General features: G+C 41.6%; 2 protein-coding genes and 1 long non-coding RNA gene across 5 annotated transcripts in view; all 3 read left to right on the plus strand.

Moving 5' to 3' along the window:
* The first annotated feature begins 3,280 nt into the window (after positions 1-3,280).
* dolpp1 (dolichyldiphosphatase 1) lies at positions 3,281-18,296 on the plus strand. 3 transcript variants are annotated; one of them, XM_029710064.1, is made up of 9 exons: positions 3,281-3,379; positions 12,674-12,774; positions 14,664-14,748; positions 16,873-16,972; positions 17,083-17,181; positions 17,389-17,517; positions 17,718-17,807; positions 17,927-17,989; positions 18,129-18,296. In XM_029710064.1, exons 1-8 carry the CDS (start codon positions 3,304-3,306, stop codon positions 17,961-17,963), a joined length of 717 nt encoding a protein of 238 aa, XP_029565924.1. In that variant the 5' UTR covers positions 3,281-3,303; the 3' UTR covers positions 17,964-17,989; positions 18,129-18,296. The 3 variants fall into 3 exon arrangements, with proteins under 3 accessions (XP_029565924.1, XP_029565923.1, XP_029565925.1); XM_029710063.1 differs by having other exon boundaries at positions 17,927-18,295; XM_029710065.1 differs by lacking the exons at positions 17,927-17,989; positions 18,129-18,296 and having other exon boundaries at positions 17,662-17,753.
* Positions 18,297-31,415: 13,119 nt separating this feature from the next.
* Positions 31,416-33,035, plus strand: LOC115159925 (uncharacterized). The gene is made up of 2 exons (XR_003868966.1): positions 31,416-31,641; positions 32,654-33,035. It is a non-coding gene; the product is annotated as an uncharacterized LOC115159925 (long non-coding RNA).
* A 14,901-nt stretch (positions 33,036-47,936) lies between these two features.
* setx (senataxin) overlaps positions 47,937-72,089 on the plus strand; it is a 65,844-nt gene continuing 41,691 nt past the window's right edge. The window contains exons 1-5 of the mRNA XM_029710067.1: positions 47,937-48,130; positions 49,692-49,889; positions 67,481-67,691; positions 67,830-67,936; positions 68,144-68,363. Of these exons, the coding sequence (XP_029565927.1) occupies positions 48,128-48,130; positions 49,692-49,889; positions 67,481-67,691; positions 67,830-67,936; positions 68,144-68,363 (739 nt within the window). The 5' untranslated portion in view covers positions 47,937-48,127. The remainder of the gene's footprint in view (positions 48,131-49,691; positions 49,890-67,480; positions 67,692-67,829; positions 67,937-68,143; positions 68,364-72,089) is intronic.

Genomic DNA, 72,089 nt, shown 5'->3' on the forward strand with positions numbered 1-72,089 from the left:
AAGAGCTCCGTGACTTTCAATGTGGCACTGTCCTAGGATGCCACCTTTTCAACAAGTCAGTTCGTCAGATTTCTGCCCTGCTCGAGCTGCCCTGGTCTACTGCAAGTGCTGTTATTGTGGAGTGGAAATGTCTAGGCGCAACAACTGCTCAGCCGAGAAGTAGTAGGCCACACAAGCTCACAGAATGGGTCCGGCGAGTGCTAAAGTGTGTAAAAAAAAAATAAAAAAATTGTCTGTCCTCGGTTGGAATGAGATGTTCGAGCATGTAGTGTATATTGGTGAAGTGAAACGGAGCATATCACTTTGGATTCTAGGCTTCCAATTGGCTCATTCATCCCCCCTCTTCTTCCCCAGATCATTGCTCTAAATGAGGATGTGGTCTCAGTCAACTTACCTGGTAAAAGAAGGGTTAAATAAAAATCCTTTCTGTTATATCAAACTTGAAGCCTAACTTAAAAATACCTATTACTGTTTATGGAGCTTTTCTAGTAACCAGTAGGGTTTAAGCTTTCTTTTTTTTGGCACATGAAAGATCCTTCCTTTGCACTTTATTGGAAAAAATACATTTAACACGCTCTTAACACTTTTTATTTTTATAATCAATAGTTGGATAGCGCGGTTGAGGCGCAGGTCATTGGTAGGCCTAGTTTTAAAATGTTATTGCGCAATGAAAAGTACTTGTGTTATTGGATATATTTAACATGCATAAATGATAACAAGGTTGAGGCTTTTTCCCGAGAAATGGCATTATTGAATACCCATTGTAAGATTGGCAGACATTGTGCCAGACAATGTATTAGATTGAATTCTTGGTTTTTGTACATGTGATTTGTTGGTTTAATTTGTGCAAATTGTCTCTCAGACCTACATTTGAATCAGATATTTCTATTGCGTTACTCGAATCAATTGAATGACAAATGAAAACTGTCCTGCCTATTTTGGGATCTCCTAGGCTCCAATTACTATGAAATGTATATGAATCGATCAATACGTATCACATCCCAATGCGAGATTAATGTAATAGTTATGCGTTACTGGTCAGATACCCAAATGGTGGCCTTTGGGTTGTGAGATTAGTTTATTTTTCCTTCTAGGTTGAACCAACAATAGATCTATATGTACTATCAGAGAATCACACTATCCTCAGCAGCCTTTGCATGTGGACTCTTGTTATAACTGTACTGCTGTTTGCGTCTTGTTAATGTGTCCCATCAGTCAGCATAGTGTTGGATTGCATTAGATGCCCTGTGACTTCCTTTTAATTATCAATTCATAATATTAATTACCAGTACTTGTGGTATCAAAATTAGGAAAATGTCAACGCAGATTTAGAGAACGATGAACTGCTTAATACTGTTTACTCTGTACTGTATGGATTATACTTAAACTTCAATTCAGCTGTAGGAACTCTTATGTAGGCTGATGAGACAGGCCAGTTAACTCTTTGCTTATTCAATCTCTTAAAAGTCTGCATTATGAGACATTAGTAGGTTTATGATTTCAAAATGGCCAAAGAGGAGAAAACTGAGTAAGACGTTTAAGTATGAAATTACTTGTTGTACACTACAAGTGTCCTATTCATGCCTTTTGTGTCTTTTTATTGTTGTGAAATTACAATGCCAGCACAAACTGAACGTTTTAGAATCTGCATATTTTTTTTTGTTTTTTCTTATTAAAATATCTATCAATTAGGCTTTTCCCTATCAAATGAAAATTGTGACTGTCTTTGGTTTTTGGCATTGCATCACCTAAGAGATCCCTCAAGACATTAGTCAAGCTTTCAAGTCAATGGTCAAGTGTGAATGGCAATTCTACTTCCACATTTCTTTGCGATAGCCTTTTGTACTGTACATTAAAGTATGGGGTCAGACATTAAGTATATTTAAGGATATCAAATCAAAGTTTGTCACGTGCGCCGAATGCAACAGGTGTAGACCTTAGTGAAATGCTTACTTACAGACTCTAACCAACAGTGCAAAAAAGGTACTAGATGAACAATAGGTAAGTAAAGAAATAAAAACAGAAAAATAACAGTAGCGAGGCTATATAGAGGCACTGGTTAGTCGGGCTGATTGAGGTAGTATGTAGATATGGGTAAAGTGACTATATCATAAACGGAGAGTAGCAGCAGCGTAAAAGAGGTATAGGGGGGGGGGGCACACAATGCAAATAGTCCGGGTAGCCATTTGATTACCTGTTCAGGAGTCTTATGGCTTGGGGGTAAAAACTGTTGAGAAGCCTTTTTGTCCTAGACTTGGCACTCCAGTACCACTTGCCATGCGGTAGTAGAGAGAGCAGTCTATGGCAGGGGTCTTTGACAATTTTTAGGGCCTTCCTCTGACACGGCCTGGTGTAGAGGTCCTAGATGGCAGGCAGTTTAGCCCTAGTGATGTACTGGGCCGTACACACTACCCACTGTAGTGCCTTGCGGTCGGAGGCCGAGCAATTGCCGTACCAGGCAGTGATGCAACCAGTCAGGATGCTCTCGATGTTGCAGCTGTAGAACCTTTTGAGGATCTGAGGACCCATGCCAAATCTTTTTAGTTTCCTGAGGAGGAATAGGCTTCGTCATGCCCTCTTCACGACTGTCTTGGTGTGTTTGGACCATTCTAGCTTGTTGGTGATGTGGACAGTAGATAAATATACTGAACAAAAATATAAATGCAACGTGTAAAGTACTGGTTCCATGTTTCATGAGCTGAAATAAAATCACAGACATTTTACATGTGCACAACAGGTGTCTCTCTCAAATGTTGTGCACAAATTTGTTTACATGCTTGTTGGCAAGTATTTGTCCTTTGCCAAGATAATCCATCCACCTGACAAGCCACCTGACAAACAGCATGATCATAACACAGGTGCACATTGGGTTGGGGACAATAAAAGGCCACTCTAAAATGTGCAGATGTCAAGTTGAGGGAGCCTGCAATTGGCATGCTGATTGCATGTTAATTTCTCTACCATAAACTGCCTCCAATGTCGTTTTAGATAATTTGGCAGTATGTCCAACCGGCCTCAACCGCAGACCAAGTCTAAAGCACGCCAGCCCAGGACCTCCACATCTGGCTTCTTCACCTGCTGGATCATCTGAGACCAGCCACCTGGACAGCTGATGAAACCTAGGAGTATTTATGTCTGTAATAAAATTATTTTCTGGGGAAAAACTCATTCTGATTAGCCATACATTTTTTTCATGGGGATCTACTCTTGTGAATGGATGATTTTCATGGAAGGGACCGTGTTTCCTATTGGTTGGACGGATTTACGTATTACATTCTGATTCGTCACCGGTGTCCGGGAAAAATGGCGTCGGAAGAACAGTGTTCGGTACCACTTCGTTGGCGGTCGATATCGCTAACCCACATAGAGTTCCCTGCTGGTAAGTGTATTTAAGCGTTATTATTCGCTTACATTCGTCTGATAGATGCTTGACGCTTTGGTAATCTACAAGAGATCTTGGGATGATTTGCAACTGACTGGGCACGACCAACGGGAACTGCCAAATAGTGAGACCTGGAAAACGCGTATACACAGCTCCGAACATGAACTGCCAAATTGTGGCAGTTCCGCATGCGCAGTTGACCACAATGCCAAGCTAACTAGCTCGAGCTTTCATTGCTACATTGAAGTGTTGCTTTTAAAAATGGTCATATACAACCCATGCCCATAAAGAAATGTATTCGTTAGAATATATCTTTGTTTGCTACTTGACTACTGGCCCAGTATAGCCAACTCGTTTTGATTGTGAGACCGTGAGGTAGCTAGCTAGTTACCTGAAATACACTGAGTGTAGTTGGCCAGCTGACGTTATGCCTTCCAAGCCTCAAACATTGACAAAACATTTGTGGATCGTGTTACATTTATCACGCAAATTGATAATGTGTAATACAATGTACGAACATCTTAACGTTAGCTGGTTTAGATAACTTGCCAACTACCCAGTTAATGGAACGTGGGTATCTCATCATACAATTTAGCTAACTACCTTTATGGTGTTTGAATATTAACTAATCAGTTATCACATTGATACTAACTTCTGCTTGATGCTAACTACAGATTGTAACACCTGAGACTGAGTTTACCATGTATTTTTGGTATCCATTACTGGGGAGTTACAGGTTTGGTACTGTTTAGTGTAGCACAGAATTTTCCACCAACCGTAAAAATGTGCTACGCAGAAATCGCTTCACCATTTCCTGGTTGCAAAAATGTTAGTTTGCCTAATTTCCGTTTGACAAAACCAGCAAATACATTGAATCATTGTTCCATCTAAACCGCTGAGAAATATATTTACCATTTCCGAAAATATTTTATTTTCAGCTCTTTGAAGTTGGTGTATAAAACAGGAAGCATAGAAATGGCTCACATAGAACATATCTACAGCATCTTAGACTTGCTTTCAACGAGAATGACATAAAACATTTCTATGTGAATTTGGTCAGGTTGCCCAAAAATCTACATATTGCAGCTTTAAAGGCATCCCACATGATTCCCAGTCGAAACAGTTTGTGCATATAATGATGTTTTGGTCTTCGGCAAGGGTTTTTTCAGTTGTTAATGCACACAAACATTTCTCGATGCAAGCCGAAGTCTACACCCCTTCGTTGGTGATTGGTCAACAGTACAGATTTTTCAATTAAGTGTATGTTGTCATTCAACGAGAGACCAATTGTTTTCATGTACAGTTGTTTTACTTGAGAAATACTGCACCAAACATCTTAGTTAAATGTAGATTTGCGCGACTAAGATCTCCTTGGCTAAAATGTAAAAATTAATGATAACTCAAGTCTATCTCAGATTAATTCAGACTTTTGAGAAAGTGTATACCTGCTTTGGCGTTTGAAAATGGACTAACAGTACTATTGCCACTTCTCGTTTTTCAAGCAAATGTTTTGAAGTATGCGAGCAAGGGCTGACCCCATTTAGTCGACTCGCCGATTGTTTGGTCGAAAGGCTATTGGTTAGTTGAGTAGTCGCATTTCATTTTTTTCCATGATGCACAAAACACCTACCTGTCTGATTCGCGCGTGTCTCAGTAGACTAATCCATTGCGAATTGCACAGTCAATCACTCGAAGACACGTGATACTGATTGTATATGGTTATATTATGTAAAGATAATGGTGCAACACTAATAAATCAAATATTATTTTATAACAAATGCGTTTTCTCCCGCGTTGGATATGGTCGCTGTCCACTGTACTGAAACAATCTAGGGTGCGCAGTAGAATTGGCGACTTTCACTATTTTGCTATGTGCATAATAGCAAAATTAACCTGCATATTGAGAACAGCAGAGACAATGAAACAGCCATTGCCTTAAACCCTATTCGGAAGGGATTAATTTTACTGGGGGTGGTCGGGTGATGAATGTAATTATGTGCACAGGCACAAAACACATCTGTAATTTGAGTCCCGTCCGAATCTGCCATGTCAGTAATTTGTGCAGAGTAACAATTCCAGCCAGAATAACCTACTGCTTTTTGGCGAACTCCAAGGTCCTCTGATAACTCTAGTCCCGTGCGAATCGACATCCATGTGTTTTGAGAGAAATGTCTGAGTTTGACAGGTGTTAATCAGGGTTTGAGCAAGAAAACAATAACTGATTCGATACATTTAATGAAGTGCTGCGCATAGCCAATATGAAGGGCCTACATGTATCAACTTTCACAGTGAATTATTTTGTTAAAATGTTTTGTTCGTATGAATTGAATATTGAGAAATGCATAAGTAAAAAATATTGTGCCTGTTTAATATAAGCCTTGCTGTTAATAGATTGCCAAGCAGCGTACAAATGGCCTAAACGTTTAGAAATTATACATTCACTTTCGCATATAGCCTTAAAACACATCAAGTGCACTGTTTAGCTCACATCTGAAGGCTGGGGGGCGTTTAGGATGTCTACTACGGATCGCTAAAAGATCCTAATGATTATGATCATACTTGCTCAATTCAAATATTATGGTGACACTATACCAAAGATGGTTTAGAAATGTGGGAACCAAGCTCCAGTTATCAGTGTAGCCCTGTTATCGCCTGGACTTATTCACGCCTATGGGAAAAAAAACTCCAGGCATCGGTCATAATGGTCAATTTATTTGAAATAATAATAATAATAACAACTACAGGGGGCAGTTTGGAAATAACTAATCCAGTCCGAATCATCCTCTGGAATAAGACATTCTGGGGTAATAATTACATAACCAACGTTCTCTAGTAATACTAGTCCCGTGCAAATAGGGCTTACCCTAATTGTCTAAGAAAATTGAGAAAGCAAACCCCAACTTAATTAGGTCTATAATCAATAGCCTAACTGTTAAATGTACGTGGCTTCATAATTCATCCATATACACTACCTTCAAAAGTTTGGGGCCACTTAGAAATGTAATTGTTTTTGAAAGAAAAGCTAATTGTTTTTGTCTATTTTAAAATAACATTGAATTGATCAGAAATACAGTGTAGACATTGTTAATGTTGTAAATAACTATTGTAGCTGGAAACGGCTTTATTTTGTATTTTTTCCTGTGTTCCAATAGCACGTTGTGTTAGCTAATCCAAGTTGATCATTTTAAAAGGCTAATTGATCATTAGAAAACCCTTTTGCAATTATGTTAGCACAGCTGAAAACTTGTCCTGATTTAAAGAACAATAAAACTGTCTTTCTTTAGACTAATTGAGTATCTGGAGCATCAGCATTTGTGGGTTCAATTACAGGCTCAAAATGGCCAGAAACAATTAACTTTCTTCTGAAACTCATCAGTCTATTCTTGTTCTGAGAAATGAAGGCTATTCCATGCGAGAAATTGCCAAGAAACTGAAGATCTCGTACAACGCTGTGTACTACTCCCTTCACAGAACAGCGCAAACTGGCTCTAACAAAGAATAGAAAGAGACAAATACATTGTCTTGTTTGAGAAACAGACGCCTCACAAGACCTCAACTGGCAGCTTCATTAAATAGTACCCGCTACGCTTGCTCCTATGTGCCAAGTTTGTAGCATCATATCCAAGAAGAGTCAAGGCTGTAATTGCTGCTAATGGTGCTTCAACAAAGTACTGAGTAAAGGGTCTGAATACTTCTGTAAATGTGATATTTAAGTGTTATTTTTTAAAATTAGCAAAAATGTCTGGGGTATTGTGTGTAGATTAAGGCTGTAACGTAACAAAATTCAGAAAAAGTAAAAAAATCTGAATACTTTCCAGAAGGCACTGCCCTGATGTAAGGATGTATGTAAGGGAAGACCCCCATGAAATGGACAAAAATGAATGGGAACATATTGGCACCGTACGAATCATACACACGATGTACAATACCACCCAATTTGGTCCACATTCATCCAAATCATATTGCAAATGCCATATGGCAAGTGCCAAGTGTCACACCCCAAAAATCCTATAGATGGCGAGTGCGCTCCACCGTAACCTTTTCATATTGCAAATGTAACACAAGTCAAGTCCCAAGTGTCAAATTCTGAAGAAGTGAATTTTTTTCAGAAAACTTATCACCCCCTTAAAAAAGAGCTTTCTGGACCGTTTTTTGAAATTCTTAAAAAAAAAATGGTCAATTACACATGTATAAGAACTGTATGAACATACTTTTGACGTATTTTATTGACATCATTTTTTTGTTTGTTTTTACTTGTACATAAGGCACATGTTTTGTCCATTTGCAATATGATTTCATAGGAAGTCGAAGTCAGAAGTGACTTTTTTTCTTTTTTTGCCAAATGCCATTAGAAATGTCTAAATTTGTCAATTATACATGTATGAACGTATTGAATGTGCCAAATCACAGCAAATATCCAATAGATGGCGAGCGCGCTCCACCGTGAATGTTCTTATTGCAAGTGTAACACAAGTCAAGACCCAAGAGTCAAATTTTGAAAATGTTTTTTTTTTTTAAACTTATCACCCCCTTAAAGTGCTTTCTGGACCATTTTTCGAAATTCTTTCGATTTTTTTTTTTGTTGTTGTTGTCAATTACACATGTATAAGAACTGTATGAACATACTTTTGACATATTTTATTTACATAAATTTTTTTCTTTTTTTGCTTGTACATAAGGCATATGTTTTGTCCATTTGAAATATGATTTCATAGGAAGTCAAAAGTGACATCATTTTTTCTTTTTTGCCAAATGCCATAAGAAATGTCCAAATGAAATGTCCAATTCTTTTTTGGTCAATTATACATGTATGAAAGTATTGAATGTGCCAAATCAGGATGTTTGTCCATCTGCCATGTACGATCATAGGAAGTCGGTTTCCAAACCCAATAGTTAGTGAACCATGTCCAAATGGCATTTATACTGCCCAAATGATATATAGTCCTATGTTAAGCCATGAATCAACCTAGATGGTCTATTTGTCATGTATGATGAGAGAGAAGTGGGACTCTTGTTTTTTAACGATTTTATGAAAAACGTCCAAAATGACCATTACTATCACGAATTTGACATGCTCAAAAATACTGCAGAAATGCTAAATTGACTGGCCCGATGAACTCGGGATGGCCGGGCAGTGACTGTGGTTCCTCTCCATTGCTCGTTGTGGTGTTTTCATCATGTCCATTTGGTGATGTTTTTTCACTATTGAAGCATATTGCAAATGTACAATATGTTGCAATTTGTTGCAATATTTTTCAATGGGCATTTACCATCACAAATTTGACATGCTCAAAAATACTGCAGAAATGCAAAATTGACTGGCCCGATGAACTCGAGATGACCGGGCAGTGCTAGTGGTTCCTCTCCATTGCTTGATGGTGACATGAGAGAAGTGGGACTCCATCAGTCAATTAGAAGCCAACAAGAAGCCAACTATCACATATATCAGAGCAGGCCCATAATTCACAGCACCTTCAGATTAAACCATAATAAAAATGTTAAACATGTAGTTACGTTCTAGCTGCGGGTCCAGCTCTGACTTTGTGTAGGCCTAGCTGAGGCGACCCCGAATCCCAAGTTTCGGCTCGATTGGTCATTTGGAGCCCGAGCAGCGACCTTAATTGGTGCTGAAAATCCACTTTTTCAGGGCGTTGCTACGGGGTCCTTGAATGAGCTATCGGACAGAAACGTTGGGGTCTGTCTCTACGGGCCGAGGCGGTTTCAATTCACCTAGCCTTGTGACTCTGGGACATTTCTAAATGTCGTCATTTTCGTGATGGTCAAAATGAATTAAACATATTGCAAATATACGAGGATGTTTCTCGGTCTGAGAACCTTCTAGAGCCACATAACTCACCGTGCACTATCGACTTGAGCTCTAGAACATGTTTCTAAAGTTTCAGAGCTCTAGGTCTGACGGTTCTTTGATAGTTCGAACAAAGGTAACTATTGCGGGCTCTGTGTGTCTCTAAGCCCCACACTGTGTCACTCCGTCCTAGCTGTGTGTGTGTGTGAGTTTTTCTTGGAAATCTGATGGGATAAATGACTGATTTACAGTTCCTGAGGGTTGCCTAGTCACACATATGAAGTTGTAGAAAGATCTGATCTTTTTAACTCTTCAAAACAGCCCCTATGACACCATTTTAAGGCACTTCCGGTTGCCACAGGAAGCTTAGAATCGACACATGTTGTCATTGGGGTAGGTTTTTACAGAATCCTGAGTTTTCAGTCTTTACGTTAAGAATTGACTGATTTATACAGGGTTGAATTGAGTGATTTTCACAATCTGTAGGTTGGTTATATCAAAACACCTTTAGGGTGATTTTAACAACTTCCTGTTGCTCCAGGAAGCTTAGAATCGACACAGGTAGACCTCACAGTAGCCTGATGGATTGTCATCGAAGACAAGTTCATAAGGCATTCATAACCCACATAGGCTTCACGTTGAATTAAGGGGAATAGGCAATGTATTCTTATGGGGAGAGAAGTCATTGCAAACTGTTTGATGTAAACACCTTCTTTTCACTGTTAAGGATTAATGCCACATGGTCAAGGTTAGGCTTGCAGAGATCGGGAGGACCTCAGGAACGTTCCTGAGGTCAAATTGTGCTTCTAACCCTAACGGTTCTCTCGCTGTCACCCAAAAGCACTTGAAATTTAGGGCCAGGCTTCATTTTGGGCCTACTTTTATTCAAGGTTGCTGCGCTCAGACCGAGCGAGCTACGGTCAAGCGGGGCATCTCGTTGAACTCGGCACAGCCTAGAGATAATGGTAATGCCATTGCAGGCTCTGTGTGTCTTTAAGCACCGCACTGTGTCACTCCATCCTTGCTGTGTGTGTGTGAGAGAGAGCTTTTCTTTGACATCTGATGGGATAAATGACTGATTTACAGTTCATGAGGGTTGCCTAGTCACACATATGAAGTTGTAAAAAGATCTGATCTTTTTAACCCTTCGAAACAGCCCCTATAACACCATTTTAAGGCACTTCTGGTTGACACAGGAAGCTAAAAGTGAACACATCCTCCTTGGGTTAGGCTCTTTTAGAATATTGAGTTTTAAGTCTTTACGTTAACCTCTCTGGGCTAGGTGGGACACCTACTCAACAGCCAGTGGAATCCCGTGGCGCGTTATTCAAATACCTTAGAAATGCTATTACTTCAATTTCTCAAACATATGACTATTTTACACCATTTTAAAGACAAGACTCTCGTTAATCTAACCACACTGTCTGATTTCAAAAAGGCTTTACAACGAAAGCAAAACATTAGATTATGTCAGCAGAGTACCCAGCCAGAAATAATCAGACACCCATTTTTCAAGCTAGCATATAATGTCACATAAACCCAAACCACAGCTAAATGCAGCACTAACCTTTGATGATCTTCATCAGATGACAATCTTAGGACATTATGTTATACAACACATGCATGTTTTGTTCAATCAAGTTCATATTTATATCAAAAACCAGCTTTTTACATTAGCAAGTGACTAGCATGTGACTAGCATTCCCACCGAACACTTCCGGTGAATTTACTAAATTACTCACGATAAACGTTCACAAAAAGATAACAATTATTTTAAGAATTATAGATACAGAACTCCTATATGCACTCGCTATGTCCGATTTTAAAATAGCTTTTCGGTGAAAGCACATTTTGCAATATTCTAAGTAGATAGCCCGGCATCACAGGGCTAGCTATTTAGACACCCAGCAAGTTTAGCACTCACCAAAGTCAGATTTACTATAAGAAAAATGTTATTACCTTTGCTGTTCTTCGTCAGAATGCACTCCCAGGACTTCTACTTCAATAACAAATGTTGGTTTGGTCCCAAATAATCCATAGTTATATCCAAATAGCGGCGTTTTGTTCGTGCGTTCAAGACACTATCCGAAAGGGTAAATAAGGGTTACGCGCCCGACGCGTTTCGTGACAAAAAAAATCTAAATATTCCATTACCGTACTTCGAAGCATGTCAACCGCTGTTTAAAATCAATTTTTATGCAATTTTTCTCGTAAAAAAGCGATAATATTCCGACCGGGAAAGCGTGTTTACGTTCAAAGAGAGAGAAAGTAAAAACATGGGATCCCCTCGTGCACGAGCCTCTGATCGACCACCATCCAAACGCGCTAAAGTTTTTCAGCCAGCGGCTGGAATTACATCATTCAGCTTTTTCCCGGGTTCTGAGAGCCTATGGGAGCCGTAGGAAGTGTCACGTTACAGCAAACATCCTAAATGTTCAATAAACAGAGCCAAGAAGCCCAAGGAATGGTCAGAGGGTACTTCCTGTTTGGAATCTTCTCAGGTTTTTGCCTGCCATATGAGTTCTGTTGTACTCACAGACACCATTCAAACAGTTTTAGAGACTTTAGGGTGTTTTCTATCCAAAGCCAATAATTATATGCATATTCTAGTTTCTGGGCAGTAGTAATAACCAGATTAAATCGGGTACGTTTTTTTTATCTGGCCGTGTAAATACTGCCCCCTAACTCTAACAGGTTAAGAACTGACTTATTTACAGAGGGTTGAATGAGTTTGTTATTTCAGAAAATCACAGAAATCTCGCAGAGCTCGGAAGCCTGCCTTAACAGATTCATCTGAACACGCTGCAACTGGATCTGTAACTTTTTGGGGGGGAAAAACTCATTTTTTTGAACATTACCAATTGTACATTGTACGATTTCTCTTAAATGACGATAGATAAATGTCTGGTTCTTTTTTTTCCTGACACCGTGGGCTCGTACTTTGACGTGAAGCGGTCAAATTAGCGCTCTATTTTCATTTTTGACCTTTAATCCCATAAAAGTGGCCTTAACTCAAAAAGCGTTGAGGCCTCGACTCCATCTTGTTCGGGGCCAACTGCCCATTATGCCAAACCTATGCTCGCCAAGTTTCGTCTTCAAAGTCTTTTCCGTTTAGGAGAAAAGGCCACGTCGTGAATCGTGATGTTTTGTACATTTGCAATATAATCCATTCGCCTTCTGCTGGTATTTTCCGGGACGTGAAAAATTGCCAAAATGTGAACATTTTATTAAACGGAAACCGAACATCCGAGAGACTTCGTTCGATGACTTCCCGGAAGATCCGGTGCACGGCCTGGTTCCGTCCGCGAATTTTACAATCGTTCGCGGACGTCTAGTAAGGGACCGTACATTTGCAATATGGACTTTCTCATCAACCATACAGCAAATGCCGAAATGTGCGCTTCATGTATGTAAGTTCCCCTGAATGTTCACATTTTCCTGCAAGGGGATTGTGTTTAAGAATTTCTTGTTGGTTGTTCTCAAAGGTGATCTAACTGGACAAGTGTTGGCCTACACCAGCCTGCTGCCCATAGCGATCCTTGTAGGCTTTGTCACCCTCATAGTGTTCAAGCGTGAACTGCACACGGTAAGTAATGTAACCCAGATCCTTGCCCCATACGGGGTTACCCAACTCCCTGCTGGATCACTAAATGAGGACAGGAAATGTGTCACAATGACACATGACACACGCTAAGCCATACAGTGGCTTGCAAAAGTATTCATCCCCCTTGGCATTTTTCCTATTTTGTTGCCTTACAACCTGGAATTAAAATAGATTTTTGGGGGGTTTGTATCATTTGATTTACACAACATGCCTACCGCTTTGAAGATGCAAAATATGTTTTATTGTGAAACAAACAAGAAAGACAACAAAAAAAACTGAACTTGAGCGTGCATAACTAATCAACCCCCTCAAAGTCAATACTTTGTAGAGCCACCTTTTGCAGCAATTACAGCTGCAAGTCTCTTGGGGTATGTTTCTCTAAGCTTGGATTTTTGTCCATTCTTCAAGGTAATACTGCTCCAGCCCCTTCAAATTGGATGGGTTCTGCTGGTGTACAGCAATCTTGTAAGTCAAACCACAGATTCTCAATTGGATTGAGGTCTGGGCTTTGACTAGGCCATTCCAAGACATTTAAATGTTTCCCCTTAAACCACTCGAGTGTTGCTTTAGCAGTATGCTTAGGGTCATTGTCCTGCTGGAAGGTGAACCTCCGTCCCAGTCTCAAATCTCTGGAAGACTGAAACAGGTTTCCTTCAATAATTTCCCTGTATTTAGCGCCATCCATCATTTGTTCAATTCTGACCAGTTTCCCAGTCCCTGCCGATGGAAAAACATCCCCACAGCATGATGCTGCCACCATGGTGTTCTCGGGGTGATGAGAGGTGTTGGGTTTGCGCCAGACATAGCGTTTTCCTTGATGGCCAAAAAGCTACATTTTAGTCATCTGACCAGAGTACATTCTTCCATATGTTTGGGGAGTCCCCCACATGCCTTTTGGCCAACACCAAATGTGTTTTCTTATTTTTTTTTCTGGCCACTCTTCCGTAAAGCCCAGCCCTGTGGGTTGTACGGCTTAAAGTGGTCCTATGGAGAAGATCCTCCGATCTCCGCTGTGGCGCTTTGCAGATCCTTCTGGGTTACCTTTGGTCTCTTTGTTGCCTCTCTGATTAATGCCCTCCTTGCCTGGTCTTTGAGTTTTGGTGAGCGGCCCTATCTTGGCAGGTTTGTTGTGGTGCCATATTCTTTCCATTTTTTAATAATGGATTTCATGGTGCTCTGTGGGATGTTCAAAGTTTCTGATATTTTTTATAACCCAACCTTGATTTGTACTTTCTCCACAACTTTGTCCCTGACCTGTTTGGAGAGTTCCTTGGTCTTCGAAGTGCCGCTTGCTAGGTGGTGTCCCTTGCTTAGTGGTGTTGCAGACTCTGGGGCCTTTCAGAACAGTTGTGTGTGTGTATATATACTGAGATCATCTGACAGATCATGTGACACTTAGATTGCACACAGGTGGACTTTAACTAATTTTGTGACTTCTGAAGGTAATTGGTTGCACCAGATCTTATTTAGAGGCTTAATAACAAAGGGGTGAATACATATGCATGTACCATTTATTTTTTTATTTTTTACAATTTCTTTTTCTCATTTCACTTCACCAATTTGGGCTATTTTGTGTATGTCAATTACATGAAATCCAAGTAAAAATCCATTTAAATTACAGGTTGTAATGCAACAAAATAGGAAAAACGGCAAGGGGCCTGAATACTTTTGCAAGGCGCTGTACATAAAGAAATGCTTGTGCAACGTCATAAAAATTAGATTATTATTGGTGTATTGCCCATCATTAGTAAAGATTAGGCTAATGTTGCAAGTTACATTTATGTAAAAAAATATCTAAAAGCTGCATTCGTACACATGGTGGACTAAGGCACATGATCACACACAATCCTTTTCCCATTCCTCATCCCTAGATCTCCTCCTTCGGTGGGCTCGTACTGAACGAAGGTGTGAATTGGCTGCTGAAGCATATTCTACGGGAGCCCCGCCCATGTGAAGGTGGGGAAAGCGACAATTCACTTACTGTAGTGACCCAGCACATTCGGAAAGTATTCAGACCCCTTGACTTTTTCCACATTTGTTACTTTACAGCCTTATTCAAACATTTTAGAATAAGGCTGTAACGTTACAAAATGTGGGAAAAGTCGAGGGGTCTGAACTTTCCGAATGCACTGTACACATACAAATAATGCCAATACAGTGTCTGTCTGTACATCAAATATACAGTAGGTGTATGGTGTTAATTCTCAGAGTAAAACACTCAACGGACACTATGAAAGCTTAAACAAGTTTATTCTTCCTAGAGGGTCAGTGCAGCTGCATTAGACAAACATTTTCACACACACACTGATATTTAACCGTTCCTCATAAGCTGAGTCTCCTCCTACCCATCTGTACAAACATCGTTCTTTACTGCTAGGCAGGACACTAGTGATACGGGCCATAAACTTTTTTCTCCCTTAAGGTGACCTGACCTGACCTCAACCCCCCCCCCCCCCCTCATCACTAATCCATGACTCTCCCCTTATCAATGCCTGCCACATGTAATCGCTTCCCTGCACTCAACACATTTCAAGCTTAGTTGCACACACTATATAGCTTCCTCCTATAACCATTAACTTCTGGTGTAGACCCTCTAAACCTCAGCACTCTCTCAGTAATATGAATACCGTAATTTCCGGACTATAAGCCGCAACTTTTTTCCCAGGCTTTGAACGTCGCGGCTTAAACAATGACGTGGCTAATATATGGATTTTTCCCGCTTTCAAATTTTTTTCTCCAAAAAAACACATTCTGTGACGTGCTCAGTTTTTTGGCGGCATGAAGCTTTCATTTGACCAATGAAATTGCCGAACGGGTTAAGGTCAAACAACTTTTTTGTTTACTGTTTAGATTAAATCGAGCGCTCTCAAACTTCCCATCATTCTGATTACGGTAGTCATTTTGTCACCCTGATTCCTGGGGGTACAACAAAGTATTTGCAGCCACTCGACATCAGTGTAAATCGTGCATTTAAGGTGGCGCTCCGTGTTCAGCGGGAGGCTTGGATGACAAGTGGGGAGAAATCCTTCACTAAAACGGGCCGCATGCGAAGAGCAACTTATGGTCAAGTCTGCCAGTGGGTCCTGACAGCGTGGAGCACTGTCAAAAAATCCACTATCATCAACGGGTTTCGAAAGGCTGGACTGCTGCGTGTTGAAGAGGGCTCAGCGGGGGATTTGCCTCCGGATGAAAGTGACGAGAGCGACAATGAAAACGATCCAATATCAGATGAAGCAATTCTGAGGCGATTCAACTCCGACACCGAAGGAGATGACTTCAGTGGTTTCAGTGCACAGGAGGAGGAAGATAGTGACCAATGACTTTCTTGGTAGGCTACTGTTTACTGCTAATTTTTTATTTTTTGTTACAAGCCGTGTTTCGTTAAAGCCTGTGTAAAGTTAATTTGTTTCAATGTACCGGTAGGCACCTGCGGCTTATAGACATGTGCGGCTTATTTATGTTCAAAATAATAATTTGTAAAAAATTCAGTGGGTGCGGCTTATATTCAGATGCGCTTAATAGTCCGGAAATTACGGTAAGTATATTTCATATTCTCAGAACCCAACAATGGTAACATAAGTTCATACTGTAGGCAACACAGAATGCAGAAATGGTACACAGCATTACTTAGTTCATGCTTCCAGGATGTAGCCAGACACAGATTTTGTATTAGTCCAAAACAAATGAGCCAATCGCTTTTGTATGGGTCACAGTGGAGAGAACGGGGAGCATTCTCAGTTGTCAGTCGATTTAACGTAGTAGGTTTTATTAGTTTCTTTCAGTCATAGACTGAATTGTACACCTATTTATAATCATCACATCAATCATATAATTATCAAATGGTAAAATCCTAAACTAGCAAAACACTTAATATGATAGTGTTAAAATATACAATATATACACAAAACAACAATACTATGGGTGGCAGCTTGTTGAAGGAATTTCTAACGTAAGCATCTCTGACATCAACCGTCACAAGTTTGACTAATTTCAGCTTTTGATGGACAAAAATGACCATGAATATTTGTGATTAATGTCATAGTGTGTGGTTAAACCCTGTTCTTCTGTGTCTTTTCCCAGGAGCTCACACAACCCTGACAACAGAGTATGGGATGCCCTCCAGTCATTCCCAGTTCATCTGGTTTTTTGTTGTTTACTTCTTTCTTTTCCTTTATTTAAGGTCAGTTACCATTCTCTCCCAGACTACATTTATTTAAACAAAATAATAATTATGCATTGTAACCATACATGACATTTGATGTCGGCTGACGCACTTTGCCTCGTGTCTAGAATGCATCAAACGAACAACGCTCGTTGTGTGGAGCTGCTGTGGAGACACATACTGTCCATCACCTTGTTGGGCGTGGCCTTATCAGTGTCATACAGCAGGTGAGGGAGGGGAGGGGGAGACCCAGTGTAAAAAAATAAAAACAAGTCTAATTTATCTAGATTTGAATGTATTTTTAGACCATGACACATTTGTCAATTTGGTCCCAACTCTTAACCATTTAGCTGTTATTAACTGTACCGTAATTATCTAAATACAGGAATTGCAGAATTTTTATTTAAAAAATGCTCAATGTACCTTTTTCACAGGGTATACCTGTTGTACCACACTTGGAGTCAGGTCTTCTATGGGGGAGTGGCCGGTAGCACCATAGGAGTAGTCTGGTTCTTCTTCACACAGGAGGTGCTTACACCGCTATTCCCCAAGATAGCAGCATGGTAAAGAACAGGGACACCTCTCAGGGGGCACACAGGCTTAGCAAGAAGTGAACCATCAGAGCCTGGCACGGATTTGGGCAGCGTGTACTGTAGCTACTGATGTGTTCATCTTGATTATCTGTTGTGTACTTTTCCCTTTCTCAGTGTGTCTCCATTTTTTATTTTGTCCCACCTCTCTCGCCATCCCTGACCGCTGACAGGCCGATATCAGAGTTCTTTCTGGTGCGGGACACGAGCCTGATCCCCAACATCCTTTGGTTTGAGTACACGGTGACCAGGTCAGAGGCGAGGTAAGGGACATATTTTAATAACCACATTAGGTGGGAATCGGTGTGACTCCAAATAGAGTTGATGTTTTTAACCATGTTTACATGTGTAGTAATGGTTTGTATGTCTGCTTATCCTCCAGAAACAGACAACGGAAGCTTGGAACAAAGCTTCAGTGATCTCAGCAGTTCCTTGGAGAAACTGAGTAAAGGAACATATATATACACACACACACACACACACACACACACACACACACACTCACTCATAAAAAAACACACTGGAGAATCAATCATCTTCTGGACTGACCTGGTTGCAATGGTAAAAAGGCCATCCATTTACAGGTGGACCAAAAGAGTGTCTGGACTCGGCCCGGATTCCACAGCCTTAGCAAGTCCGTCCACATGCCTCTCCGTCTTGTATAGCTTGCTGAAATGCTCCCCCAATGCATGCAAGACCGTGCAAGAGGTATACTATTTAATGATAAATTAATATAAACTCAGCAAAAAAAGAAACACTCACTGTCAACTGTGTTTATTTTCAGCAAACTTAACATGTGTAAATATTTGTATGAACATAAGATTCAACAACTGAGACATAAACTGAACAAGTTCCACAAACATGTGACTAACAGAAATGGAATAATGTGTCCCTGAACAAAGGGGGGTCAAAATCAAAAGTAACAGTCAGTATCTGGTGTGGCCACCAGCTGCATTAAGTACTGCAGTGCATCTCATGGACTGCACCAGATTTGGCAGTTCTTGCTGTGAGATGTTACCCCACTCTTCCACCAAGGCACCTGCAAGTTCCTGGACATTTCTGGGGGGGAGCGGTCCTAGCCCTCACCCTTCGATCCGATCCAACAGGTCCCAGACATGCTCAATGGGATTGAGATCCGGGCTCTTCACTGGCCATGGCAGAACACTGACATTCATGTCTTGCAGGAAATCACGCACAGAACGAGCAGTATGGCTGGTGGCATTGTCATGCTGGAGGGTCATGTCAGGATGAGCCCTCAGGAAGAGTACCACGAGGGAGGAGGATGTCTTCCCTGTAACGCACAGCGTTGAGATTGCCTGCAGTCCGATGATGCTGTGACACACCGCCCCAGACCATGACGGACCCTCCACCTCCAAATCAATCCCGCTCCAGAGTAAAGGCCTCGGTGTAACGCTCATTCCTGCGACGATAAACGTGAATCTGACCATCACCCCTGGGAGACAAAACTGCGACTCGTCAGAGAGAGCACTTTTTGCCAGTCCTGTCTGGTCCAGCGACGGTGGCTCTGTGCCCATAGGCAACGTTGTTGCCGGTGATGTCTGGTGAGGACCTGCCTTACAACAGGCCTACAAGCCCTCAGTCCAGCCTCTTTCAGCCTATTGCGGACAGTCTGAGCACTGATGGAGGGATTGTGCGTTCCTAGTGTAACTCGGGCAGTTGTTGTTGCCATCCTGTACCTGTCCCGCAGGTGTGATGTTCGGATGTACCAATCCTGTGCAGGTGTTGTTACACGTGGTCTGCCACTGCGAGGACGATCAGCTGTTTGTCCTGTCTCCATGTAGCGCTGTCTTAGGCGTCTCACAGTACGGACATTGCAATTTATTGCCCTGGCCACATCTGCAGTCCTCATGCCTCCTTGCAGCATGCCTAAGGCACGTTCACGCAGATGAGCAGGGACCCCGGGCATCTTTCTTTTTGTGTTTTTCAGAGTCAGTAGAATGGCCTCTTTAGTGTCCTAAGTTTTCATAACTGTGACCTTAATTGCCTACCGTCTGTAAGCTGTTAGTGTCTTAACAACCGTTCCATAGGTGCATGTTCGTTAATTGTTTGTGGTTCTTTGAACAAGCATGAGAAACAGTGTTTAAACCCTTTACAATGAAGATCTGTGAAGTTATTTGGATTTTTACAAATTATCTTTGAAAGACAAGGTCCTGAAAAGGGGACGTTTCTTTTTTTGCTGAGTTTATATTTTAACTGTAAAACACATGTGCAGATGGTAACCATGTACTGTAAGAATTTTTTTTTCAGAAAAGCCAAGAAAGAGGGCTCTGTCAAGTAACAAATATTGGCTGATGTTAAAACAGCATGAAATTAGTTATTTTTTACATTGCAGAATTTTAGGGGGAAACAAGTAAACAGTTTTTTTGGCTCTTGTATTACGAAAAAGAGAATAAAAAAAAAACTTGGGTAAAACGTAATATACATTTGAACTCTGAAAATGTAAGAAAAAGGTGGGGGAGAAAGACCCCTCTGATACCTCTTTCCTGTCTCCGTATGACTGCCAACCCTATGTATTTATTTCCAAAATTGACTTACAGGCATTTAAGCGCTCACATACTGTACAAGCTAGGGCTAGTTTACCTGCTGTACAGCAACGAGTTCTGTTTGTTGGAGATGATAGAGAAGCAGAGAAATAAGCGCCACAACACAAGGGGAAGTGTTGTTTTTCTGCGCCTCTTACTCACACAGTGAGCAAATGAGTCTTTTCTCAACCCCTTTCTCCCTGCATGTCTGACACCCCAGGAGAAGAAACCTAGGATTTGTTTTTGTTTTCTTTTTTTCCATTTTTGTTGCAGTTCGAGAGAACATGTAAAAATGTAACATGAAATGGTGGATTGCCACTTGTCTTTCCAAACATTCTTTTCACCTACCTTTCCAAAACATTCCATATCTTTTGGTGGAAAAACAAACGAGATGACTACTGAGGGAAAAATGTTTTTTTTTTCTTTTTTTTTTAAAGGAAACCTCAGGTCAATCGTAGCATTTGATTACGCTGTGTTCCTCTCGTAAATGCAACAACTGATGTTTGAAGTGGTCTGGTGAGGGTCAGAAACTGATTTGGAAATGTCATTAACTCCATAAAGGGAAGTAGTTCTCTTAGATTATCATTTTTTTCCCATCTAGTGTAACCCATATCAGGCTAAATAAAGATATTACGTGTTTATGTACAATTGTAGGCTTCTTTTCTCTTCAATTCTTCAGTGAATAGTCAACAAAAAGTGGTCCATGGTATGGAAATAGACAGAGGTCCAGATAAGCATCATTATGTATTTTATAGATGTCATATTTTGGGACTATTGAACAAAAATGTTGGACATATTTTTAAGGTCATGAAGTGTCAGTCATGATATTTGGATGAAACCAGCTCAAATTACTGTATGATAAGTATGAAAAATTACTGTTGCTTTCACATTGACAAAGTTTGATCATAGTTTCTGGTTCCCTCCCCCATGTTAAACACTTGGATTCAGGAGGCAGGATTATTAAGGGGACAAGGTGATGTCATCCTAACTCTCCGTTCCATACACCAATGGTAACATGATATTCTTACCTAATTTAAATAAGTACTGCCTTGAAACCAACATCAGAGAAGGTGTGTTTGCAGAGGGCCGTGGTTTATAGACTGCTTGGTTGTTTAGCAACAAAACCAATGCATGCACAACTATGGGTCTAAACAGACAGGATTGGCTTACATTATTGACAACATGTAAGCTATATTTAATCTCAAATGTTTATTTTAAACATACCACTTGTGTCCAATATGTCGTTACACTTGTTGGTTAGCTAGCTAGAAATGTTTGCCCTATTGACATGAAATCAGTCAAAACACCTCAAAACAAGACATGGTATCAAGAACAACCTGAAACGAGCCACTTACGATACCCCACACGGCACTTTCTTCCCTTACAAAAAAAGGTCGCAGTTTTGAAACTGCAATAAAAGTGCAGTAACTGCAGTTGCCTGGTATTTTGGATGCAGAATAACTGCAGTGTACTGCAGTTGAACTTTAGGTAGTTACACTGCAAAAGTACTGCAGTAAAAAAAAACTGTTAATTTGGACATAGTATTTTTTGTGTACTGCAGTTATACTCTGACTTCAATCTTTTTTCTTAAGGGTTATTCTTCCAAGCAATTTGGCCATCCAGAATCATAACAACCTGTTGACTTCTGCCCCATGGAAGCACGCACATCGTTTTCGTGACGACGTCCGCTAACCCGTCTATAGAGGGCTTCAGTGTTGCCATGTTTGCGTTTTTCTTGCAAATTGGGCTACTTTGAAAACGATGTCATGGGTAAAAATGTATTGGTCGCGGGAGGCAGGTTTTTGGGCTACTTTCGAAAAATGTACCACTGCCGCCATGGCATTTTTCTTTTAAAAATATATATATATATTTCACTGTGACCTGCTGCTGACTATCAGGCAATGACCAGGCTGTTACTGAGTGAGCGAGAGAGAGCTCATTGGCTCCTGAGTTTTTCAGCAAAAAATTGATTTATAGTTGGATAAATGTAGATCAACCTTTTTTTTTTTAATCGCAATGACTTATACAGGAATCTATCCTCTACAGTAAAACCTTCAAATACAAATTCCATACTTAAAACCTTGATTTTTGGACAAAATTACCTGAATGGATTCTTACTATCACGAAAAAAAACTTTGAACAAATCGGAACCTGGAAATACCATCCAACAGAAAAACTGAGTGTGTAATGTTCAGTCTGAACTTACTTCTGAAGCCAAAAAGTAAAAGCCTAATCTCCAGGTAATTTTGTTTTATATTAAGCTTAGTAAGTAAGGCTATTAAGCTACCAAGCTGCTAGGACAGAACAGACCTGGCTGCAACTTCAATTAGCACTGAAGTGTGAAATGAGATGTGTGAACTCTTGAGCCTAACAATGTGAAACTCTGCTGCCAACCTCCCACACCCAAATGCAGATGCTTTTAAAGCCCCCTGTGTCATGGTGTATCCCTATGCAGATGTCATCACAGTACAGTACCCCTTGGATATTAAAAATAACACTGCATGGAATAAGTACAAAAAGAAGCTCAAGGACAATCGTGAGAATCTATTTGCGGACTGCTACAAAGAGGGGAACATAAGCAACTTAATTTCCCACACAGACCATCCCCTGGCATGGCACAGTGCTATAAGAGCACACTACCCCTATGTCAAGAGTGGGTACTGGCCCAGGGTGGAAACTCAGAATACTAGACATTGAGGAAATTTAAACAACCTCTGTCAATGTGAACAAGTCTGGGACAGTAATGGTGCAGGGCATCCTCTAGCAGTGCCAGCAGGACTTTTACAGGATCAGAGGGAGAGCACAGCAGGAAAAGCTCTCTCTCTGTGACGACTCCCCCATCCTGAGTCAGTCTGATCACACCTCTTCAAAGCTGTCCTACAGACGAGGATAGCCACCCTCTCCCCAGCATTGAACATACCCAGGTCCCACAACTGCACTGCTCCTCCATCATTGGGAGGGATAAATTCACAGAGCTGGAGAGAGAAATGGTGGATCTAAGAGAGCTAGTCCACACAATCCAGACAGAACAGACCAGCACAACAACAACCCCCCCCCCCCCAACAACAAGACCCGGAAGGTGGAGATGGACGGCCGTCAAAGAGCTGGCTGCAATCCAGACTGAGGTGAGATAACTTGAGGAGAGAGAGGAAGACATGGCACAGATAACAGAACTGAAGGTGGAGGAAGAGGAACACATGGGACAGATAACAGCAGTGAAGGAGGGGGTGAGAAGCTGAGGTGTGACAGAGAGCAGGACACTCCCCCAGAGAAGCCAGCAGAGCAGCCAGCCTCAGACCCGGACCAGAACGTCAACACCACAATGGGACAGACAACACAGGACCCACCAACCCAACAGACCCCACCCCCTCCTAACTGCCCCCCTGTCAGCTCCCCTGATAGCTCTCTTGACAACCCCCACACATCCACTGAGGACACACAAAAGCCAGAAATTGTGCTCCTCATTGATTCAAATAGCAAATACATTCAAGAGAATAAACTTTTTCCCAAACACAAAGTGGCTAAACCCTGGTGCCTAAACACTAGGCATGCCTTGGAGATGTCAGAGGACATACTAAGGTCCCCCAGCCACATTTATAATTCAGAAAGGCACAAACGACCTGAGGGCCCAGCAGGAAAGGGTGGCCACAGCACTCAAGGGAGTGATTAAAAAGCTTCTTTCACTTTCCCCAACACACAAGTGGTTATCTCCACCATGCTACCACGAAAAGACATTCACCTTGCCAATACACAGCGGGTGAACGCAAGCATTTCTCCCTGGACTGTGCCTCAAAACCTAATGTCTACCTGGCCCACCATTCCACCCTGGACTTAAACCCAGGACCCTGAAGGACATCACCCTCAACCGCAACACCCGGAACCTCACACAGGAGCAACAGACACCCCGCCCAGACCAGCGAGACCCCCTCCCGAAGGACCTGCACCGAGAGAACCCACACCAAGAGGACCTATACCCAGACCACTGCTTCACCAGCCACACCCCAACCAGCTGAGACCACCCCAAACAAACCCTGGCCACACCCTATATAGGCCCCCCAGATCAGACCTATGCCCCTTCTGCCACCCCATGCCCCCCACCCTGCAGCAATGACCTCAACATGACAGCCACACATATGCCCAGGCCATGAGCAGAGCAACAGGCCCAACCCCCACTAATGCACCCCCCCATCCTAAGAGGTATGTATCAGATGCTTAACATGCTCTGCTCACATCTACTGTAATGGTCTGGGACTAAACCACACGAAAACAACACTAGACACAATGGAACACAAAGCTTTTACTATCTCATCCTGGAATATAAGGTCTGAGGTCATCTGCCTTTGGCCTAAAGAACAGGAACCCATACTTCATCAAAGAAATTGGAAATACAGACATTGTCATCCTACAAGAAACATGGTATAGAGGAGACGGACCCATTGGTTGCCCTCTAGGTTACAGAAAGCTGGTAGTCCCATCCACCAAACTACCAGGTGTGAAACATGGTATAGAGGAGACGGACCCATTGGTTGCCCTCTAGGTTACAGAAAGCTGGTAGTCCCATCCACCAAACTACCAGGTGTAAAACAGGGAAGAGACTCGGGGGCAGTGGTGGAAAAAGTACCCAATTGTTATACTTGAGTAAAAGTAAAGATACCATAATAGAAAATGACTCAAGTAAAAGTGAAAGTCACCCAGTAAAATACTTGAGTAAAACAAAGTATTTGGTTTTAAATATACAGTTGAAGTCAGAAGTTTACATACACTTCGGTTGGAGTCATTAAAATTGTTTTTCAACCACTCCACAAATGTCTTGTTAACAAACTATAGTTTTGGCAAGTCGGTTAGGACATCTACTTTGTGCATGACACAAGTAATTTTTCCAACAATTGTTTACAGACAGATTATTTCACATAATTCACTATCACAATTCCAGTGGGTCAGAAGTTTACATACACTAAGTTGACTGTGCCTTTAAACAGCTTGGAAAATTCCAGAAAATGATGTGATGGGTTTAGAAGCTTCTGATAGGCTAACTGACATCATTTGAGTCAATTGGAGGTGTACCTGTGGATATATTTCAAGGCCTACCTTCAAACTCAGTTCCTCTTTGCTTGACATCATGGGAAAATCAAAAGAAATCAGCCAAGACCTCCAAATTGTAGACCTCCACAAGTCTGGTTCATCCTTGGGAGCAATTTCCAAACGCCTGAAGGTACCACGTTCATCTGTACAAACAGTGTACGCAAGTATAAACACCATGGGACCACGCAGCCGTCATACCACTCAGGAAGGAGACATGTTCTGTCTCCTAGAGATGAACGTGCATTGGTGCGAAAAGTGCAAATCAATCCCAGAACAATAGCAAAGGACCTTGTGAAGATACTGGAGGAAACAGGTACAAAAGTGTCTATATCCACAGTAAAACGAGTCCTTTATCGACATAACCTGAAAGGCCGCTCAGCAAGGAAGAAGCCACTGCTCCAAAACCACCATAAAAAATGCCTGACTACGGTTTGCAACTGCACATCTGTGTTGTTGTATGTGTCGAACTGCTTCACTTTATCTTGACCAGGTCGCAGTTGTAAATGAGAACTTGTTCTCAACTAGCCTACCTGGTTAAATAAAGGTAAAAAAAATAAAAATGGGCACAAAGATTGTACTTTTTGGAGAAATGTCCTCTGGTCTGATGAAACAAAAATAGAACTGTTTGGCCATAATAACCATTGTTATATTTGGAGGAAAAAGGGGGATGCTTGCAAGCCGAAGAACACCATCCCAACCGTGAAGCACGGGGGTGGCAGCATCAGGTTGTGGGGGTGCTTTGCTGCAGGAGGGACTGGGGCACTTGACAAAATAGATGGCATCATGAGGAAGGACAATTATGTGGATATATTGAAGCAACATCTCAAGACATAAGTCAGGAAGAAAAAGCTTGGTCGCAAATGGGTCTTCCAAATAGACAATGACCCCAAGCATACTTCCAAAGTTGTGGCAAAATAGCTTAAGGACAACAAAGTCAAGGTATTGGAGTGGCCATCACCAAGCCCTGACCTCAATCCCATAGAAAATGTGTGGGCAGAACTGAAAAAGCATGTGCGAGCTCGGAGGCCTACAAACCTGACTCAGTTACACCAGGTCTGTCAGGAGGAATGGGCCAAAATTCACCCAACTTATTGTGGGAAGCTTGTGGAAGTCTACCCGAAACGATTGACCCAAGTTAAACAATATAAAGGCAATGCTACCAAATACTAATTGAGTGTATGTGAACTTCTGACCCACTGGGAATGTGATGAAATAAATCATTCTTTCTACTATTATTCTGACATTTCACATTCTTAAAATAAAGTGGTGATCCTAAGTGACCTAAAACAGGGAATATTTTACTAGGATTAAATGTCAGGAATTGTGAAAAACTGAGTTTAAATGTATTTGGCTAAGGTTTATGTTAACTTCGGACTTCAACTGTACTTTAAGTATCAAAAGTATATGTAATAGTTATATACACTTGGGGCTCCCGAGTGGCGCAGCGATCTCAGGCACTGCATCTCAGTGCTAGAGGCGTCACTACTGTCACGACTCCTCCTCTGCAGTGCAGGGGCAGTTCCTCCTGCAGGCAGAGGGTCGTTAGTGATTGGAGCTGGTGTGATTGGAGCCACCTGGGCTCAGGGTATTTAACAAACTGCTCCACTAACTTCTCTCTCGCTTGGCTTGCTCTCTCTCTCCCTGTTCCTCCAGGTATGATCCTGTTTTGTTTGTTCCTTTGTTGGTTTATTTAGTTTCCACTCAGTCATGTTCACACGCACATATTCATGAATCCATGCACCCTACATTATGACATTTCCACACCTCATTCCTTTTTCTTTGCTTAGAATTAATAGTTTTGTTGTATAATAGAGAACTTTTTGAATTGGCCTATACTGGTTGTTGATGTCCTCTCATTTTTGCCACAGGCTATGAGCCGGCCTGTGACACTACAGACCCTGGTTCGATTCTAGGCTGTATCACAACCGGGCGTGATCGGGAGTACCATAGGGCGGTGCACAATTGCCCCAGCGTCGTCCGTGTTAGGAGAGGGTTTGACCGGGGTAGGCCATCCTTGTAAAATAAGAATTTGTTCTTAACTGACTTGCCTAGTTAAAGTAAAAGTATTTATAATTTCACATTCCTTATGTTAAGCAAACCAGACGACACAACAACAAAAAAATCCGATATCCAGGGGTAAAATCCAACTCTCAGACATAATTTACAAACAATGCACTTGTATTTAGTGAGTCCTCCAGATCAGACTCTGTAGAGATGACCAGGGATGTTCTCTTGATAAGTGTGTGAATTTGACCATTTTTCTATCCTGCGAAGCTTTCAAAATGTAACAAGTACTTTTGGATGTCAGGGGAAATGGAGTAAAAAGTACATTATTTTCTTTAGAGTAAAAATAAAAGTAGTCAAATATGAAAAGTTGTTTTTTGGGGTAACTTTACTGAAGTATTTTAGACACCACTGCTCAGGGGGGTATGCTCATGTGGTATGCTAATTTGGTATAGAACAGACCTAACCTGGTATTACATTTGTCAAAACAGGAACATTTTACATCTGGCTAGAAATTAATAAGGAAATGATCTCAACTGAGAAAATGTCCTCATTTGTGCTACCTATATCCCACCAATATAGTCCCCATACTTTAACGATAACAGCTTCTCCATCCTAGAGGGGGCGATCAACCATTTCCAGGCCCAGGGACATGTACTAGTCTGTGGCGACCTAAATGCCAGAACTGGAAAAGAACCTGACACTCAGCACACAGAGGGACAAACACCAACCTGGAGGTGACAGTATTCCCTCCCAAATATGCCCCCCTAGACACAACTATGACAAAACAACCAATGGGTCACAACTCCTGCAGCTCTGTCACACGCTGGGTCTGTACATAGTCAATGGAAAGCTTAAAGGAGACTCCTATGGTAGTTACACTTACAGCTCATCACTTGGCAGCCGTACTGTAGATTACTTTATCACAGACCTCAACCCAGAGTCTCTCAGAGCATTCTGTCGGCCCACTAACACCCCTATCAGATCACAGCAAAATCACAGTCTGCCTGAGCAGAGCTATGCTCAATCATGAGGCATCAAAGCCAAAGGAACTGCACAATATAAAGAAATGCTATAGACAGGAGTGTAGAAATCTACCAAAAAACTATTAGGCAACAACAAATTCAATCCCTTTCAGACAATTTCCTGGACAAAACATTTCACTGTAATAGTGAAGATGTAAACTTGGCAGTAGAAAGCCTTAATGGTATATTTGACCTATCAAATCTAAAAATGTCAAGCAGATAACCTAAGACAATTAACAACAATGGTTTGATGAAGAATGCAAAAACCTAAAAGAAATTGAGAAACCTATCCAACCAAAATCATAGAGACCCAGAAAATCTGAGCCTATTCCTTCACTATGGTGAATCACTAAAACAATACAGAAATACACTACGGAAAAAGAAGGAACAGCATGTCAGAAATCAGCTCAATGTAATTGAAGAATCCATAGAATCTAACCACTTCTGGGAAAATTGGAACACCAAACAACAACACCGAGTTATCTATCCAAAATGGAGATGTGGATAAACCACTTTTCCAATCATTTTGGCTCTATAACAAAGCACAAACAGCAAAAACATACATGATCAATTACAAAACGTATAATCGGCTATTGAAGACTACCAGAACTGACTGGATCCTCCAATTACATTGAATGAACTACAGGACAAAATACAAACCCTCCAAACCAAAAAGGCCTGTGCTGTTGATGGTATCCTATATGAAATGATAAAATATACAGACCACAAATTCCAATTGGCTATACTTAACTCTTTAACATCATCCTCAGCTCTGGCATCTTCCCCAATATTTGGAACCAAGGACTGATCACCCCAATCCACAAAAGTGGAGACAGATTTGACCCCAATAACTACCGTGGAATGTGCGTCAACGGCAACCTTGGGAAAATTCTACATTTCCAATTCTACATTTCCTCAGTGAAACAAAGTACTGAGCAAATGTCAAATTACCTTTTTACAAAATTACCATACAACAGACCATGTATTCACCCTGCAAACCCTAATGACAAACAAACCAAAACAAATGCACAGTCATCTCATGCTTTGTTGACTTCAAAAAAGCTTTTGACTCAATGTGGCATGAGGGTTTGCTATACAAATTGATGGAAAGTGGTGTTGGGGAAAAAGCATACAACATTCTAAAATCCATGTACACAAACAAGTGTGCGGTTAAAACTGGCAAAAACCACACATTTATTTCTACAGGGCCGTGAGGTGAGACAGGGATGCAGCTTAAGCCGCTCCCTCTTCAACATGTATATCAACGAATTAGCGTAGGCTATTTAGATTGGTCATTATGGAGACACCCTGTTTCCATAAAACATATTAAAGCACTAGAACTGATAAAGCGGGGACAAAACATTGGAAAACGACTTTAGGCGTTTCTCTCAGAGGTGGTTTAAAGTAAACTTCATTCTAATGTAGACTTTTCTTAACAGTATCTAGTGAAGGGTTTTACTCATGCACAGTTCTAGGGTCTGGAGCACTGCGTGAGTGGAAATTTGGAATGGAAGTTACTCCCTTGTGTGCTTGTGTTATGGTCAAAAGTCCACAATGAAAATTACATTGAAAGTGGAGAATGATAGGTGACATTTGCATATATTGGCCATCAAGTAGGCTATTAATTTATATGCCATTGCAGGCTACTGTAACCTACCATTTGATACAATACATATATATTGAAATGATGATATCACTGAAGTCATTGCAAATCAAGTTGTGCCACTTATGTAGCCTACCTGGAGCTGGCAAACTGATTAAATAAATAGCCTATAACGCAGTTTGTTGTTGTAGCCTTGTGTTATTTTGCTATTATTAATGGCCATGTTTAGTTAATTAAATTGGAAGCTGTCAATTGTGATCTTGGTCACAGCTCTATCGCAAATGTATCATTCTCCACATGTAATGTCAATTTCATTGTGGACTTTTCCCTGAAATTAGATGTTGGCCTTTCAGGGGCTATAGGCTACCTGCATCTAGCTCAGCAAACCATGGCAAAATGTAATTGCAATTATAAACACAGATTTTAGTCAGTAGCCTATGCCTATTGAAATAAGTCAATCTCACAAATAGGCCATTTATAACGGTTTGTAGTCTTAACATCTGGCACATAGTAATGGCACAATTGCCAAAATATAGTCTAAGTTCATCCAAGTGCTTCTTGCAGAGATTTCAAGATCCTGGCTAACTTTCATCACTCAAACTCTCCTGTCGGATTTATCGATAGTTATGCACATGCGCAAACAGGATTGATTTATAATTTTTAACTGGGTGGTTTGAGCCCTGAATGCTGATTGGTTGAAAGCCATGGTATATCAGAGGCGTACCACGGGATTGACAACTTACTTTTTACTGTTCTAATTATGTTGGTAATCAGTTTATAATAGCAATAAGGATCCTCAGGGGTTTCTGGTATATGGCCAATATACCACGGCTAAGGGCTGTTCTTTGTGGTATATGGCCTGTGGTATATGTCCTATGTCCTAAGAACAGCCCTTAGCCATTGAACATTGGCCATATACCACACCTCGGGCCTTGTTGCCTAATCATAGCAGTCAAAACAAGTTAGACTGACATCCATTGATGGAAAATGTATCTTTAGTGTTTAATAAGGGCAGTTTGTCTTTTCTCTTGCAACGTATCCTTAAACTCGCAATAATTATTATTTTGATGGAAAAACCTAATTTAGCTTCTTAGCCTACGTTGTTAAAAATGATGTCGATATTCCTTCTTCTTTCGCTCGAAAACGTTATGGGAAAAGGGTTTATTGGATAAATGTGGCAACTCCCCTTCTGCTGCGAAAAGGCCTTGTGAGTGGGTTTTCAAAAGTCATCGGGCTAGAAATTTTCGTTGAACCTGGCAACCCTGGAGAGCTTTCAGTTGACGTAGAACGCCTCCTGGCGGCCATGTTGGAAGACCACTGCATTAATTATTCTGAAAACAGCCGAGGGGCTACCCCAAACTGAATGATAAGTGACTAGAACTAGTGGAATTCATCACCACGGTCATTTTCTGTGGAGTATATGGTGTCTTGTTTTGTACGCTTTGTACAAAATAATAAAACGTAGAACTACAGGATATTTCTTAACATAACTCTTTATTAACTAGCTACAACTACATGTTCGCCTATCTCCAACCACGATTAACTGACGATGCCCTAACCGTCTGGGTGGTCTTAACCAATCACTGCACAGTAGGATACGGCGGTAAAATGCATCCAATTATAATTCAGTATGTATTCACATATGAATATTACATATGGCTCCTCAAACAAGGCCGGAAAAGACGTTTACAGATTCCCCGCAATCATGAAACACCATTGGCAATACCAATGAGATAAGACTCAAGAACTCAGAAAAGCGAAGAAACCTTTTTGCCCGTCAAGACCTCAACCCAGACTGCTTTCAATACAGCGTTTGCTACGATCATTTCATCATTGGAAGGTCAAGTTTGAGTTTAGTTTCACTGGTATGCTAACCAGGCGTTAACAACACTAAGCAAAATGAGTTAGCTCGATAGCTTCTGGTCTAGCTTTTAGCATGTGTCGGGTGGGTTTTAAGTTTTGGGAGTCCATTTTTTTTTTTCACCATAAAAAATGCACCTTATAACAAAGCATTACATGCCTCTATCATCGCATTTGCGGGCTAATGTGAACCTACTATTCCTAATGTGAAGAGTAGATTGGATAGTGATAATTTAGGCTGTTAATAAACGCGTAGCGACATAGGTTTATATCCTATGTCAGAGACGTTTCTTTCCTTTGCACGGGAAAAATGTGGCCTTTGATAACATTAAATGCAATTCTACTACACTTTATATCACTGGAGACATTAACAGAATCTTTTTTAATACGATGGTAGTCTAGGCCTACTCTACTGACAGCAGATCAATTAGAACGACCTTGTCTTGAAAGCAACCATGTAATCTAGGCCGAAAAGGGGTCTTTGCTTAAAGGGATCCAGCTTTTCTCAAATTAATTTTGTTTTTTAGCTAACCTTTAACTTTTTTCACAGCCTTAACCTAATTCTTCTAACCTGCTGCGTAAATTCTCAGTATCTGCTATGAAATGTAAAATATTACGTTCATTTTACAAAAGCTGGTTGGTTCCCTTCTTGCCATGACCATGAAAAGGGTAGACACAAATTGTACAATATGACGTCCATATAGTCTGAAGGAAATTATTGTTCAAAAAATGATAATCCAATGATAATTTTATAACTTTATTCATAAAATGTATGGACATTACCGCATAGTACAAAGGCCTCAATGGAATAGGCTGGAGCAACCAATGGAAATGGTTGCTCCAGCCCAACAATATATTTAATCTTTATATGACACTAAAACACCTGAATGAATTAAACACAACCAAACACTTAAGAGCCACGATGGTATAGGTGACCTGAATATTTGATATTCTAACGTCAGGTGTGCTTCTCATTTGTTTATGTACTGTAGGTTCACCAGCTGACCTATATAAAGACACCCATGTTGACTGGATTCCCCCTGTGAAGATGAGTAATGCTGCAGCAGCATCAGTTTCTACTACTTCATCTTTTTCCAGACATGAAAGAAGACATTCCTCAGTTATATGACATGGTTGTCATATGCTGTGCTTTGGACAATTATTCTGTTGTCAATTGAGTAGAGCACCTTGTCATGACAAAAGTGCCCCCTTAAACTGTATGAATATAATGTCATTTGGAACGTTTAAAAGACTTGTTGATATTGTAAACATACTGTAGTTTAAGCTATATTGTTGTCTAAGTGAAAAGACAAGTATTTTGTCATCTTTGCTTTGCCTAGCCCCATTGAATAAAAAGTATTTCTTATGGCCCAACTATTGCAATGTTCCTTGCTTTTCAGAAACGTGGCTCTCAGACAAGATGCCCCCCATGGCTATCTAACTCGATGGATTCTTCATTCACCGGGCAGACAGGATAGTGGAGTCGGGGAGAGGCTGCCGTTCTGATTCCGATGATTTTAATTCGGCGTCACTAAATCAAAAAGATGTATAAATCACATGCGCTGAATACAACAGGTATAGATAGACCTTACAGTGAAATGCTTACTTACAAGCCCTTAACCAACAATGCAGTTAAGAAAAATAAGTGTTAAAGTATTTACTGAAATAAAGTAATGAAGAAAAAAATAAAGGTGCAACAATAAAATAACAGTAGCGAGGCTAAATACAGGGGGTACAGGTTATTCGAGGGATTGAGGTAATATGTACATGTAGGTAGAGGTACAGTGACTGTATGGATAATAAACAGTAGTAGAAAAAGTTTGGCATGAGCTCTCAAATCCTGAAAAGGTTCTACAACTGTACCTTCGAGAGCATATTGACTGGCTGCATCACTGCTTGGTATAGCAATAGCTTCGCCCTCGATCGTATGGCGCTACAGAGGGTTGTGCGCACAGCCCAGTACATCACTGAGGCCAAGCTCCCTGCCATCCTGGACCTCCATATCAGGTCAAAGACCCCAACCATCCAAGCCATACATTTTCTCTGCTTGAACAGCTTCTATCCCCAAGCAATACGACTGAAAAATAGCTAACAAACTTGGTACATGGACCAAGTTTACCTTGCATCTTTATTGAGCTTTTATTTCAGTATTTTGCACTGTCTATGCACACTCACAGGGCCCTACACACTGTCACTCCAAAGTAAACACTCACTCCATTTTCTCACTCACATAATATGCACATACATTTATACCAACTCTACACCCACAAGCTGCTGCTACTCTGTTTATCTTATATCCAGTTGCCTAGTCACCTTACCCCATACATATCTACCTCCATCACCCCAGTATCCCTGCACATGTAAATATGGTATTGGAACTGACTTTTTAATATTTTCTGTATATAGTATGTTTGTTTACTTTATTGTGTATTTCATATTTCTTGTGTGCTTTTTTTCTAGTAATACATTTGATTATTGCATTGTTGGGTTTTGAGTTCGCATTAAAGGCATTTTACTGTGCATGTGACATTAACTTGAAACGTCATTCTTTTACAATTTAAACACATTTAGCGTAGACAATGTAGTTGTGGTAGTCTTAAAAAAACTATCTTCAGTATCACGGTGGCACCTCCCAAGTGCCACGCAGACCTTCTGGGAGAAAAGTATCTGGCATTGAACTTGGTAGAAGTTGTATGTTTTAAGCTAAGGATCCTATCTGCTTCCAGACATTTCACCACCTCGATTGCAAGGGTTGGATATGAACTAAACAATCTTGTCAGCACAAGGCATGTAGAACATCTAGTGTAATGATCAGCCTCATACATTGCCTACTGGTATAGTTTTTAAAATGATAACATATAGCTGAACAATACAAATATTGTGTGGGTTAAGCTATTATCTAATTCAGATGCACAATGTCGAGGGGTACAGTTTTATTCTAGCCCGGACAAACAGACCTGATTCAACTTGTCAACGAATCATCAGGCCCTCAATGAGTTGAATCAGGTGGGCTGTTGAGGGTACTGTTAAAGGAATTTTATATCTTGATGATAATAATCAATTCGCCTTGACTAATGCCCAAGGTTTGTAAGACAATGGGTTAAAATAATTAGGCAAGGACTCAGCTTTCTGCAAAAGGTTTATGTAGCTTTATTCAGAGAACGTTCTGGCGTCAGGATAACAAAACAGTCATTATATAGTTCTTGCTTACTTACGCACATGCATTTACACACAATCTGTTGGTGACCTGCAACCCCCATTGACTTCTCACGCTGTTTATCACATTCTGGCTCAGCCTGTTCCTTTCCTTCAAGGTTAGGAACTCTTTGAAGTTTTACTCCCTTGACCATCTGCTTCTGTAGCTCTCTATACTAATTGCATACACACATTTCTTTCCCTCTCCAGTGGTTCCTGGACTTTCCGGAACTAATCAGACTAATCGATCCCTACATTGATCATTACATTGATTATTCATTAACCATCCTGTATGACTAATAATTCATCATGGTTTATTGATTCATTTACCTTCATTAGATAATTCTCTTATCAGGTACTCAAGGACTGGAGTTGGGAACCACTGCTGTAGGCCTATGGCTGCATTGGCATTGCATGCCATTAACAGCTGCATAATGGGTCAACTTTTTAAAATTATTTAACCTTTATTTAACTAGGCAAGTCAGTTAAGAACAAATTCTTATTTACAATGACGGCCTTGGGTTAACTGCCTTGTTCAGGGGCAGAACAACAGAGTTTTACCTTGTCAGCTCGGGGATTCGATCAAGCAACCTTTCGGTTACTGGCCCAACGCTCTAACCACTACCTGCCGCCCCCCACATGGCTGATATCCTGAAAAAATTATGACAATCAAATAAATCTAATTGGAGAGCTTATGACTGACAAAATGGTAATGATCATTTGAGAAACAAACACAAACATTCCCTTCCCCTCTTTATTGCAGGATTGTGATCTGTAATTAATCAACATCAACACTAGTTAATATTGAATAATGGTTAAGTTAACAATTAAAACATGTTTAAACACTTAACTTCAAAGAATCAACACTGTTTCATATCATTTCAAAGTGTACAAGTAAGCTAACTCAATGTAAAGTTTTAGTAACAAGTAGGCTATTTACCACAAAAGCATAATTTCAGGTAAACAAAAATAATTCAATACCGGAGGTGGCCATCCTCGCTCCACTGATCCCTTATCTACTGGGTGAGAAGACTTCCGGTCCAGCCCAACAATAGCACACTTGAATCTAAACTATTTAGGTTTGATACCTTGAATCAGGTGTGTTATTTCTGGGCTGAAACATAAGTGTGTACTCCCAGTATGGTTGGCCTGCTCCAGTTGTAAAAGGTTTATACATTGCGTGACTTTTAAACTGTATTTTTGTTTACAAACTTTGCCAACATAGGTACACATATAATCCATGGTATACAAGGATGTACCCTTATTCTCTTGGGACATTGATTGAAACTGCCTGCAGATGAAGAGGTCCCATGGCTCTCTGAGGACAGAAGAAATCACAAAGAAACAGGCTGCATTTCACTAAAATTAGACAGCCCTAATTATGTTGCTACATCTCTGTCCTCAGTTTTTCTTCTCGCTAGGGACTAGAACTGGAGAATATTTGCATAATGTCCTCCCACAAAGGTACCTGCTCTATCCAGAGTAGCCTGCTCTCCCTTCTCTGACATCTAGAACTGCTAGCAAATCCTTTCACCATCTTCCATGATCGTTAGCAGGCTACCTACCTAGCTACAAATGCATTTAGTTACAACAATAAAAACATCAAGATAGCTAACTAGCTAATATGAAGTTAGCAAGCTGGTGATATTTAATTAACTTAGCTAGCTATACAATATGTAAGCACAGGAGGTTGGTGGCACCTTAATTGGGGAGAACGGGCTCGTGGTAATGGCTGGAGCGGAATCCGTGGAATGGTATCAAATACAAACGCATGGTTTCCAGATGTTTGATATTCTATTTGCTTCGTTCCAGCCATCATTTTGAGCCGTCCTCCCCTCAGCAACTTCCACTGATGTAAAGGCAGTGAATGTTACCTTAGCAGCTCATTTGAGTTAGTCTGCACATTACATTTCTGTAGCAAGCTAGCTAATAATACATTTTTTATCATATATGTTCGTACTTGAATAGGTTCTCCCACTGCCTCACTTTTCTGGGGCCATAGGAAAAAAATACAAATAATGGGCAATCTTCCCGAAGTTTCCGGTGGCAGCCAGCCATGTGGACGATTGGCGGTATCCAGAAGACTGAGGCTTTGGTCCAAACACTTAAACCTCATAGAAGAAGTGTGTCTTTTAACGGCGGTTGGCATCCAATTTGTTGCATTACCACCACCTACTAGACTGGAGTACAACTCCCTTATACTTTACTTGAAAAATAAAAATGTATAAATAAATACCCTACCATCTAACAGTATACTCACTAATGTCAAAATTATATTAAATACAATTAACACCCCCCTACTCCACTAATTAAATGTATGTATTCCTACCTCATGCCATCACCCTAAAAGGATGGAACATCACCACTTAACACATCCTGTAACTCTTCTGTTGTCAAGTCTCGCACACCCAAATACCTCACCACAACCTCAATTTTCCAATCCATCCCTGCAGTACAATTAATAACCATTGATATAAATGCTAAAAATCCAATCTTACTGAAACTTCTTTCACTTTTTGTCCTATCCCTCTGTACTGGTATAGCTCTACTACTCTCACCACTCCTCCCCCTTAACCCAACTTCCTATACTTTCTTCACTGCCTCTTCATGACAACTTCTGCTCTACTCTACCCCTAGAAACCTCAATCTGCCTCTCTTGCATGGGACATTTCTGATCCCCAGCTCCATGGGCACCCCTACAATTAACACATTCCACTACTTTCCCAAATACTAAACATTCCTTTGTCTCATGCCCTTCTGCACATTTCTCACACCTTGAACCCTCCCTCCTGCAAACTTCTGCCACACGTCCATAAGCTTGACACCTGTAACATCTTAATGTATTCGGCACATACGCTCGTACAGGATAACACATATTCTAACTTCACTTTGTCGGGCAGACTCAATTTCAAAACTCAAAAGAACAGACAATGACTCTTCTGTTTCCCCACCCTGTCTGCGTCGCATCAAACGACGAGCATCACATACACCGGGAATCTTTGCCCTCAGCTGGTCAACATTTATATCTACTGCTACCCCAGTTCTCACTCCTTTCATTGGTGCCCTTTTCTTGAGAACGAAACAATTCACTTTTCTTGCCCCCATTCGTTTTACTTCGAGCGCATTCTTCCTCTGCCCAAAATAAACACAAACAATTATCACTAGACCCCCTCTAGTTACCCTCACCGATTCCACATGACCCAAATCTTTTTTCACCCACCGTGAAACCACAAATGGATCAGACAAAAGGCAAGTGTCCACTTTTTCCATAAACTTCACTCCTACTGTCAGACTCTTCTTCATCCTGATCCTCAGTACATACCTCGGTCTCCGATAACTTTACCGCACCTACCACCTCGGATACTTCGCCCTCATTCACTTCCATTTCTCCTCCTGTCTTCAGCTCCCGCTGCTTACACTTTCAACCATTCTTCTTTGACAAATCATCTACATTTTTCCCACAATTTTTATCCGACTCAAGCTCACCCTCTTCTTCCCTCACTCTCTTAGACCTCTTCTCCCTCTCTCTTTCCCTCCATTCCTTCTCCGTTTTCCAAGTACACGTCTCATTATCATAATACTGCCGCTCCATCCCTGACACCAATATTTTAATTGCTTTCTCTAGAGACTCTATTTTCCCCTTCCGGAGTTATGCTCATGTCCACAATAACGTGCATAAAACAACGCAGCTGGGCCTTCCGACCTTCCAATACAATTCACACCAGTCCGCTCTGTCGACAATCGGTCGGAAAAACTCTCTCTTAAAAGACACACCTTTTAATTTAATTTTTCTATTTTTAGTCTTTTTTAAATTTATTTTTTATTAACAACAAATCAATACAGGAAGTACATGTGGGAACACACGTATATATAAATAATATACAAAGGACAATTGGGCTAGGGGGTAAAATATCACATTACACAAGGACCTTAAAGGACATACATACACTTATAATTCTTAACAGCTTTTTTGTTAGTAGAGTATTTAATTGTCTTAAAATATAGTTCAATTTCTTTTTGCAAGGTAAGAAAATGTGGTGTTTTGTTTGTAAATGTACATTTGTGAATATGAAATTTGGCCAAAAGAATAATGAAATTAATTACATAAAATTGTTTCAGCTTATTTTTATTGAAGGTAAAGAATCCATGCAGTACATCGCTCCAAAATAGTGTAAAATCTTCATAAATGTGTTCAATTATAAATCTACTAATGTCTTGCCACAGTTTCCTTACATGAATACAATGCCAAAAAAGATGCAATCCCGTTTCTGGGTGGTCATTACAAAAGGTACAATTTGAGTTTATGTTTTCCTTTGGTAAACTTTGCTTTGAGTAGAAATTCCAGTTTTGATTTGACAGAAATTCAAATTTGATAGACTATATGCCCTCTATCAAATCAAAACTGGATTTTTTTAAAGTATGCTAGACATTTCTAAAATAAATCATACCTAGTTTGATGTTTCTGTGACAAACGGTGAATTAGTTATTGATTTATACCGCTTTAAATGGCATTTTATAGATTTTATGTATTTATATCAAAACAAAAATGTGTATTCAAAACAAAGGTTGTAAAATTATGCAAGACATTTATAGAATAATTATTCTATTATTCTATAAATATTCTATAAAATAAACCATAACTAATTTTATGTTTCTGTTACAATCAATTAATTAGTTTTGATTTTTACATTTTTAAATGGCTTTTGGCGACTGTCCGTTGACTGTCTGTTGACTGTCTGTTGACTGTCTGTTGACTGTCCGTTGACTGTCTGTTGACTGTCTGTTCACTGTCCGTTGACTGTCCGTTGACTGTCCGTTGACTGTCCGTTGACTGTCCGTTGACTGTCTGTTGACTGTCCATTGACTGTCTGTTGACTGTCCGTTGACTGTCCGTTGACTGTCCGAATATGTGAATATGAAACCAACTTTACCTTGGTGGTTTTAAAGTGCTGTAACTGTGGGGACGCCGATGGTGTGGCATATGGGGGTTGTGCAATGGTGAAAAGACAGGTGGAACTTGTCTTTTTGTGGACTTCAGGAAACAGCAGAGGGTGCACCCCCTATCTATATCGGCGGGATCGCAGTGGAGAAGGTGGAAAGCTTCAAGTTCCTTGGCATACACATCACTGACAAACTGAAATGGACAACCCACAAAGACAGTGATGTGAAGAAGGCACAACAGAACCTCTTCAACCTCAGGAGGCTAAAGAAATTTGGTTTGTCACCTAAAACCCTCACAAACTTTTAAAGATGCACAATTGAAAGCATCCTTTCGGGCTGTATCACCACCTGGTACGGCAACTGCAGCACCCTATGTCACAAGAAGGCCAAAAAGATCCTCAACAACATCAACCACCTGAGCCACTGCCTGTTCACCCCGCTATCATCCAGAAGGCGAGGTCAGTACAGGTGCATCAAAGATGGGACCGAGAGAGTGAAAAACAGCTTCAATCTCAAGGCCATCCGACTGTTAAACAGCCATCACTAGCACATTAGAGGCTGCTGCCAATATGCATAGACTAGAAATCACTGGGCACTTTAAGGAATGGAACACCAGTCACGTTAATAATGTTTACATATCTGCCATTACTCATCTCCAATGTACAGCCATGGCCAAAGATTTTCAGAATGACACAAATATTAATTTTCACAAAATCTGCTGCCTTAGTTTGTATGATGGCAATTTGCATATACTCCAGAATGTTATGAAGAGTGATTAGATGAATTGCAATTAATTGCAAAGTCCCTCTTTGCCATGCAAATGAACTGAATCCCCCAAAAACATTTCCACTGCATTTCAGCCCTGCCACAAAAGGACCAGCTGACATAATGTCAGTGATTCTCTCGTTAACACAGGTGTGAGTGTTGACGAGGACAAGGCTGGAGATCAATCTGTCATGCTGATTGAGTTCGAATAACAGACTGGAAGGTTCAAAAGGAGGGTGGTGCTTGGAATCATTGTTCTTCCTCTGTCTACCGTGTTACCTGTAAGGAAACACGTGTCGTCGTCATTGCTTTGCACAAAAAGGGCTTCACAGGCAAGGATATTGCTGACAGTAAGATTGCACCTAAATCAACCATTTATCGGATCATCAAGAACTTCAAGGAGTGCGGTTCAATTGTTGTGAAGAAGGCTTCAGGGCACCCAAGAAAGTCCAGCAGGCACCAGGACCGTCTCCTAAAGTTGATTCAGCTGCGGGATCGGAGCACCACCAGAACAGAGCTTGCTCAGGAATGGCAGCAGGCAGGTGTGAGTGCATCTGCATGCACAGTGAGGTGAAGACTTTTGGAGGATGGCCTGGTGCCAAGAAGGGCGGCAAAGAAGCCACTTCTCTCCAGGAAAAACATCAGGGACAGACTGATATTCTGCAAAAGGTACAGGATTTGGACTGCTGAGGACTGGGGTGAAGTCATTTTCTCTGATGAATCCCCTTTCCGATTGTTTGGGGTATCCGGAAAAAAGCTTGTCCGGAGAAGACAAGGTGAGCACTACCATCAGTCCTGTGTCATGCCAACAGTAAAGCATCCTGAGACCATTCATGTGTGAGGTTGCTTCCCAGCCAAGGGAGTGGGCTCACTGACAATTTTGCCTAACACAGCCATGAATAAAGAATGGTACCAACACATTCTCCGAGAGCAACTTCACCCAACCATCCAGGAACTGTTTGGTGATGAACAATGCCTTTTCCAGCATTATGGAGCACCTTGCCATAAGGCAAAAGTGGTAACTAAGTGGCTCGGGGAACAAAACATCGATATTTTGGGTCCATGGCCAGGAAACTCCCCAGACCTTAATCCCATTGAGAACTTGTGGTCAAACCTCCAGAAGCAGGTGGACAAACAAAAACCCACAAATTCTGACAAACGCCAAGCATTGATTATGCAAGAATGGGCTGCCATCAGTCAGGATGTGGCCCAGAAGTTAATTGACAGCATGCCAGGGCAGATTGCAGAGGTCTTGAAAAAGAAGGGTCAACACCGCAAATATTGACTCTTTGCATCAACTTCATGTAATTGTCAATAAAAGCCTTTGACACTTATGAAATGCTTGTAATTATAATTCAGTATTCCATAGTAACATCTGACAAAAAGATCTAAAGACACTGAGGCAGCAGACTTTGTGAAAATTAATATTTGTGTCATTCTCAAAACTTTTGGCCACGACTGTATATACTGTATTCGATACTATTCTACGGTATCTTAGTCCGTTCCGCTCTGACATTGCTCGTCCATATGTATAAAGTCTTAATTCATTCCTACTTAGATTTGTGTGTATTGGGTAAATGTTGTGTAATTTGTTAGATATTACTGCACTGTCGGAGCTAGAAGCACAAGCATTTCGCTACACCCGCAATAACATCTACTAATCACGTGTATGTGACCAATAAAATTTGATTTGATTTGGGGATGGGGAGCATCGCTGCACAGCTATTTTCAGGTCTCTCCAGAGATGTTCGATCAGGTTCAAATCCAGGCTCTGGCTGGGCCACTCAAGGACTTTCAGAGACTTGTCCCGATGCCACTCCTGCGTTGTCTTGGCTGTGTAATTGGGGTCGCTGTCCTGTTGGAAGGTGAACCTTTCATCAAGAAGCTCTCCGTACTTTGCTCTGTTCATCTTTCCCTCGATCCTGACTAGTGTCCCAGTACCTGCCGCTGAAAAACATCCCCACAGCATGATGCTGCCACCACCATGCTTCACTGTAGGGATGGTTGCAGATTTCCTCCAGATGTTACGATTGGCATTCAGGCCAAAGTGTTCAATCTTGGTTTCATCAGACCAGAAAATCTTTATTCCCATGGTCTGAGAATCCTTTAGATGCCTTTTGGCAAACTCCACACGGGCTGTCATGTGCCTTTTACTGAAGAGTGGCTTCCGTCTGGCCACTCTACCATAAAGGCCTGATTGGTGGAGTACTGCAGAGATGGTTGTCCTTCTGGAAGGTTCTCCCATCTCCACAGAGGAACTCTGGAGCTCTGTCAGAGTGGTCATCGGGTTCTTGGTCACCTCCCTGACCGACCAAGGCCCTTCTCCCCCGATTGCTCAGCTCTAGGAAGTGTCTTGGTGGTTCCAAACTTCTTCCAGGTAAGAATGATGGAGGCCACTGTGTTCTTGGGGACCTTCAATGCTGCAGACATTTTTTGGCACCCTTCCCCAGATCTGTACCTTGACACAATCCTGTCTCGGAGCTCTACGGACAATTCCTTCTACCTCATGGCTTGGTTTTTGCTCTGACATGCACTGCCAACTGTGGGACCTTGATATAGACAGGTGTGTGCCTTTCCAAATCATGTCCAATCAATTGAATTTACCACAGGTGGACTCCAATCAAGTTGTAGAAACATCTCAAGGATGATCAATGGAAAAAGGATGCACCTGAGCTCAATTTCGAGTCTCATAGTAAAGTGTCTGAATAGTTATGTAAATAAGGTAATTCTGTTTTTTATTTTAAATACATTTGCCAAAATGTCTAAAAAAGTGTTTTTGCTTTGTCATTATGGTGTATTGTGTGCAGATGGTGGAAAATAAATAATGTAATTTTAGAATAAGGCTGCAATGGTAACAAAATGTGAAAAAAGGGAAGGGGTCTGAATACTTTCCGAATGCACTGTATGTCAGTCAAGGACATTCATATTGTAACACAATTTGGTACACATCTTGCTAACACTAACACCGCACCACGCGCTCTCACCACTGGTGTCCCCCAGGGCTCTGTTCTAGGCCCTCTCCTATTCTTGCTATACACCAAGTCACTTGGCTCTGTCATATCCTCACATGGTCTCTCCTATCATTGCTATGCAGACGACACACAATTAATCTTCTCCTTTCCCCCTTCTGATAACCAGGCGGCAAATCGCATCTCTGCATGTCTGGCAGACATATCAGTGTGGATGACGGATCACCACCTCAAGCTGAACCTCGGCAAGACGGAGCTGTTCTTCCTCCCGGGGAAGGACTGCCCGTTCCATGATCTCGCCATCACGGTTGACAACTCCCTTGTGTCCTCCTCCCAGAGTGCTAAGAACCTTGGCGTGATCCTGGACAACACCCTGTCGTTCTCCACTAACATCAAGGCGGTGACCCGATCCTGTAGGTTCATGCTCTACAACATTCGCAGAGTACGACCCTGCCTCACACAGGAAGCGACGCAGGTCCTAATCCAGGCACTTGTCATCTCCCGTCTGGATTACTGCAACTCACTGTTGGCTGGGCTCCCTGCCTGTGCCATTAAACCCCTACAACTCATCCAGAACGCCGCAGCCCGGCTGGTGTTCAACCTTCCCAAGTTCTCTCACGTCACCCCGCTCCTCCGCTCTCTCCACTGGCTTCCAGTTGAAGCTTGCATCCGCTACAAGACCATGGTGCTTGCCTACGGAGCTGTGAGGGGAACGGCACCTCCATACCTTCAGGCTCTGATCAGGCCCTACACCCAAACAAGGGCACTGCGTTCATCCACCTCTGGCCTGCTGGCCCCCCTACCTCTGAGGAAGCACGGTTCCCGCTCAGCCCAGTCCAAACTGTTCGCTGGTCTGGCACCCCAATGGTGGAACAAGCTCCCTCACGACGCCAGGACAGCGGAGTCAATCACCACCTTCCGGAGACACCTGAAACCCCACCTCTTTAAGGAATACCTGGGATAGGATAAAGTAATCCTTCTAACCCCCCCCCTTAAAAAATTTAGATTCACTATTGTAAAGTGGTTGTTCCACTGGATATCATAAAGTGAATGCACCAATTTGTAAGTCGCTCTGGATAAGAGCGTCTGCTAAATGACTTAAATGTAAATGTAAATGTAAACACTTTCAAGACTCAACATATGTGAGAATATTCATGTTTATCTCTTGATCTGTTTGAAATTTGGCACACATGCTCAGGGATACGAGTCTTGCTAACCCACGTGATATCTCAAACACCACTGGCCTGACTTTTACGAAACTCGGGTGAATGATGCGCCTTGCCATAGACATCTGGTATGTACATCATTCGTGTGGGACAACATGTTTACTGTTTCCTTGTTTTGGATTGAAAAGGTCTAGGTAGCCTAGCAACCTGAAATTTGAATATATACCAAATTTGATCACGTTCACATTTTTCCTTAACACAAAAAAATTTGCCTATTTTAGGCTTTAAATACCTAGTGTAGGCTATAAATATTTGAACGCTACCGCTTCGTTTCCCCTGGCCATAGGGGATCCGAGTGAATAGGCTTCTCTAGACTATCTGCTGCTGTGGTTGTTATCGGTTGATCATATTGAAGCACAGATTAATTGTACATGAGTAGATAAATCATATTTTTTCTGCTTTTCAATGCTTTTGTGGCAAAAGTGCTGGGGCAAATGTCAGCTAGCCATATGTTTGCCAGCAGCCCTGCTGTGCTGATCTCTGCAAAAAGGATATATGGAAATCGGCACACAATGCAACAAATGAAGAAACTTATCCTATATGTAAGATCCATCTCAAAATGTTTAGATAGTACTGACATTTTACATTATTATTATTTATTATTATTGTTACTACATATCATCATTGATGATATTCATTCAGCTGAGTTAGTTTCCCCCCTGAGTCGCAGTACTGTCAGGCCTTACGTAAAAACACACTGTTACCATGGTTACACCATGGAATTACAGTCTGACTGAAGCAATAGTCTTTACAAGCCAGAATGTTGAATATAATTATATTTTAACCTACTCTACCGGTTGTACATGTTGTTGGTCCTTTTGGTGGTAGGAGGTGGAGATGAGTAAATAACACTTTCCTGTGGATACCCTTGTTCGCCCAACTTTTTACGGCACCAGTAGGTTCTGTAGCATCGCTTATTTTCAATCTCTTGCAATATGTAAATAATAACCAAATGTAACCAAACATAGTCAACCGAAACACACACTTCCTGGCAATCAGCTGGAAGTGTTTGGAGCCATATTGTGCAAGTGTTTGTCACATGTGAATTGCATCAGTATTGAAAATGAAAACCGGAAATACAAACTGATATACAAACCAGTGTACTGATGTTCAGGTTGATAACGCTTCCCTGTAGATATTTTTTTTATCAGATTAACTCAGACAAGGGGACAAAATCTGCGGACAACAGGTGAAGTAAGTTGAATGAACAATTGTTCAACATTCTAACTTGTTCAAGAATGCTGAGCCCACATGTTAGACGAGAGAGTGAGTATTTCACTCTTGGATTCTAAAAGGCTCCATCAGGCACACTTCTCTCTAAAATAGATCCCCTTCTCAGTAAGTAAGGAACGTGGAAAGAGCCTCCCTTGCAGAAGGAAGATGGTGGAGAGGTGGTTGGGGTGTTGGACGAAGGCCGCTGTGGGGAAGATGGCGGAAAAATAAATAAGGAAGAAAGTGGAGCATATTCTGACTAAACATGGAGTGGGGGATTACACAGGCCTTCTGAAATATCTGGTGAAGGAGAAGATGATGAACAAGATAAAAAGGAGAGACAGAATATTTTTTGAGTGAATATGGAATGGAGGATTGCGCAGAACTTTTTGAAGAGCTTGGGGAGGAAATGGGACAGGATGAGAGTGAGGATACATTTAAATGTAGTTGCAGGTGCAGTGATGACTGCCGAGAAGAAGTTAAGTGTAAATGGAAGTAGTGAGGTGAGGAAAGTCGGCGTCAACTGCAAAAACAGGGATATGTGCTCCAGTAGTTCAGAGATGGAACTTGATGAGTGTGATTGCCGAGTTTGGGCCTTGTCCCAAGGAAGATCAGGATGATTTTGGCCCAGTGGGAGTGCGATTTGTAGAGATAATGGATCCTTGCTGTTTGGTTGATCCATATGTGGTGTCAAGTTGGGTGGAGGAGAGGTTGGGGACTGTTGAGTTGGTGAAGGTAACTTGGATTGGATTTGTGATGATTTATTGTGGGCGCTCCAGATTACGAGATTAGGGACAACAATTGTGACGTGCTTTGTTCTCCGGAGCAGGGTGCCGTTGAAAGGAATGATAACAGGGGTGGCATTAATAAGTGTTGAGGAAGAGCAATTGAAATTGAAGATTCCTGGTGTCTGTGACACCCACAGCTTGATGAGACGTAGATCCGGTAGGGAAACTGAGAAGACATTATCTGTCATGCTGAGTTTTGATACAGAATCATTACTAGATAAGGTCAAGGTAGAAAGTGTCAGTTATCCCGTGAGAGTTATGTTCTGAGAATATTACAGTGTTTTAGGTGTCAGGGTTATGAGCATATTACAGCAGTGTGTAAGAGGGAGATGCCTAGATGTGAGAAGTGTGCAGGAGGGCATGAAACGAAGGAATCTGTGGTATCGGGGCTGGAGATCGGAGGTATCCGGTTATAGAAAGGCAGATTGAGGTTGCCAGGGTTAGAGCAGTACCGAAAGTGTTGTATGCTGAAGCAGTGAAGATAGTGGTAGAGGAAGATGGGTACAGGGTGAGGGGTCCTGAGAGGATTCCTGTGAGTAGGCAGCACAGGAGGTTGGTGGCACCTTAATTGGGGAGGACGGGCTCGTGGTAATGCCTGGAGTGGAATTTGTGGAATGGCGTCAAATACATCAAACACACGGTTTGCCATTTCATTGGCTCTGTTCCAGCCGTTGTTATGAGCCGTTCTCCCCTCAGCAGCCTCCACTGGTAGGCAGAGATCAATAGAGAGTGATGGGATGAATATGTGCTTCAGCAAGGTGGGCTTTTTAGCATTTATAGTCATGGTTGTTAAGTGTACTGCAGACATCTTAATTCACAGAAAGTAGAGATTGTAGCGGCAGAGAAGTACTTGGGATTGTGAGAATTTACTGCAGAACAGCTGCAGTAGGTGTTGAGTGGTAGTGATATCCTCTCAGACCGTTGGTCTGGAGTAGTACTAGGTAGGGTTAAATAGTGAATGGGTGGTGTTTTTTTTCTTCAGATGGGGCTAATATGTGGTTGGGTAATTGTCCTTATCCTTTTTCCTAATTTTGCATCTAAGAATATAATGTAGGGATTATAACGTAGGGATACCGTGAATGGTTTCACACACCAATACAGTAGGTGGCGGTGTATGCACCAAAAGTTGTATGCGATCCGCCCACCAAATCCCAAAGAAGAAGTAGTAACTAAATCAGCAGCGGACAAGGGGCGTGAGAACGTCACTAGCTTGGCTCAGTGGAGTTTTTGTTCGGGAATGACCGCGTGTGTTTGCAGTGTAAACAGCACGTTAGCGAGAAATCTCATTGAATGTTCGTTCTATTGGGAATATATATGTCTACCAAGATGAAATAAATTAGTGCACCATTTGGATTAAGCACTTGCACAACATGGTGAGTTCTGGTTAAACAAGACGCGACTTTGTAGCCAGCTAACGACTTTCCAGACCTCGGCAGGGTTCGACTCATGCCACCAGGTTTACTTCCTTGCTTTCACCAGACAACTTTGTCGACACAACTGGAAACTAGGCTACAAACGTCTCTAAAATCGGCAACAAATTGAATGTCGTGCCATTTGCTGATAAGGAAAACAAGTAGCTAGCTAACTATTAAAGTTGGCGTCATATCTAGCTAGTTAAGTTAGTTACATTTAAAATGTTCCTGTTTGTTGTGCATCTAGCTAAAGCTAACGGTGCGTTAGCCAGCTAACTAGCTACAATTTCCGCTGCTAGTTGCTAACTACCTAACCAGCCACTTGACGAATGCAAATGATTTACAGATATAAAACAACAACATTTAGACAGTCATGCACACCAACATATGGAATATTAGTGATATCGGAGCTCTTTTGTTGTTGAAATGGTGCTAGGCCAACTAGGCCAACTAGATAATATTGCCAATGTCACTGGAAACGGCGTTGGTAGTACAGTAGATGGCCTAGTAGCTAGTAACGTTAGTACTAAATGCTCGTAGTAACGGTAACTTGGTTACAACTTTGGCATGTGTCAACAGCAATTTTTCTAACGCTTTTTCTATTAGTTGTATAAAATACAGTAAGTTGGCATATTCGCTTAAACAGCAGTTACGTTACGGTCCCAAAAACTACCTTAAAATATAAGGCATACTTACTGTAATTTAGCTAGCTAGAACAAGCCCTGTTTACTGTACTTTAGCCAGCTAACTAAATTTACAGTAATTAGGCCTTCTTCTAGCTAGCTAAAATACAGTAAGTAGGCCTTTTATTATTTTACGGTAGTTTTGGGGACCGTAACTGCTGTTAAAGTGAATATTGGTTCTTGACACCTTCAAGTCTACAGGTAGCCAATGCATTGGGCCAAGTAACCGAAAGGTTGCCAGATCGAATCCTAGAGCTGACAAGGTAAAAATCTGTCGTTCTGCCCCTGATCAAGGCAGTTAACCCACTGTTCCTAGGCCGTCATTGTAAAATAAGAAGTTGTTCTTAACTGACTTGCCTAGTTAAATAAAGGTTCAAATAAAAATGTTCAAACTGTGTGACTACAAACCATGGGGTTTGAGACACAAAGTAAGCTTTCAGCCCAGGGGCAGACCTTGAAGGGCCTATCTTCTGCCAGTTTTCTCACCTCACGGCCAGGGTTTCACACCCAACTCAATGGGATTCTTTGTTGGAAAAGGCTTCCTGGGGTACTTGTTTCTTGAAAGGGAACTTGTGACCTTGCTGTACTATCCACTTGTTATCTATTGTGACTGCTCAGCCAAATGCCAGTGTCATAAACATTTACCAGTTTGTAGCACCAAATACATTTCTACAGATTTGATTTAGGCGGCCAATGCTGCTTATTGATAAAGTGGATGTGTCAGCAGAACCAACTAGTTCATTGTCCTCAAAGGAGTACATTCTTGCATGTTGGATGTCAAATTATCACAAGTACAGTAGACGAGGTCTATCAACACTTTCTCATCTTGTCCCTTGTAGATGAGCATGTGCCGTTGGTGCACGTCATTGGGTGACGATGTTGCAAAACTGCTCCAGAGGTACTGTGCTGGGTCTTGGTTAACAGAGGATGAGGAGGCAGTCAACGAGGAGAAGGCACTCAACGATGACCTCGATAAGTGCCTGGAGTGTGTGGTAGCGTACCATCGGGCGAAGGAGGAGTTGCCTGGACTGCACCGGGTAAGGATGAACCATACAGTGGTTGCTCAACTGAAGGTTTTGTGTTATGCTGCGGGACTTGGAATTAATTTGTGGTTTAGTACGGTACTCTGCATCACTACTTCATTGCTCCAGACCAGCGCAAGGGGGAGTTAGAGCACTGATTAGGATTTTGGATCCCAAGGCGCTACTGTGTCTCTAACTGACAATGAATTGGCGACATAAACCAAATAGAAATGGATAATTGTGCATGTCTTCAAAACTGAATGAGGAGGATCTTCAATATACTGAATGAGGAGGATGAAGAAGGTGACTGAATTTAAAACAATACTGTAAGAATTGCTATTCCTCTGTCCTGCAGCTCACACCCAGAAAAATACACCTTTTTTTCAAATCAAATTTTATTAGTCACATGCGCCGAATAAGGCAGGTGTAGACCTTAGTGAAATGCTTACTTATGAGCCCCTAACCAACAGTGCGGTTTCAAAGAATATGGATAAGAATGAGAGAAGTAACAAGTTAATTAGAGCAGCAGTAATAAAATAATTATATGCACACATACATACAGGGGGGTGCCGGTTAGTTGAGAGTATGTACATGTATGTAGAGTTAGTGACTATGCAAAGATGACAACAGAGAGTGGCAGTGGTGAGGGGAGGGGCGGCAATGCAAATAGTCTGGGTAGCCATTTGACTAGATGGTCAGGAGTCTTATGGCTTGAGGGAAGAAGCTGTTTAGAAGCCTCTTGGACCTAGACTTGGTGCTCTGGTTCCGCTTGCCGTGTGGTAGCAGAGAGAAGTCTGACTAGGGTGGCTGTAGTCTTTGACAATTTTTAAGACCTTCCTCTGACACTGCCTGGTATAGAGGTCCTGGATGGCAGGATGCTTGGCCCCAGTGACGTACTGGGCTGTTCTCACTACCCCCGTAGTGCCTTGCGGTCGGAGGCCAAGCAGTTGCCATACCAGGCAGTGATGCAACCAGTCAGGATGCTCTCGATGGTGCAGCTGTAGAACCTTTTGAGGATCTGAGGATCCATGCAAAATCTTTTCAGTCTCCTGAGGGGGAATAGGATTTGTCGTGCCCGCTTCACAACTGTCATGGTGTGCTTGGACCATCTTAGTTTGTTGGTGATGTGGACACCAAGGAACTTCAAGCTCTCAACCTGATCCACTGCAGCCCCCATTCAATGCCCCCATTTGATGAGAATGGGGGCGTGCTCAGTCCTGAGGGGACCCTGTGTTGAGGATCAGCGTGACGGATGCGTAGTTACTTACCCTTACCACCTGGGGGCGGCCCGTCAGGAAGTCCAGGATCCAGTTGCAGAGGGAGGTGTTTAGTCCCAGGGTCCTTAGCTTATTGATGTGCTTTGAGGGCACTATGGTGTTGAACGCTAAGCTGTAGTCAATGAACAGCGTTCTCACATTGGTGTTCCTTTTGTCCAGGTTGGAAAGGGCAGTGTGGAGCGCAATAGAGACTGCATCATCTGTGGATTTGTTGGGGCAGTATGCAAATTGGAGTGGGTCTAGGGTTTCTGGGATGATGGTGTTGATGTGAGCCATGACCAGCCTTTCAAAGCACTTCATGGCTACAGACGTGAGTGCTACAGGTCGGTAGTCATTTGGTGTTCTTGGGCACAGGGATTATGGTGTTCTGCATAAAACATGTTGGTATTACAGACTGGGACAGGGTGAGGTTGAAAAATGTCAGTGAAGACACTTGCTAGTTGGTCAGTACACGTCCTGGTAATCCGTCTGGTCCTGCGGCCTTGTGAATGTTGACCTGTTTAAAGGTCTTACTCACATCGGCTGTGGAGAGCGTGATCACACAGTCTTCCGGTACTGCTGGTGCTCTCATGCATGTTTCAGTGTTATTTGCCTCGAAGCGAGCATAGAAGTAGTTTAGCTCCTCTGGTAGGCTCGTGCCACTGGGCAGCTCTCGGCTGTGTTTCCCTTTTGTCTGTAATGGTTTGTAGGCCCTGCGACATCCGACGAGCTTCAGAGCCGGTGTAGTACGACTCGATCTTAGTCCTGTATTGACGCTTTGGCTGTTTGATGGTTCGTCGGAGGGCATAGCAGGATTTCTTATAAGCTTCCGGGTTAGAGTCCCGCTCCTTGAAAGCGGCAGCTCTAGCCTTTAGCTCAGTGCGGATGCTGCCTGTAATCCATGGCTTCTGGTTGGGGTATGTACTAGAGGTCGACCGATTTGTGATTTTTCGATACCGATTATTGGAGGACCCAAAACAGCAGATACTGATTAATCGGCATATTTTTATATACACTGCTCAAAATAATAAAGGGAACACTAAAATAACACATCCTAGATCTGAATGAATGAAATAATCTTAAATACTTTTTTCTTTACATAGTTGAATGTGCTGACAACAAAATCACACAAAAATAATCAATGGAAATCCAATTTATCAACCCATGGAGGTCTGGATTTGGAGTCGCACTCAAAATTAAAGTGGAAAACCACACTACAGGCTGATCCAACTTTGATGTAATGTCCTTAAAACAAGTCAAAATGAGGCTCAGTAGTGTGTGTGTGGCCTCCACGTGCCTGTATGACCTCCGTACAACGCCTGGGCATGCTCCTGATGAGGTGGCGGATGGTCTCCTGAGGGATCTCCTCCCAGACCTGGACTAAAGCATCCGCCAACTCCTGGACAGTCTGTGGTGCAACGTGGCATTGGTGGATGGAGCGAGACATGATGTCCCAGATGTGCTCAATTGAATTCAGGTCTGGGGAACGGGCGGGCCAGTCCATAGCATCAATGCCTTCCTCTTGCAGGAACTGCTGACACACTCCAGCCACATGAGGTCTAGCATTGTCTTGCATTAAGAGGAACCCAGGGCCAACCGCACCAGTATATGGTCTCACAGGGGGTCTGAGGATCTCATCTCGATACCTACATGGAGGGCTGTGCGGCCCCCCCAAAGAAATGCCACCCCACACCATGACTGACCCACCGCCAAACCGGTCATGCTGGAGGATGTTGCAGGCAGCAGAACGTTCTCCACGGCGTCTCCAGACTCTGTCACGTCTGACACGTGCTCAGTGTGAACCTGCTTTTATCTGTGAAGAGCACAGGGCACCAGTGGCGAATTTGCCAATCTTGGTGTTCTCTGGCAAATGCCAAATGTCCTGCACGGTGTTGGGCTGTAAGCACAACCCCCACCTGTGGACGTCGGGCCCTCATACCACCCTCATGGAGTCTGTTTCTGACCGTTTGAGCAGACACATGCACATTTGTGGCCTGCTGGAGGTCATTTTGCAGTGCTCCTCCTGCTCCTCCTTGCACAAAGGCGGAGGTAGCGGTCCTGCTGCTGGGTTGTTGCCCTCCTACGGCCTCCTCCACGTCTCCTGATGTTCTGGCCTGTCTCCTGGTAGCGCCTCCATGCTCGGGACACTACGCTGACAGACACAGCAAACCTTGTTGCCACAGCTCGCATTGATGTGCCATCCTGGATGAGCTGCACTACCAGAGCCACTTGTGTGGGTTGTAGACTCCGTCTCATGCTACCACTAGAGTGAAAGCACCGCCAGCATTCAAAAGTGACCAAAACATCAGCCAGGAAGCATAGGAACTGAGAAGTGGTCTGTGGTCACCACCTGCAGAACCACTCCTTTACTGGGGGTGTCTTGCTAATTGCCTATAATTTCCACCTGTTGTCTATTCCATTTGCACAACAGCATGTGAAATTTATTGTCAATCAGTGTTGCTTCCTAAGTGGACAGTTTGATTTCACAGAAGTGTGATTGACTTGGAGTTTCATTGTGTTGTTTAAGTGTTCCCTTTATTTTTTTTTGAGCAGTGTATATATTTGTATTAATGACAATTACATCAACATTGAATGAACAATTGTTTTAACTTAACCTCTCTGGCGCATGTGGGACGAACTCGTCCCACCTACGTAACAGCCACTGAAATCCAGTGGCGCGATTTTTGAATCGTTAGAAATACTATTACTTCAATTTCTCAAACATATGACTATTTTACAGCTATTTAAAGACAAGAATCTCGTTAATCTAACCCCACTGTTCGATTTCAAAAAGGCTTTACAACGAAAGCAAAACATTAGATTATGTCAGCAGAGTGCCCAGCCAGAAATAATCAGACACCCATTTTTCAAGCTAGCATATCATGTCACATAAACCCAAACCACAGCTAAATGCAGCACTAACCTTTTATGATCTTCATCAGATGACACACCTAGGACATTGTGTTATACAATACATGCATGTCTGTTCAATCAAGTTCATATTTATATCAAAAAACAGCTTTTTACATTAGCATGTGACGTTCAGAAAAAGCATAACCCCCGCAAACTTCCGGGGAATTTACTAACAGTTTGCTAAATTACTCACGATAAACGTTCACAAAAAGCATAACAATTATTTTAAGAATTATAGATACATTACTCCTCTATGCACTCGATATGTCCGATTTTAAAATAGCTTTTCAGATGAAGCACATTTTGCAATAATCTAAGTACATAGCCCGGCATCACAGGGCTAGCTATTTAGACACCCACACAGGTCAGCCTCCACCAAAATCACATTTCCTATAAGAAAAATGTTCTTACCTTGCTTGTTCTTCGTCAGAATACACTGCCAGGACTTCTACTTCAATAACAAATGTTGGTTTGGTCCCAAATAATCCATCGTTATATCCAAACAGCGACGTTTTGTTCGTGAGTTCTAGACACTATCAGAATGCAACATCACGGTCTCGCGCATGGCGCATTGGCGTGACAAAAAAATTCTAAATATTCCATTACCGTACTTCGAAGCATGTCAACCGCTGTTTAAAACCAATTTTTATGCCATTTATCTCGTAGAAAAGCGATAATATTCCGACCGGGAATATGCATTGAGCCTAAACAGCCGAATTAAATTTCTCCTCAGGAGCGACTCGTGCACGCGCCTCATTCAAAGGTCCTCTGATCCGCCACTTACCAAAGGCGATAATGTGTTTCAGCCTGAGGCTGCCTCGTCAACCTTCAGGTATTTCCCGGGTTCTGAGAGCCTATCGGAGCCCTGGGAATTGTCACGTTACAGCTAAGATCCTTACTTTTCAATAAACAGATGCAAGACGCACGACTCCTTGTCAGACAGGGTACTTCCTGCATGAAACCTTGTCAGGCTTTTGCCTGCCATAGGAGTTCTGTTATACTCACAGACACCATTCAAACCGTTTTAAAAAATTCAGAGTGTTTTCTATCCAAACCTGAACAATAATATGCATATTCTAGCTTCTGAGTTGGTGTAGGAGGCAGTTAAAAATGGGCACATCTTTTTTCCAAAATTCTCAATACTGCCCCCTATCCCAAACAGGTTAACTTCTTATGGCTTGAATCCCGTTAGCGGGATCGATATGACGACTGCCAGTGAAAGTGCACGGCGGCAAATTCAAAACAACAATCTCATAATAAAAATTTCTCAAACATACAAGTATTATACACCATTTTAAAGATAATATTCTCCTTAATCTAACCACAGTGTCCAATTTCAAAAAGGCTTTACGGCGAAAGCAAAACATTAGATTGTTAGGACAGCACCTAAACAAGAAAAACCACACAGCCATTTTCCAAGCATGGAGAGGCGTCACAAAAACCAGAAATACAGCTAAAATTAATTACTAACCTTTGATCTTCATCAGATGACACTCCCAGTACTCAATGTTACAAAATACATGTATGTTTTGTTCGATAAAGTTAATATTTATATCCATAAACCCCATTTTACATTGGCGCGTGATGTTCAGAAAATGTATTCCCACCAAAACTTCCATTGAATGAGCACATAAATTTACAAAAATACTCATTTATAAACGTTGATAAAATTTACAACAGTTATTGAAAGAATTATAGATATACTACTACTCAATGCAACCGCTGTGTCAGATTTTAAAATAGCTTTTCGGCGAAAGCACATTTTTCAATATTCTGAGTACAGAGCTCAACCATCAAAGCAAGCTATACAGATACCAGCAAAGTTCTGGAGTCAACTAAACTCAGAATTAGTATTATAAATCTTCCCTTACCTTTGCTGATCTTGGTCGGAATGCACTACCAGGACTCCTACTTCCAAAAGAAATGTTATTTTTGTTTGAAATACTCCATATTTATGTCCAAATACCTCCGTTTGTTTGTGCGTACAGATCACTATCCAAAGGCATAACGCGTGAGTGTAAAACAAGAGACAAAAAGTCAAATGGTTCCATTACCGTTCGTAGAAACATGTCAAACGATGTTTACAATCAATCCTTAGGGTCTTTTTAACATAAAACCTCGATAATATTCCAACCGGACAATAGCGTATTCATTACAGACGAAAAAGAAGGAGCGGCGCGCCAAACGTGCCTGCACAGTAAACAACTCACTGGTCCCAGGCAGTCCACTGATAGATTGAGCTGCTATTCTCTGCCCAGTAACAGGAGATGCATGAAACAAGTTTCTAAAGGCTGTTGACAGCCAATGGAAGCCTTAGGAAGTGCAAAATGACCCCACAGACACTGTAGTTTGAACAGGGATTAGATGGAACTACAAATCACTTCCTGGTTGGATTTTTTTCTCAGGTTTTTGCCTGCCATATGAGTTCTGTTATACTCACAGACATCATTCAAACAGTTTTAGAAACTTCAGAGTGTTCTCTATCCAAATATACTATTAATATGCAAATCTTAGTTTCTGGGAGTGAGTAGGAGGCCGTTTACTCTGGGCACGTCAGTTATCCAAGCGACTCAATACTGCCACCATCCATAAGAAGTTAAAGATTAAATGCATTATTGGGATTAAAAATTCCCATAACAGGGGGTGGACCCCTTTCCCACTGGGTAGCACAAAGCAACATTTTTAAGGGCCATTGCAGTAATAATGGCGCTGACTAGGTGAACGTTCCCACTGTTCTTAGTGCGGTCTGTTTTAGTTTGAATGTGCAATGTAACAAATAATGCCGTGAAAAATGCCCCTTAGACATGAATTCGGAGGGCAGAAATGATTAAATATTAGAGCATTAGACCTCTCACTAAAGGCGTCAGTCAAAAGATATACTTAAATCCGAACTGGATTGATCTACCATTTCTATCATAGGCTGCTGTAATCGATGGGGGCTCAGGGCGGTACCATTTAGCTCATCTGATGAAGGTGCACATGGCTCAGATTCAAACTTTGAAGACCGAGATCAAGTCCTTGAAGGCAGAGCAGCAGAAAGAGAAACATTATCTGAGGGCAGAGATACGGGCGAAAGCTGATGCATTGGCGGAGAATGACGCGTTGAAGAGGGCAAGGAACAAGATGGAGTCACAATCCATGCCTGGCACACCTGTGAGCTCTGAAACTCCATTTCCGACAGGCAGAGTCAACATACCCGGCGTGTTAGTCACGTTGTCGGTTCACCCTGACATTTCCATTCCTCTTCTGACAACAGAACTTGACCAACTGCTCACCAGGCACAGCAAGGGCTCTTCCGGACCGTTTTGCTATTCCAAGGATGTGTAACCGAAGAGATGCCATGAATGGACACAGAATACCAACTGGGATGGACCAGTGAACCTCCAGGTGTTCATCATTAATATTGTCTCAGAAGTTTCTGTCCATGACTGATGCAACCTGAAAAAGCATCAGACAGGGTTAATGAGTACTTGAGGTCACCGAGAAAGTCTGGACATGGCCTGATCTTCCTTATGTAAGGAATTAGGCACTTTCCCATGTTTACTACAGTTTGTACTGTAGGCTGTGTTTACTTGTCAGACTGCACAGTAGCCTGATAAGCCGCCTGCATTTGTTTATCTTCAAAATGCTTTATCCAAATGTTTAAAGTGCGTGTGGACGACCTCATGCAACCGCAAAATGTCAGATAAAGCATGTACTGTACTGTATTTCTTCATCAGCATCTTTATGCTTTCGTTAATAAAAATTATCGTTAACAATGCAGATCTTTATTTCCTTATGGGTCCATAACGAATTACTATGGGAATAAATATCACTGAATGACATATATTGGAACAAAGTAGGCTAATATAGGTTAACAAGTTGTTGCTTTACTGGAAAATACTCTTTCAAACACAGTCACGTTGTACAGCGCCGTTATGGCTAGTAGCAGGACAATAGACTTGCCTAGAAGGGTAGGGCTGGGCGGTATACTGTATTTTATGATAGACCGGTAATTGATGCAGGGACCGGTTTGCGTTTTTACTTTACCTTCTATACCGGTATTTGAATGTTTGGTTTGTGAAATGTGATATGCTGTGTGTAATGTCAATTTTTATAGCTTAATTCGCTCTTTTGTGTCATCGCTCTCCGCTCTTTCTCTCCGTGCCACTTTCCACACTGACCTAGCCACGCCCCCTGTCACTGAAGGAGCGCATTTGATGTTCCTCAACCAGAGACACTTGCTTTCAGTCTGCATGGTCAATGTAGCACATGCAACAATGTTGATGATAACAATGCTGTTTTCACTTTGCTTCTTAATATAAATCTACTAGCGTTCTATAATGACACTATCAGTTTGTTTCTTACATCAGCAAACAGCTAGTTTGTCTTTTCTTAGCAAGTTGCCAGGAAACTTGAGACACTAATTGTTAGCCGCTAATGTGCTGAGTAGGAGCAAGCGTAGCGAGCTAATACAGCCTGATAATACCAGTGACGTTGTAGACCTAAATCAGCATGTTGTTTGTGCAACAGTATCTTCTAAATCTAAGCGGAATATGCAAAGCAAGAATATGTAAGCTACATGAAGTAGCTAAGAGAGAACATGAAATGTAGCCAAAGCTTATAGGGTCCCCTAGGAGAAACTTATCAACACACTAGTTCGTACCCTGTCACAATAACTCCCTGGCATTTTAATTTGTTGTCATCTCAAACAACACTGTACATAGAATAACTATATTCAAAGTAATGACTCGGGACGTCGGGTTTGAAATGAAAGCTTCTTTTAGTAATACTACTTGTTCACGTCACATTTAACAACTTTAGATTCTACAAAACAATAAGAAAGTTGCTAGCAAGAGTCAGGATAATCACTCTTCACTTGTACGTAACTGGCGCGTTCTCTCTCTCTACTTCCTGTCGCAAGGCATTCTGGAACTTGCAGTCAAAAGCGTAATCCAATACAACAAAATATGCATGTAGTTCTCTCAATCTCCAACACACAAATTCTAATACAATTACATATGTAAATAACTGTAAAGATGTAACTGTAAAGACTGTAACTGTAAACATTTAACTCTGTAACCCATTAAAGTTCCAACACTGTATTCAAAGTGCCCACTATTATATTCTAACTATAGAATTAGAATAGTCATTCTATTTCCATGATTCTAACAGTTTTGCTCTAGTTCGCAAGTCAAATCGCAATTGCAACATTTGGTTAAATAAATGCTAGATTATTTGCCAATATAGTGCAGTCCTACGTGGCAGTGTGGGAATTCTCAATTAAGCACTGGTGTAAAAATACTTAAGTACTACTGAGGTATTTTTTTGGTATCTGAACTTTACTATTTTTTTTATTTGACAACTTTTACTTCACTACATTACTTAAGAAAATACTGTACTTTTTACACCATACATTTTCACTGACACTTAAAAGTACTCGTTACATTTTGAATGCTTTGCAGGACAGGAAAATGGTCCAGTTCACGCACTTATCAAGAGAACATCCCTGGTCATCTACTGCCTCTGATCTGGAGGACTCACTAAGCACAAATGCTTTGTTTGTAAATTGTCTGAGTGTTCTGTGCCCCATGGCTATCTGTAAATATAAAGAAAATGGTGCCATCTGGTTTGATTAATATAAGGAATTTGAAATTAATTATACTTTTGCTTTTTCCACCACTGCAATTGATTGCAGAAAATGCAGGAATGATAAGTGTTGAAATTTGTTTTGGTTGAATTGAACAGTATAAAACAGAATGGAGAAAGACCCATTGAAATCACTTAGAATGTATGTGTTGTCACCCTAGGATCACTCATGATTCATCAAAAACTAAAAATACCTTATTTAATATTTTTATATACAGTGGGGGGAAAAAGTATTTGATCCCCTGCTGATTTTGCACGTTTGCCCACTTAGAAAGAAATGATCGGTCTATAATTTTAATAGTAGGTTTATTTGAACAGTGAGAGACAAGAATAACAACAAAAAAATCCATTAAAACGCATGTCAATAATGTTATAAAATGATTTGCATTTTAATGAGGGAAATAAGTATTTGACCCCTCTGCAAAACATGACCTAGTACTTGGTGGCAAAACCCTTGTTGGCAATCAGAGGTCAGATGTTTCTTGTAGTTGGCCACCAGGTTTGCACACATCTCAGGAGGGATTTTGTCCCACTCCTCTTTGCAGATCTTCTCCAAGTCATTAAGGTTTCGAGGCTGACGTTTGGCAACTCGAACCTTCAGCTCCCTCCACAGATTTTCTATGGGATTAAGGTCTGGAGACTGGCTAGGCCACTCCAGGACCTTAATGTGTTTCTTCTTGAGCCACTCCTTTGTTGCCTTGGCTGTGTGTTTTGGGTCATTGTCATGCTGGAATACCCATCCACGACCCATTTTCAATGCTCTGGCTGAGGGAAGAAGGTTCTCACCCAAGATTTGACGGTACATGGCCCCGTCCATCGTCCCTTTGATGTGGTGAAGTTGTCCTGTCCCCTTAGCAGAAAAACACCCCCAAAGCATAATGTTTCCACCTCCATGTTTGACGGTGGAGATGGTGTTCTTGGGGTCATAGGCAGCATTCCTCCTCCAAACACGGCGAGTTGATTTGATGTCAAAGAGCTCCATTTTGGTCTCATCTGACCACAACACTTTCACCAGTTGTCCTCTGAATCATTCAGATGTTCATTGGCAAACTTCAGACGGGGATGTATATGTGCTTTCTTGAGCAGGGGGACCTTGCGGGCGCTGCAGGATTTCAGTCCTTCACGGCGTAGTGTGTTACCAATTGTTTTCTTGGTGACTATGGTCCCAGCTGCCTTGAGATCATTGACAAGATCCTCCCGTGTCGTTCTGGGCTGATTCCTCACCGTTCTCATGATCATTGCAACTCCACGAGGTGAGATCTTGCATGGAGCCCCAGGCCGAGGGAGATTGACAGTTCTTTTGTGTTTCTTCCATTTGCGAATAATCACACCAAATGTTGTCACCTTCTCACCAAGCTGCTTGGCGATGGTCTTGTAGCCCATTCCAGCCTTGTGTAGGTCTACAATCTTGTCCCTGACATCCTTGGAGAGCTCTTTGGTCTTGGCCATGGTGGAGAGTTTGGAATCTGATTGACTGATTGCTTCTGTGGACAGGTGTCTTTTATACAGGTAACAAGCTGAGATTAGGAGCACTCCCTTTATGAGTGTGCTCCTAATCTCAGCTCGTTACCTGTATAAAAGACACCTGGGAGCCAGAAATCTTTCTGATTGAGAGAGGGTCAAATACTTATTTCCCTCATTAAAATTTAAATCAATTTTATAAAATTTGACATGCGTTTTGCAGAAGCCGCAAGCCGTCGACAACCCGAAAAAGCTCCAGACCCGAAACAAAGCTCACTGCAAACTTCATTTTCCCGCAGTGTGCCTAATGTCTACCTCAAGACAGCATTACTGTTTATCAAAGTAAAAAAAGAGGGGAAAATGTTTATTGAGTTGATAGTCTGTTTCTTGTGCAACTGGTTGAGGCTGTTCAGATAAAAAATTGAGTTAACAAAAAGCAAATGGTAATCTCAGGCTGATTCTCAAACTGAGCACTTTATTTTGTTCTTTATTTATATATAATTGCTGCCCTTACTAGGGTTTGTCATATTTTATGATTTTGTAATGTTCGTTATTTGCATCTGTGGATTTGTTAGAAAGGAAAAGAAATCTGTAATTTGATTTTAATAAGCCATTTAAAGTTGTCAAACAAAAAAAAGTAGACATTTCTCATAAATATATATAATATTTATTTCAGAAAAAGAGGCTATTTTTGTTTAAGATATTTTTATTTATTTAAATGTGCACCTTATGGAGCTTTGATTTCAAAAAAGGTACCTGTTGTTATACAGTGTTTGTTTACATGTTATTGTTATTTGAACAGCTGAGTATTTAATCTGAACCAGGGGCCTGTTGCACAAAACTAGGATAAGGGATTAAGCCAGGATATCTTGGTGATCCTGGCTCAATTGATCCGTAATCCGGTTGCACTAAAGATGGATAGGGGGCAGGAGGATATGTTATGGTATAAATTACCATGGAGATTTATTCTGTGGAGCTAGCCTGCTCCAGACCAGGCTAAATTCCAGGATCTATTTAATCTCATCCCTAATGTCAGTCAGCAGTCACCACAAATGGAAACCAATAGTTATTTCACTGCTCACTATACATTGTTATCACATATAACTAGACCCACTGTCATTATTTAAACGTTTGTGATCATTCATTTCAAATATTTTGGATAAAAAATAATTTTTAGATTATGTTGCTATCATTAGATAATTTACAGTTTCCCATAGACTATAAGGCTATATATAAAATGATAGAATATTAGGGCCACAGAGGGGAAAAAAACACATGTAATAATATTGTAACCGGTTGTTTTAAAGGAGGACAACAACTGTTGTTAAAATGACAGATGTGGGGCATTTCGTGAAATTGTACTTCAGTATGGTTTCATAAACAAAGACATGCTGATGTGCCAGAATATTAAGTATCACATTGTCATAAGTATCAAAACTGTAAAAACAATATGTAGCTTTTCTGCAGAAAGAACCAGCCTCATAAATTTATGACTTTATCCTTTTTCTTCAGTGTGGCCCTAGTACTCTGTCATATAAACAAATACACATTCCATATGAATATAAAAACACAATGTGTAACATTATGTTCCTTTATTGAATAAGGACAAAACAAAGCAGGTAAACCATCAGCTCCTTTCGAAACTGAAGTCACAGTGACTACAAGATGGAAAGCACAGAATCCAAGCATATTATACAAAATGATACATACACATTCAAAGGTCTGTATATAACACACCCTGCATGTCTGCACACTAAAATAAATGCAGGACAAATCCATACACATCAACTGAACAGACAAATGAATGGATGCAGTAGCCTCCCTGCAGCCTTGTATTACACACAGTATACCGCACAAACATCATAAGAGGCCAAATTCGTAAAAAAACGAACCCAAAAAAACCCCAATTCCTCTGCCACCGCAGGACATATTTAACCAAAATTGAAAGCACACATACTAACTAAAATAATTCAACACATATTGGTCCCTCAGCAGCCGACCACTGTCGTCATCAGGGAAGATTGCCGGATTGTCCCAGTCCATGGCTGGTGGCACTCTGGGGGCCCTCTCCTTCCTCAGGCAGGCCACATTGTGGAGGACAGCACAAGCCACAGTAATATCACATGCCCTAACAGGGCTGACCCTTAATTTGTGAAGGCAGTGAAAGCGTGCCTTCAGGAGGCCAAAGGTCATTTCAACTCTGGCCCTGGTCCTGGCATGGGCATGGTTGTAGGCCTGCTGTGCTTCCTGGGGGTCTGTGAAAGGTGTCAGGAGAAAAGGCTGGCAGCCATACTCCCTGTCTCCCAGCAACACACCAGAGAATTCACCTGTCAACACAAAATCTCATCATTACTACCTCATAAACACAGTGATATTCTTGACACAGCCATGATGGTTATAAATAGGGGTTGTGTGGCTTACCTTGTGATAGGCACTGATAGATTTCAGAGGCCCGAAAGATTCTGGAGTCATGGACTGAGCCAGGCCATTTTGCCACAACATTGCTGATCACACAGTCAGCATTGCAGACCATCTGAAATCATAAGATGAGGAATATTACACCAATCAATGCACATCACTGGCAATGCAGAGTGTTCGTCAATGGACAATATCAAAAAGTTATGTTCACCTGAACATTAATGCTGTGAAAGGATTTCCTATTCACAAAATCGGCCTCATGGGCACCTGAGGGGGCTTTTATCCTTATGTGTGTGCAGTCCACTGCACCAATGACATTGGGGAAACCTGTCACACAAAGTAATGAGTATCCTACTATGTGTTAACAGTTGTCCTGTAATTTGTAGATCCTCTTACCTGCAATCCTATAGAACTCCTCTTTGATGTCACAGAGTCTTCTGTGGCCAGGGAAGGAGATGAAGACATCTGCTAATGCTTTGATAGCCAGACACACACTCCTTATTGTGCGGCAAATTGTGGCCTTGTTCAGCTGTTCTGCATCCCCCACTGAGTACAGGAAGGCTCCACTAGCAAAAAAGCGCAAGGCCACACAAACCATTTGCTCCACACTCAGTGCATGGCTCCGTGCAGTGCGGTGCTTAATCCTGGGACCCAGTAGTCTGCATAGATACCTGATGCCATCTGCAGAAAACCTGTATCTTTCATATAGATGGTCATCAGGGAAGGCCAGTGGGTCCAACCGGTCCCTGAAGACCCTTTCTCGCCTGAAGGCTCTCCTCAGCACAAGTGCTTCTTCATCCACCACATCTCGCACGAATGGGCATGCCATTGTCAGAGCAGAAAGGAACACACAATTTTGGGCCTTCATATAGGCTAGTGGCCACACCTGGTGCTGGGGGGGTGGGCAAAAGAGGGCGATGCCTTATAACGATGACTTGGTTGTACTGATTGCTGGGAAAATAAAAAAAACCTTAGAAAGATGCCACCGTCCTGTGTGCTCACAATAAGAGCTCATATGTCATGGCTCACTTGACTTTACGAGAATATACCTAATTTTTATTTTGAGCTGTGTCATCTTCTTGGAGCTGGGGGAGGAAAGAAAAATAATGATTAATACATTTGTTACAGTTAGCATACAGTGTACATTGAAGGCATATCTCACCTCCCTCTCAAGTTTTTTTATTTCAAGGTCCAGTTTCCTAATTGTCCTCTTTTTTATTTCGGACTCCAGTGCAAGATTTTCCATCTTTTTCTTCTTGTACTGAATGTCTACGTCTGCCAGTTCTATTTGGCGCCGGAGGTGGTTGCCATACAACTTTCTGATAGCTTGTGAGCTCTGTGAACACAATACAATTAGCGCAGCTGGAATTTGGCAGGATGTGGTGTCATTTTATTAATACGCACTATGTTGCCAGGCTGGTTTTCCCACTGTATAGCATCTGGGTCCTGTAAAAGAAATTAGATTTTTTGATTTTGATGAGGACTCCTCACCATTGTAGAGTAAATAGTACTTTCACAGTCTTAACATGATACCTCATGCCTTCTGGAATCCAGAGAGATGGTCTCCTCCTCATCATCGTCTCCATCATGTGCTGTTGCTGCTGCACTGGGGCCTTCACCCTATCACATTTAATCGGATTCATATTGAAGCTAGTAGACAAGACATGCCAGGCCTACAGTATGCCTTTGATGGAGTACTCACTGGATCAACATCGTCTGGTGCTTGTGCTGGTGGCTCTAACAGGAACACAGTGCTGCCAGACACTGCAAGGCAATAGGTAAACCAAAGTCAGACAGTCCAAATTGATTCAATATGAATGTGGTTGTATCCCATGTAGAGATGGAAGGACATACCTTGAATGAAGCGGGTGGCATCTTGGGAGGAACCTATGCTCGTCTCTTTCCCCCCAGGGATCCCCTCTAAGACGGGCCTGCCTTTATTTAGCTCCAAGGCCATGTCCTCTGCTGGGGTAAGGTCAGCCTTTGGTGACCCACCACCCGTGCCTTGTCTGTGGGTATTCTTTTTCACTGCTAAAACAGTACAGACAATGTGTGAGCAGGCACCTTCTGGGTACAATATATGCTTGTGCTTTGTTAAATATTAGTCAGGGACCATACCATTCTGCAGAATGTTCTTGTATTTGATTTTGACCTGCTGCCATGTCCGTTTTGGCCCGTTCATGTTTAATCTACACACACACACACACACACACACACACACACACACACACACACACACATTTAATGGAGTCACACTGCAAAAAATTACTTGGTATTTTTGTCTTGTTTTCAGTAAAAATATCAAAAAATCTATCATAGCTTTATACAGTGTGATGGAGTTACTTTACACAATTTCACTCATATCTGCAGTGCATTTCAATTAAAAATTTAACCGTTTCATAATTACAGTACAACTGCATTTTTGGAGATGTGAATTAAATATTTGAATTGTAATTGTGATGTTTCAGCGGAGCGGTGACTGTGTAATTGTGCACTACTTACGCATTCAGGCGGTCTGCAATACTTTGCCACGCTTTTTCTCTTTGCTTTATCACTGTGGCGGTGTTGCCTTTCTTCTTAATTATATCTTTTACCTCCTCGTATGCCTCCATGAGGATTTGTGCTTCCGACGGGGAAAAGTACGCGGCTCTAGTTGCCATGGTAAATCAGTTAATCTGTGATCTGTGGCGGGGTCTATTTGAGTGAGCCGTGAGCGCGCACCTATCCAGGATTGGTTTCACCTGGCTTAATGAATCCGTGTCTGCTCATCCTGGCTTGGTCTTTGTGCAACCAATTAAGCCTGGACGCACATGTTTTGGCTTCATTGAGCTCAGCTGAGTCCTTTATCCCGGATGTCTTAATTCTACTTTTGTGCAACAGGCCCCAGGTGAAGAGCCCTGTTTATTATTTATTCATTTGCTTTTTCAACTGTTCACTGAAATAGCCGGTTTCAATAAAACTACTTGAGACATGTCATATCTGACTTTGACTGAACATTTGCTCTCACTTTGCGGAAAAAATATTGGGATATATATCTTATATCGATATTCAGCCTAACTATATTGGGATATGACTTTTGGTCCATATCGCCCAGCCCTAACTCATACCCTAATTGATACTTTTGTAACCTTTAACATGTGGAGGGGGGGGAGTATTGTTATTATGGATCACATCAAGACTGTGATTGGGAGTCCCATAGGGACGTTTCTCTCCCTCTAAAAACAAATGTTTTGCGCTTTATTCAAATTACAATCGCTCACTCTTTTTTGAAAATGAAATCTCAAATATAATTTATATTCATATATATATAATCAAGTTGATGCCACAGTCATATATCCCCGGCACCTACATAAAGCTTATGCTCTTAGTACTGTAGCCTACTCCCGATTTGTCACATTGTACAGCGCCATACTTTCCGTTCCATCCTAACGGAAACCCAGAGGATATCTTTTTTCTTGGAATAGAAACGCGAGAATGTTAATCAAATTAAGCAAAATGTGGTAATCAATCTTATATACTATGTTCTTCCAAAAAAGGTTTTCAATTCTCTAGTAATGCCAATATTGTAGACTATCAAATGCTTCTCAAAGATGCCCTCTGGTGGTCAAACTAGCATTAATGGTAAAAATAGCTGACAAATAATGTGCCATAGAATTCTGCAGCAGCCCTTACAACTTTTAAAGGAGGAACCTCTATATGGTTTGTGGTTGATTTAATCCACATACCTGAGCTTTAAAATAAGGCCACAATATGGAGAGGCAGGTGTGATCACAAAAAAAGGCACGTACTTAAAATACTGTAGTCAGTGTCCACATATTTTCCCTACGTTTTTATCTACTCGCTTTCCTCAACACAACCCATTTAATCTCTCTTGCGCTTTCTCCCCCTCTCACTCCTTATCCCCCTCCCAAAAAACTCTCTCCCACACAGAGGCTATGGGAGTTGGAGACGTCCAGGCTCCTGAACTTGTTTTCTCGTGCAGCAAAAGACGCACAGCCGGCTCAGGACCTCAGCTATGTAGAAGAGGACGGCCGGGAAATCGGAGTGTCAAACATCAGCCCCGCAGTGTACGAGGACCGTCTTGGGGTTCCCCTGTCAGAGGTCCTCAAATACCCCTACCTGCTGGCATCCCCTGAATTGAGTGAGTAATTTCATTTCAATTTAGGTGATGGATTCCCTATAAATGCCCCCAAACCAAATTTAGGAATGAAGCATGCTTGATTAAGTGCTGGACTGTGCTCTTGGTGGCTTTAAATTCATCAGGTGTTCTCTTTTCCAGGTGAAATGTGTGTTGAGGCAATTTGTAAGATGGAGGAATATAACTCCTTCCGGGTGTGTTCTAAAGATCCAGGGATCTACCTCCTCCTCGTCCACCCCAACGAGACGGTAATAACTTACTTGCTGAATTGTTACAAAAAACAAATGTGGACTTTTATGGTTCGATGGTAATAAAACAAAAAATATATACATTTTGTTTATCTAACACGTCTTTATATTTGCTAAAGAGCTTAAGGCTCTCGTCTGTCTGACATGGTCACAAAAGCTTCTCTAAGTCTCTACGGTCATAACTTCTGCTGTTATTTATTCTTTCAGGTTAGGCGGTGGGCAATTGGTGCTGCAAGGTCTTTAGGGAAGGTGGACCGAGACGACTTTTATGACCTTCAGGACATCTTCACCTGCATGTTCTACATTGTCGAGCTGAGAATCCCCCAGAACTTCCCAGACATGGATACCTCCTATGATCCGACGACTAAGATGACCTTGCTGCAACCGCATCTTTACGATTCCAAAAATGCCAAAAACTACTGGTTGGGTATGTTTCTTTGCCCTGTGTTCACATTTGGGGGTCTTCCAGACCTTTCTCCAAGAGTGTATGTATTTTGTGAAACAACTGATAAATGCTCCATGTTAAGTTAACCATTTCTGAAGTGCAAACAACTATTCCAGTTATATGATCCACATTAGTGTTTTATACACTGAACAAAACATATTAACCTGTTGGGGATAGGGGGCAGTATTTGCACGGCCGGATAAAAAACGTACCCGATTTAATCTGGTTACTACTCCTGCCCAGTAACTAGAATATGCATATAATTGTTTGATTTGGATAGATAACACCCTAAAGTTTCTAAAACTGTTTGAATGGTGTCTGTGAGTATAACAGAACTCATTTGGCAGGCCAAAACCTGAGAAGATTCCAAACAAGCGCTCTCTCTGACCATTTCATGGCCTTCTTGATCATCTCTAACCAAAACAGGGGATCTCTGGCATAACGTAACATTTTCTAACGCTCCCATAGGCTCTCAGAAGGCGCCAGAAAGATGAATGGTGGCTTTGCAGGCCCTGGCTGAAAAACATTAGCGCATTTTGATAGTGGTCGATCAGAGTACAATGAGACTGAGGCGCGTGCACGAGGCGACCCCATGTTTTTATTTTCACTGTCTTTGAACTAAAACAGGGTTTCCCGGTCGGCATATTATCGCTTTTTTACAAGAAAAATTGCATAAAAATTGATTTTAAACAGCGGTTGACATGCTTCGAAGTACGGTAATGGAATATTTCAATTTTTTTTGTCACGAAACGCGTCGGGCACGTCACCCTTCTTTACCCTTCGGATAGTGTCTTGAACGCACGAACAAAACGCCGATATTTGGATATAACTATAGATTATTTGGGACCAAACCAACATTTGTTATTGAAGTAGAAGTCCTGAGAGTGCATTCTGACGAAGAACAGCAAAGGTAATCAAACTTTTCTAATAGTAAATCGGAGTTTGGCGAGTACCACACTTGGTGGGTGTCAAAATAGCTAGCCTGTGATGGCCGGGCTATCTACTCAGAATATTGCAAAATGTGCTTTCACCGAAAAGCTATTTTAAAATCGGACATAGCGTGTGCATAAAGGAGTTCTGTATCTATAATTCTTAAAATAATTGTTTTTTGTGAACGTTTATCGTGAGTAATTTAGTAAATTCACCGGAAGTGTTCGGTGGGAATGCTAGTCACATGCTAGTCACATGCTAATGTAAAAAGCTGTTTTTTGATATAAATATGAACTTGATTGAACAAAACATGCATGTATTGTATAACATAATGTCCTAGGATTGTCATCTGATGAAGATCATCAAAGGTTAGTGCTGCATTTAGCTGTGGTTTGGGTTTATGTGACATATGCTAGCTTGAAAAATGGGTGTCTGATTATTTCTGGCTGGGTACTCTGCTGACATAATCTAATGTTTTGCTTTCGTTGTAAAGCCTTTTTGAAATCGGACAGTGTGGTTAGATTAACGAGAGTCTTGTCTTTAAAATGGTGTAAAATAGTCCTATGTTTGAGAAATTGAAGTAATAGCATTTCTAAGGTATTTGAATATCGCTCCACGGGATTACACTGGCTGTTGAGTAGGTGGGACGCAAGCCAAACCATAACCCCACCGCAACTATGAGGCACTCTGCTTACAACGTTGACATCAGCAAACCGCTCACTCACATGATGCCTTTGACGCTGTCTGCCACCTGCCCGGTATAATTTAAACTTCCATGAGAAGGTTTCTGACAGTTTGTGCAGAAATTCTTTGTTTGTGCAAACCCACAGTTTCGTCATGAAAAGCCAACTGACATTTACTCCTGAGGTGCTGACCTGTTGCACTCTCGACAACTACTGTGATTATTATTATTTGACCATGCTGGTCATTTATGAACATTTGAACATCTTGGCTATGTGCTGTTATAATCTCCACCCGGCACAGCCAGAAGAGGACTGGCCACCCCTCATAACCTGGTTCCTCTCTAGGTTTCTTCCTAGGTTTTGGCCTTTAGGGAGTTTTTCCTAGCCACCGTGCTTCTACACCTGCATTGCTTGCTGTTTGGGGTTTTAGGCTGGATTTCTGTACAGCACTTTGTGATATCAGCTGATGTAAGAAGGGCTATATAAATACATTTGATTTGATCAGCTGTCCGGGTGGCTGGTCTCAGACGATCCCGCAGGTGAAGAAGTCAGATGTGGAGGTCCTGGGCTGGCGCGGTTACATTTGGTCTGCGGCTGTGAGGCTGGTTGAACCTACTGCCAAAGTCTCTAAAACTCAGATTATTGCATGGTGTGCTTTCACCGTAAAGCTTTTTTGAAATCTGACTCAGCGGTTGCATTAAGGAGAAGTTTATCTTTAACGGGATCGAAAGCATACCATGCAATTGTTAAATCAGCGCCTTGTCACAAAAAAACACAGCCATTTTCCAGCCAAAGAGAGGAGTCACAAAAAGCAGAAATAGAGAACATTAATCACGAACCTTTGATCTTCATCAGATGGCACTCATAGGACTTCATGTTACACGATACATGTATGTTTTGTTCGATGAAGTTCATATTTATATCCAAATATCTGTTTACATTGGCGTGTTATCTTCAGTAATGTTTTGCTTCCAAAACATCCGGTGATTTTGCAGAGAGCCACATCAATTTACAGAAATACTCATCATGAACGCTGATGAAAGATACAAGTAAAGATAAACTTCTTCTTAATGCAACCGCTGTGTCAGATTTCAAAAAAGCTTTACGGTGAAAGCACACCATGCAATAATCTGAGTACAGCGCTCAGCCACCAAAACAAGCCATACAGATACCCGCCATGTTGCGGAGTCAGTAAAAGTAAGAAATAGCGTTATAAATATTCACTTTGATCTTCATCGGAATGCACTCCCAGGAATTCCCAGTTCCACAATAAATGTTTGTTTTGTTCGATAAAGTTAATCTTTGTCAAAATACCTCCTTTTTGTTCACGTTTAGTTCACTATTCCAATGCAAAAGGCGCGGGCGCTAAGTCCAGACGAAAAGTCAAAAAACTTCCATTAGAGTTTGTAGAAACATGTCAAACGATGTATAGAATCAATCTTTATGATGTTTTTATCATTAATATTCCAACCGGACAATTACTTTGTCTTTAGAAATGAAAGGGAATGTAGCTCGTGCTCACGGCCGTGCGCGTGCCTCAACTAAAGGCTTTCAGCCAGACCACTGGTTCAAACAGCTCTTATTTGCTCTCCTTTCACAATAGAAGCCTGTAAAAACGTTCTAAAGACTGACATCTAGTGGAAGCCTTAGGAAGTGCAATCTGACCAAATTTACACTGTATATTGGATAGGCAATCGCTTAAAACTACAAACCTCAGATTTCCCACTTCCTGGTTGGATTTTTCCCAGGTTTTCGCCTGCCGTATGTGTTCTGTTATACACACAGACATCATTCAAACAGTTTTAGAAACTTCAGTGTTTTCTATCCAAATGTACTAATAATATGCTTATCTTAGCTTCTGGGCCTGAGTAGCAGGCAGTTTACTCTGGGCAGCTTTTCATCCGAATGTGAAAATACTGCCCCCCAGCCCAGTGAGGTTAAGACACTAACAACTTACATACGGTAGGCAATTGAGGTCACAGTTATGAAAACTTAGGACACTAAAGAGACTTTTCTACTGACTCTGAAAAACACCAAAAGAAAGATGCCCAGAGTCCCTGCTCATCTGTGTGAAAGTGCCTTGGGCATACTGTAG

The sequence above is a fragment of the Salmo trutta genome, chromosome 23 (assembly GCF_901001165.1).
Source record: "Salmo trutta chromosome 23, fSalTru1.1, whole genome shotgun sequence".
NCBI lineage: Eukaryota > Metazoa > Chordata > Actinopteri > Salmoniformes > Salmonidae > Salmo > Salmo trutta.

Coding starts and splice junctions, on each gene's coding strand:
- dolpp1 (XM_029710064.1), top strand. CDS start 3,304: ATGGCGTCGGAAGAACAGTGTTCGGTACCACTTCGTTGGCGGTCGATA. Junction 12,775..14,663: donor TCAAGCGTGAACTGCACACG/GTAAGTAATGTA, acceptor CCTCATCCCTAG/ATCTCCTCCTTCGGTGGGCT. Junction 17,808..17,926: donor GTGACCAGGTCAGAGGCGAG/GTAAGGGACATA, acceptor CTTATCCTCCAG/AAACAGACAACGGAAGCTTG.